The sequence below is a fragment of the Vulpes vulpes genome, chromosome 2 (genome assembly GCF_048418805.1).
Source record: "Vulpes vulpes isolate BD-2025 chromosome 2, VulVul3, whole genome shotgun sequence".
NCBI lineage: Eukaryota > Metazoa > Chordata > Mammalia > Carnivora > Canidae > Vulpes > Vulpes vulpes.
Window position 1 is genome coordinate 688,645 of NC_132781.1, and position 56,090 is coordinate 744,734.

General features: G+C 58.5%; 2 protein-coding genes across 12 annotated transcripts; one reads left to right on the top strand and one right to left on the bottom strand.

Moving 5' to 3' along the window:
- The first annotated feature begins 7,696 nt into the window (after window positions 1-7,696).
- Window positions 7,697-47,407, top strand: CSNK1D (casein kinase 1 delta). Of its 4 annotated transcripts, none has more exons than XM_072745594.1 (10): window positions 7,697-8,144; window positions 15,255-15,365; window positions 28,305-28,453; window positions 28,974-29,202; window positions 29,646-29,816; window positions 30,225-30,373; window positions 32,135-32,306; window positions 32,795-32,934; window positions 35,858-35,922; window positions 37,027-39,022. In XM_072745594.1, the coding sequence occupies exons 1-9, from the start codon at window positions 8,069-8,071 to the stop codon at window positions 35,888-35,890; spliced, it is 1,230 nt and encodes a 409-aa protein (XP_072601695.1). In that variant the 5' UTR covers window positions 7,697-8,068; the 3' UTR covers window positions 35,891-35,922; window positions 37,027-39,022. The 4 variants fall into 4 exon arrangements, 3 of the variants coding, with proteins under 3 accessions (XP_072601695.1, XP_072601691.1, XP_072601688.1); XR_011999209.1 differs by lacking the exons at window positions 35,858-35,922; window positions 37,027-39,022 and adding exons at window positions 41,740-41,893; window positions 46,905-47,407 and having other exon boundaries at window positions 7,753-8,144; XM_072745590.1 differs by lacking the exon at window positions 35,858-35,922 and having other exon boundaries at window positions 7,740-8,144.
- On the bottom strand, window positions 40,323-53,794 carry SLC16A3 (solute carrier family 16 member 3). Of its 8 annotated transcripts, XM_072745561.1 has the most exons (8): window positions 53,645-53,794; window positions 53,459-53,515; window positions 48,815-49,020; window positions 45,595-45,736; window positions 45,238-45,485; window positions 44,744-44,887; window positions 43,705-44,463; window positions 40,323-43,081 (listed from the first exon to the last, which is right to left on the bottom strand). In XM_072745561.1, exons 5-8 carry the CDS (start codon window positions 45,458-45,460, stop codon window positions 42,813-42,815), a joined length of 1,395 nt encoding a protein of 464 aa, XP_072601662.1. In that variant the 5' UTR covers window positions 45,461-45,485; window positions 45,595-45,736; window positions 48,815-49,020; window positions 53,459-53,515; window positions 53,645-53,794; the 3' UTR covers window positions 40,323-42,812. The 8 variants fall into 8 exon arrangements, with proteins under 8 accessions (XP_072601662.1, XP_072601655.1, XP_072601672.1 ...); XM_072745554.1 differs by lacking the exons at window positions 53,459-53,515; window positions 53,645-53,794 and adding an exon at window positions 51,422-51,528; XM_072745571.1 differs by lacking the exons at window positions 53,459-53,515; window positions 53,645-53,794 and adding an exon at window positions 51,422-51,528 and having other exon boundaries at window positions 45,582-45,736.
- Window positions 53,795-56,090: the final 2,296 nt, after the last annotated feature.

The following is a 56,090-nucleotide window of genomic DNA, read 5'->3' on the forward strand; positions in this document are numbered from 1 at the left end:
TTGGTGAATTTTGTTAATTAAATGGGGATAATCATTAGTGCTGGGCCCAGCACCCTCAATGCACAGGCACAGGTCCCAGGGAGAGGCAGGCACGGGTCCTGACCCACCCTGTGGACCTAAGCGGGAGGCCACCGTCGGGCCTAGGTGCCACCCACTGCTCTGCCAGCGCAGCCACCGCTGCCACCTGCATGACGATTCATTCCCCAGGTAAACGGTAATTATGCGCACAGCTCGTTCACATACACCATCACTCGGTTCCACCCCTTCTGAACCGTGTGTCTGTGACCCTATTAACCTTCTTCACTACCCTACGGTGGTGCTGTGAGTACCTCCATTTCACAGATGAGAAAGGAGAGGCACAGGGAGGGTGAGTCGCCCGCCCAAGTTCACACAGCTGGTGGCAGAGCAGGAATTGAAGCTTGGGCACCTGACCCGTGGGCTCAGCCTCGGCCTAGCCGCTGCCTTTAAGGGCGTAGGCAGCTCCTCTGCTCCCGTGTGGTCATCTGTCACTGGTGCGAACCATGGCCACTAGGTCAGCATCGTTCACTGTGGAGAGGGGAAACAGAGGCAACTCAGTTGAGCAAAGGTCAGAGACAAAAACATCACAGGGAGAAGGGGCAGTGCGTGCCGAGGCCCCGGGGCAGGAGACGCCGATGCTCTCAGGGAACCACAAATCGTTCCCATGGAGGCATGAGAAGGGGCACCATGAGGACCCCCTAACCCCGGCAAGGAATCTGAGCTCAGTCCCCAGGGCTACTTGTGTTATTTTTTTTAGATTTTATTTATTTATTCATGAGAGACACAGAGAGAGGCAGAGACACAGGCAGAGGGAGAAGCAGGCTCCACGCAGGGAGCCCAACATGGGACTCGATCCCAGGACCCTGGGGTCACACCCTGAGCCAAAGGCAGGCGCCCAGCCACTGAGCCACCTGGGCGTCCCTACTTGTGCTATATTAACGGAAGATTCATTTAACATAAAATTCACCATTTTAACAATGTTCCAGTTCATAATTAAGTGGCTTTTTATATATTCATGCTGTTATCCAATCACAGCGTCTGCCTAGTTGGGACATGTTTTTGTCATCATCCCACACGAGTGGTCCCCACGCCCACGGCAGTCTGCCCAGCCCCACTCCCAGCTCCCTCCCTAGCCCCAGTCCACCTCCCATCCTAACCCCAGACAGTCCCTATGAATGTGACCCCCCAGGACGTGGCCCTTTGAGGCTGGCTTCTTTCACTCCGTGTGGTTTCCCTGGCCGGTCCGCACTGTGGCAGGTGTCAGGGCTCCACGGCCCATCACGGCTGAACGATGAACACTCCATCGCCGGGGGACCTGGTCTGGTGGTCCCCACCCGGAGCCGACGATCGGGGTGTTTCCACTTGGGCTGTGATAATTCCATGATGTAGGACGCCGCTGTGACCGCTTGCGTACGCGTTTCTGTGCGGACGGACGTTCTCAGGCCTCCAGGGAACCGCCGGGGAACCGGTGACCTCTGAGGGGCCGCCAGGCCGGTTTCCAGTTTTCCAAAGTGGCCGCGTTGCTTGACGCTCCGCGGGAGCACGCTGGCCTGATGCAGGGCGGCGCCTGTCGTGGGATTTGAACTCGGAACAGTGTCGCCGCGGTGGGCACGGGGCTGGGCGGGGTGAGCAGGCCTCAGGAAGGAGCCCTGATCTGAGGCCGGGCTTACGTTCCTGCTGCCAGCCGGGAGCGCCCACGGGAACCAGCATGGGCCCTCTAAGAAGCTCCGCTCCCCGCCCCCACCCCCCACGAAATCTCTTCCCCGTCCTCCCTCCTCCTCACCTGTAGAGACCTCTGCAATCACCCTCCTCCCCTCAGTCCCTGCCCCCAACTTCCAATTTATTAGAACCCCTCACAGTGGTCCTTTCCCAACTGAGAGTCTTTTTTTTTTTTTTTTTAAGGATTTATTTATTTATTTATTTATTTGTGATAGTCACAGAGAGAGAGAGAGGCAGAGACACAGGCAGAGGGAGAAGCAGGCTCCATGCACCGGGAGCCTGACGTGGGATTCGATCCCGGGTCTCCAGGACCGCTCCCTGGGCCAAAGGCAGGCGCCAAACCGCTGCGCCACCCAGGGATCCCCCAACTGAGAGTCTTTATTCAGACTTACTTTCCCCAGGTCCAGAGACGCTCGTTCCCATCCCCCACTTCACGCCCGCATGCAGGCAAGTACATGTGCACACACAGACGTATGCGTGTGCACACCCATGCGCGGGTATACGGGCACGTGTGCATACATGTGCACTTACTGGGGTGCACGCGCATGCCCACATACGTGTGTGGTGGCTGCTTCTCTCTGGTGCCTACCCACACACGCACACCTCCGCATGCACAGGTGCACTCACAGCGGTGGCACACACGCACACGTACACGTACAGGAGGGGCTGCCAGAGGGCTCCTTATCCCTTCACCTCCCTGTCCTGAGATCAGGTTCTAGATCATTCTTGTTTTCCAAGAGGCCTCTCTGGGCCCCGGGCGGCAGTGGGGGGGGGGGGCTGGCTTCAGCACCGTCTGCCCTGCCAGCAGGTGCGCTTCCACTGCGTCCTCTGGCAGCCCCTCCTCTCCAGGTGCAAGGTCTGGCTGTGGAGGAGCCTTGGCAGCTGTGGCACCTCCGCTGGGGATGCTGACAAGGTGACCCTCCTGCCCTTGGGCCGGTGGCTGCGCTGGGCTAGGCTAGTACCTGAGCCAGCACCTGAGCCAGCACCTGAGCCAGCACCTGAGCCAGCACCGGCCCATGTCCACGGCCCCCCTCCCCTCAGGTTACAGAGTCAAAGCACAGACAAGGCCCAGGCAGATGGCACAGGGCACAGTACTGCTGCCCCTGTGGGAAGTCCTTGCTGCCGGGTGAGATAAGCACCCCCCTCCCCTCCCCCTTCCTTCTCCCCCTCCCTTACCCTCCTCCTCCCCCTCTCCTTTGGTCTATGGATTTTTTTAAAAAGTTGTGGTAGAGTGTACCTAGCACACAACTTACCATTTTTGCCACTAAATGTACAGCCCAGTGGCACCAAGCACCTTCGGTTGTGCAGCCGTCACCACCATTCACCTCCAGACTCTTCCCATCATCCCAAACCAAACTTTATCTCCACGAATACTAACTCCCAGGATGCCCGGGTGGCTCAGCGGTTAAAGCATCTGCCTTTGGCTCAGGTTGTGATCCTGGAGACCCGGGATCCAGTCCCACATGGGGCTCCCTGCATGGAGCCTGCTTCTCCCTCTGCCTATGTCTCTGCCTCTCCCTCTCTCTGTGTCTCTCATGAATAAATAAATAAAATCTTAAAAAAAAAAAAAAAAAAAAAGAATACTAACTCCCCTCCCCCAGCCCCAGAGCTGCTACTCTGCTTCCTTGCTGGCCCTACTCCTGGGACCTCGGGTGACTGGAATCACACCGCATTTGTGTTTTTGTATCTGCTTATTTCACAGAGCACAGTGGCCCTCAGGTTCACCCACATTGCAGCAGGTGTCAGGATTTTATTCCCTTTTCAATACTTAATATTCCGTTGTGTGGAAAAAATACGCTTTGCTTATCTGTTCATCCATCCTTGGACACCTGGGCTGCTTCCACGTTCTGGCTATCCCATTCTGTCTTGAACTTCTCTTTTTGTTGGTTTTTGTTAAAATCATACAGAATATTTTAAATTGCAGCTACCCTAGAAAACCTAGAAATTTTTTTTTTTTTTATGATAGTCACAGAGAGAGAGAGAGGCAGAGACACAGGCAGAGGGAGAAGCAGGCTCCATGCACCGGGAGCCCGATGTGGGATTCGATCCCGGGTCTCCAGGATCGCGCCCCGGGCCAAAGGCAGGCGCCGAACCGCTGCGCCACCCAGGGATCCCCGAAAACCTAGAAATTTTAGCTGAACTGTCTCTGGGCCTCTGTTTCTGCGTCTAGCGAAGATGACTCTAAGGGAGTAATACCGCTCTGCACTGCTGTGATTTGTCAACATGCAGCAGGGGCGGAACGGAGAAGACGGGTCACCTCTGGGTGCCGATGCACCAACCAGATGAAGAGAGCGGCAGCTGGGGCGACCTTCTCTCCGGGGCGGGAGCCTGAGGCACAAAGCCTCTCCTTGGGGACCCAGCTGCCCCAGCTCTGGCCCAGGGGAGCCACAGGTCCTCAGGATTTGTGCAAAGGACTCAGTCCCCATTAATTAGTCCCAAGGTATTATTGCAGGGCTTGCCAGTGACCTGTGACCTGGGGCAGAAAAAGAACCGGCCAATCAGGACCAGCTAGTTTCCTGCTTTCAGAAAGCTGAAGAGGCACAGTAGAGAGGTCAGAGGAGCTCACGTACTAGAAGCTAGAGCACCATAGCCCAGGAGGGCAGAGAACTGTGCCCCGTGGCAGAGGCGGGGAGCTGCCCGCAGCACTGAGGCGGCCCAGGCCCGGGTCAGGTACCCTTCGAGGACAGAGGCACAGGCACACCCGCACACCCCTCCTACTTCCCGGGACTGGACTGTGCCGTTCTTCCCCAAAGGGTCAGACGCGGGGCCACGGTGGGAGAATGGAGACGTGCACCTGCTCGGACAAGGAATCACAAACCGTGGCAGCCTGATCCGGCCCTGGCCACGCCAGTGAATGAGAGCACAGGGCTTCGAGGGTTCGTGGGGTGCGGGGGGGCAGAGCTGCCGGCTACAAGCTTCTTTTCGGGAGATGAAAAGGTAAAGTGGATTGAGGTGATGGTTGCACACCTCCGTGAAGACACTAAAATCCCCTGAACCGCACCCTTTAAAAGTTGCATCAAGTGGCGTGTGGGGGTAAGGGGGAGGGGCAAGATGGCGGCAGAGCAGGGTCTCCAAGTCACCTGTCCTCAACAAGTGGCGTGTGAACTAAATGCCACTAAGGCTGCTCACACGCGCACACGGACACACTCCAGACAGCAGGCCTGGGAACCCCCCCACTGCCCCGACCCATGGGAGCTGTTTGCTTCTCTCCACTCGGCTTCTACTGGCCGGCAGCCGTCAGGCTGGACCCACTGTCCTTCAAGGCTTCCTGGCCTGCCCAAGAGGTCAAGGGAGCAAAGGGGACAGTCGTCTCAGTGCATTGAAACCTCAGTGCCGGATGGAGCGGGTTCCACCGCAGACACACTCGTGGCACCCGAGAGACAGCCTAGCACTGTGCCCCATGGTAAGGGGGGGGAGCTGTAGGGGCAGACCTGCGGGGCGGGGCCCACAGGGGGCGGGGCCTGGCCCCAAGGGTCCCCAGCACCGAGGCTTTTGGGTGAGACTTTCCTTCTACTGCAGCTTTGGATTAAAATAAAAAAGATGCTGGCCCAGTTGGGAACACACCCCCAGAGATCTGGGCGTGAGGGAGTTTTTGGGGGAGCAGATGGCACAGGCCAGGGACGGGGGCAGGGAACCCAGCTGGGGGTGAGGCACAGGGAGGACACCCCAGCTGCAAAGGCCTGGCCTGGGAGTCATTCATGAAGCCAGGGTTTATTGAGTGCCTACTATGTGCCAGGGGCGGTTGTGGGTATGGCTCGACGTCAGTGTGAGCTGGGACACAGGTAAGGCTGTTTCCAACAGCAAGAACACACGGGCACCTGTGCCAGCCTTCTCGCCCCCTGTGTTATTCCTGGTGCTCTCAACGACGCTCCAAGGGAGGGTCTGGGGGCAGGGACTCCGGCCCTTCTCCAGGCCACACAAGTGAATGGCAGAGCACGTGAGCACAGAGAGGATGCTGGAGCGTGCACCAGCCAGGCCAGCCCCACTCTGACTCACCCTGGACTCTGGGGAAGCAGCTGTCGTAGCACGGCCTCGGCTACCCCCACCCTGCAAGGGGCTTTAGCAACCGGAAACTAGGGAATATATTGGGGACAGTTGTAGCCTCTGGGGCAGGCCGCCCGCAGCATGGTGCTGGGGTGAGAGGCCTCCGACCTGGGCTTAGGCCCTAGTAGATGGCTCCTCAAAGAAGGTGCGCTGCTCCTGCGCAGGCCTCTTCCGGGCACTCCCCCCATTATGGGAAGTAAAACACAAGCAAGGACTTTGGTCCTGTTGTTGGCTAATTAACCTGACCAATTCCAAGCGTAAATGGGGGATATGGGCAGAACCCTGGGACCTGGGGGAGGCCCCAAGAGTTGCAGCTTCTTTTTGAGAGGACACTTAGTTCCCAGGATGGGACTGCTGGCCAGTCATCAGCCCAGGGTGGCTAAGGGAGTGGCCGGAGGTCTGCATATCCAGGTCCCTTTCTCTTCCAGTTTGTACTCATGGCTTTTGGGGAGGGGAGCAGGACACTGTTCACCAGGGAATTCTGGCAACAGGCTGTTTTTGCCAGTTTTTTTTTTTTATATATTTTTTAAAATTTTTATTTATTTATGATAGTCACAGAGAGATAGAGAGAGGCAGAGACACAGGCAGAGGGAGAAGCAGGCTCCATGCACCGGGAGCCCGACGTGGGATTCGATCCTGGGTCTCCAGGATCGCGCCCTGGGCCAAAGGCAGGCGCCAAACCGCTGCGCCACCCAGGGATCCCTGTTTTTGCCAGTTTGACGATATCCCCCCACCCTCACCCCGTAAGACTGAGAAACCAGGCTGACACGGCCACGGGGCATTCCCCGCTGCCCACCGCTCACCAGCGGCTGATCATGGTTTGCCTGGTAGCCTGTCCCGTGTCCAGGCACTGCTAGCAACGCTCAGGAATTGATGCCAGCCTCCCCAACCCGACCCCCAGCTATTTTTGGACAGGGGCTGCACTCCTGAGACTGAGTGTGGAAGAGGGGAGCCTGGGCTGCTGTGTGCTGCGGAAGGACACTCACTGCCCCCTGCGTTCCTTTCCCACCTCCCCTGGGCCACCCCGAGAGGAGGTCCTGATGGTCCATTGGCACACAGGCTGCTCTCCTGGCCACAGCCAGTCCCGTGCACAGGCCCAGCGCACAGGCCCCACGCACAGAGTAGTAGGTATTTGCCAAATGCTCCAAAGTATGCATTAGCATTATGTACTACGGTTCTCGCTTTTTAGGTGGGGTGGGGCGTAGGCCCCAGAAGCAATGACATGGAAGTCATTCCTTCTTGGCTTGGACGCTTCCCTGGAGGACTCCCTTCCAGTGATCACAATCAAGACTCCAGATCTTTGAAGCCAGGCATCATTCTGAACTTTAACATTCTTGCTTTCTTTTGCAAGAGAAACCTTCAGACGAGATACAAATTAGGTGAAAAGGTTGATTTGTTCTCCAGGAAGATGAGACTGAGAGGCAGGCCCGTGGCCTCACCGTTTGAATCCCTGGTAGCTGCGCCTTCTCCTTTCGGGTCTGACCTCGGGCTCTAGGTTTGAGCGCATAAGGCTTGAGGCGTGGGCGGGCAGCGGCGGGCAGTGCTGCAGGGGCGGGCCGGGCACACCTGAGTCCCCGGGGTCCTGCGGGTCCCTGGGCTGGAGGAGCAGACAGGCTCCGCCCCCGTCCCTCTTGCAAAAAGCACTGCCTGGGGGCCTGTCCCAGGTGTGTCGCGGGGAGTCGCTGGCTTCCCCGGCACCTGCGAGGACAAACGAAGCCCCTGCGCCAGCACGTGCAGGCTGCACGTGGGACGGACCCCCCGCAGCCCGGGGCTGAGGCTGCTGGGCAAACCGAAAAGAGGGGACCGCCCCGGGGCCCCGGGGTTCTCGAGGACCGGGGTGCGCGCTGGCCCCGCCCCGCCCCCTGGCCCCGCCCCTGGCCCCGCCCCACCGTCCGAAGCCGCGGCCCCGCCCCTCGGGCAGCGCGGCCCCGCCCCTCCGGGTTGCTAGGGGAAGTGACGTCACAGCGCGATGGCGGCGGCTCCTTCAGGCAGCTGAAGGGGGATTTAGGCCCGGAAGATCCGAGTCCATCCGCGGCGGGGAGAGGGCGAGCGGGGTCGGCGGGGGCCGGAGCAGGGGCGGCGGCGCTCGGACTGTCCCATCCGCCCCGTATTGAGGCGCTGGGAGCAGCGGGGCGGCCGGAAAGCGATGGTGAAAGCGGGGCCGTGAGGGGGGCGGAGCCGGCAGCCCGACCCGCCGTAGCGGCAGCAGCGGCGCCGCCTCCCCGAGCTCAGACCCAGGAAGCGGCTGGGAGGGCAGGAGCGAGCCGGACCCGCCGCCGCCGCCGCCATGGAGCTCAGAGTCGGGAACAGGTACCGGCTGGGCCGGAAGATCGGCAGCGGCTCCTTCGGAGACATCTATCTCGGTGAGGCGCCCCTCCCCCCCCAGCCCGGGCCGCCCCCGGACCGGCGTCCGCGCGGCCCCCCCCGCCCCCGGGTCGGGGACCCCCGCCCAGGACCCCGGACACGCCCGGACCCCGCTGCGAGGCCCCGCGGCCCGCCTCCGCCCCGGGGACCCCCCTCGCGGGCCCGCGGCGGTGACCGGGACCCACCCCTCCGCCCCGCCCCGCCCCCAGCCCCTCCGCGGGGTCCGGCCGTGCCCCGGGGCGCCTGCCCGGACGTGCGCCCCAGGCTGCCGGGAGCGGCCCTGCGCCGCCCCAGACCCCCGCCCGCTGTCCGCGCCGGGTGTCCCCCGCGGGCAGACAAAGGCCGCGGGGCGGGTGTGCGGCCCCCTGCGGCCCGGGCACGTGGGGGGGCCCGGGGGGGGTCGGGGCGCCGGCCCCAGGCTTCCGCGGCCCGCGGGCCCGTGCGACGGCGCAGCCCCAGCTCGGCGGCTCCCCGGGCTCCGACGGCGCCGGGGCGGGCGCGCGGCCGCCGGGTGGGTCCCCCGCCCCGTCGAGCGGCCCCCGAAGGACATGTTGCGCATCCAAGTTGTGGACGGGGTGCCTCCGCCGGAGCCAGACGGGGATTTGGGGGAGCGCAGACGGAGTCGGCGTCGCGGTGTGGGCAAACATTAGAGGCAAATGAAGTAGTAAAGCGCTCTCTACTCCCGAGGTGGTCCCTCTGGCCGTTACGGTTCTCCAGGTACATCTGGGGTAAAAAAAAAAAAAAAAAGGAAAGAAAGAAAGAAAAATGGGATTGGAAAGTTCTGGATCGTTTCCGGTTTGCAGTGCAAGGAAATGCACGTGTAACGTGAAGGGTCGGCTTGAGCCTTCAAGTTGGGGATTTAAAAATAACTTTTGCTGCAGCCGGTACCCCCTGGACCTGGGGACGCACAGCCTGGCGGGGCTGTGTGCGCAGAGGGACTGTTGCGCAAGTCTGGGGTAAACACGCTCCGATGTTGCGCCCAGCCCCTGCCCTGCTGCTTCTGTTGGCTGCGTACCTGTCAGAGGGGTCAGGAGTGGCTTCAGGGGATCCCCACCCGGCCTCCCGTCTTGTCACCCGGAGCAGCTGCACCTCCGGGGCTGACGGCGTTAGGAGCGCGCATGTTTGTTCATTACCGCTTTTGGTGCCTTCTCACCCCACAGAGCAAGCCTGTCCCGGGCCCTACAGATGCCTCTGATCCTGCCTGCCCTCTGCCTTACTGTCCTGCTGAGCAAAACACACTTCACAGACGTTTCTCTCCGGTAGTCTGCTGGCTGCCTTCTGAGCAGCGTTCCTTTAGGGAAATTCGCTGGGTGAATGTAAACTGTTTGTGTTATTCCCAGAACAGTAAAATTTGGCCAGAGTTTTAACCTAGGATCTAGGAGCTGTCCTGAGAAGTCCATGCATTCGTCACCTTTACACGAGCATCAAAAAGTAGGTATTTATTTCGGAGCTCTCTGTCCTCAGGTGCTAGCCAGCTCTGTGCTTTCTGAAGCTGGTGCAGGGAGCCCCGTGTGCTTATTCACCGTGGTGCCCTCTGGGCCTCCCCTTGTGTTAGGCACAACGGCGGGCGGCACCTGATGCACGGCTCAGGCTGACATGTCCCAGAGGGGTCTCTCCTCAGTCCCACACCCTCGCTCCCAGCACCCGCACGGCCCGCTGAGGTGCACTTAGGCCACAGCTGATCTTTCCCGTCAGCATGGGCTCTGGGCCCCCACGGGGGGTCCATTCAGGCTGAGTGCTGCTCCACCGAGGAGAGGTGATCTTGTTACTTGAGAGATGTGCCTGGACCGCGGGGTCCGAGGAGCCCCACCAGCTGTAGGTGAGGCTCCAAGATGGCTGCCCCAAAGACCACGGAACAGAATGAGTCATCCCTACCGTAGTTCCTCCTCTGTAGGTAAAGGCATTAGTTGGGGAATTGCATCCTCATATCTTGAAAATGGTTAGGTTCCATGTATTCTGCTGTGATTACAATTTAAATCACTTCTGCTGCTGTCATTTTACTATTGATCAGAACACTTGACTCCTCCAGGTAGGCTCCCTGTGTTGTGATCCTGCATTTGGGGTCTTGGATTTCTGCCTGGGACGTTGTGTGCTTTCAGAGGTTTGAAACTGCGAGGAGGGGAGGCCGTCTTTCAGTTTACTGAGTGCCTCATGGACCAGGAGGGCCCGGTATTGGCCTGCCTTCCCGGCCGCCTGCTGCATTAACATGGTCATGCGGCCCTGTGCCCTGCCAGTTATTCCAGTCCATCCCACATGGCCCTTTTAAAGATGGGCTCTTTCTCCAGTGCCTGGACTTGAGAAAGTACTGCACTTGGGCCACGATGGACCCCAAATGTGCGGTCCCCATCTTCTGTTTACCTCCAAGCTTGCCAGATCCCGAAGGCTGTCAGGGAGGGCAGGGTGCAAAGGCCTCAGAGTTCCTGTATTCTGTGCGGTACATGCTTATGCGAAACGTTGCCTGTACCTGCTATTGCCAGTGGGCATAAGGCAAAGCCTTCCCACTCCTGTGTCTTCATCAACTTTAGCTTCCACGTGCTTTGGCCCCTTGCTGTTGGAGGTGATGTCTTGTGAGGCACTGGACATCAGAAGCCCTTTCATTTGCTGGCAGTGTACCTCCTGTATACCTGCTAATAACATTTGAAAACAGGGAGGGCGAGTTCTTACTGTGGACCACATGTTCCCAGTGTGACCAGTAGAGCTGAGGGAAGAAGAGGGTGTGTGGAGAAGAGTGCTAGAGCCAGGCGGGTGGTGGTGCTACAGTCAGCACAGACCCTCTTCAGTTCATCCAGTGTTCCAGAGTGTCTACAAGCCCCCGTCCTCTGTTGTCATCCATGTTTGTCTTGTAGAGGCTGGCGGAAGGGTCCTCGGACCCACCTACGCCCCTGTCTTTCATGATTGATGGAATGTAGGTTTTCTTCCTGTCCGTGTTGGCCTTTGGGGTCACTCCATTTATCAGAGGATGGCCTCCTCTCTGCATGTGTTACCTGGATGGACTGTGCAGCCTGCTGTCGTGACGTACAGGAGCATCTTTAGAGAGCTAAAGTTTAGTAACCTCTTCATACTCGATTTTCACGTTTTCCCCTCTCACGGACTTTCCTTTTTCTTCAGGAACACCATGCAAGGATGTCTGGCACACAGTAGGGGTTCTAGAGTGGTGGCTGGCTGGCCAGCTGGCTGGGAGAGAAGACGAGTTGCCTGCACTGTCTGAAGCTTTCCTAGTCACCTGGTTTCGTTCTTTAGGGTGGTAGCTTAAGCTTTGAGTGTCCCTAATGAGAGGTTGTGATCCTGCATCAGTTGCCTCGTCAACATTTGCCCTGTTTAGAGTGACCTTTGCCTGACTGCCCAGAGGCCTCTCCCTGTTTCTTTGATAAGACAGTCCTCATTGGGAGTTGGGCCTAAGGACAGCTGTCCCAGGACAGACTCAGGCTTGGGGTTCGGTTCACTTAATTCATCGTCTGATTTTGTCTGCTCAACTTGAGAGACATAATTTTGTTTTCCTAGGATCACCACTAATCTTTGTCTAACAGAATAACACCCTTGCCTAGAGAGAGGAACTCTTGTTTGACAGGGTGAGGCTGCTTAAGCTGCTGGAGGGGCTGAGGTTGTTAGCGAGATAAAACTGTTTTAAGTGTAAAGGGACCCTGTGGATTGACTGCCTTGTGAATCTGAAACCCAGTGCTCAGTGGGGTCTTCTAACTTCTTGTTCCCTATCTAGAAGTACTTATAGAAGTTGTGCTGAAGGAACAGGTTTTGTAATTACCAATCCTTCATAAAACATTACTTTTTTTTTTTTTAAGATTTTATTTACTTATTCATGAGAGACAGAGAGGCAGAGACACAGGCAGAGGGAGAAGCAGGCTCCACACAGGAATCCCGACACGGACTCGATCCCGGGTCTCCAGGATCACACCCTGGGCTGACGGCAGCGCTAAACCGCTGAGCCACCTGGGCTGCCCCATAAACCATTACTTTTGTAAAGTAAGATTAAATGTAGCAACATCGCTTTGCTGTCTGATCTCCTAGATGCTCTCTTGCTGCCCTGTATTGTCCCCCCCCCCCCCCCCCCCACCTTGGACAGGTGGTGGTTTGAGCACTAGACTTGGAGCAGGACTGCCAGGGAAGCATGAGGTGTGATGGCAGCCGTAGGAGGTGGGGCAGGGCTACAGGGCCCTAGACCACTGGACCTTGGTTTTGCCTGTGATGTTTGTTTCTCATGGAATGCACAGTGCTTGAAGCTGGGCTCCTTGGTACGTCTACCCGTTGGGCACAGACCTTGCTGGGAAGCAGTCCAGAGTGTATGCTATTATCACATTTATTTGCAGAGCCCAAGCCCAAGCCCAGCCCCTCTTTGGTTCATCAGACTTGAGGCAAGCTTCACAGTTGTGATCTTAGGGGAGGCTGGCCCTCTTTGTTGGTGTGATCCTGGGGGAGGCTATCTCTGTTGCTGGTGTGATCTTGGGGGAGGCTGGCTGTGTTGCTGGTGTGATCCCGGGAGAGGCAATCTCTGTTCATTGGTGTGATCCCAAGGAAGGCTGGCTGTTTGCTGGTGTGATCTTGGGGGAGGCTGGCTCTGTTGCTGGTGTGATCCTGGGGGAGGCCGGCTGTGTTTGCTGGTGTGGTCTTCGGGGAAGCTGGCCCTATTTTCTGGTGTGCTTCTGGGGGAGGCTGGCTGTGCTTGCTGGTGTGCTCTTGGGGGAGGCTGGCTGTGTTTTTGCTGGTGTGATCTTGGGGGAGGCTGACTCCGTTGCTGGTGTGGTCCAGCAGGAAGATTGGCACCATGATAGGAGAACAGGATTCAAATTGAATTTTAGAGTTGCTTACGGTTATTTGTCTCCCAGACTGTCCTGTCAGTATTGCTGGATTGATGGCCAGATGTTTACATTATCTGCCACAATAGGGTGGAGCTAGAATGTTCTCTGCCCTCTTGAAGGTGGTGGTCTGGGAGGTAGTCTGTTTGGTCCAGGCTGTCTTGTCAGTGAAGACCCGCTTCATGGCAAGGGTGACAGTGCTGACGTAGTTGGCGGAGCAAGAATGCTCTCACTAAAGGCTCCACTGCTCATGCTTTGGGGAACAGAGTTGCTGATGTAACCAGTAAGCTGAGTCATCCATTTCTCTGTGTCTCCTGGGCTGGCGGGTTCAGCTCGGAGTCCAGGTCCTCACAGGAACTCCCAGTGCATTTCTCATTTGCACAGTACATTTACGATGAAGTCATTTCTCTTGTAATTGGATAGATCATCGCAAATGCGGGTAGGAAGAACAAAATGTATTACCTGTCTTCTTTCTGAGTGCCCAGAAGAATCTCTGGAATGGTAAATGAGGTTCTTAAATCTAGAATGGTCACTTGCAGTGGTCAGATGCTGGTTATTCCCATGGTTTTGGATTCAAGCCCACCAGAAGCCCTGTACTTCTTGGAGCCATCTGGGTAGTCTAGAGGAGACGTTGGGGGTTCTTAGGTGTTTAGTGGACACATGAACAGCAGCAGGCAGGGTTCCTGCAGGCTGCTTGTGGTTTTAGTGCCTTTGTCTGGGAATCTCAAAGTGCTTTGTAACTGTTAACGCACCCTCCCTTGCAAGCGTCTTGTGAAATAGACTGCACTTCTTCCCCTGAACTTGGGGAGAGAGAAACCAGTCAGTTGAGGTTGCTTTGTCCAATGCTACGATCTCCTTGGGAAGGAAATGTCCTGGGCCTGTCGAGCTGCTGGAACCAATACAGATAAACATACTGCTGAGAAGGATTAAACTGGTTTGTACAGCAGACATCCTTATCCACAGGGGACATATTTCATGACCCATAGGGGATACCTAAAACCATGGACAATACCAAACCCTACGTATACCTTGTTTCTTCCTAGACATACTTACTCATGATAATGTTTATAGATTAGGTATAGTGAGAGATTCACAACAATAGCTAATAATAAAATAGAACAATCATAGCAGCATATTGTAAATAAAGTTCTGTTACTGGGGTCTCACAATAATCCTACTGAGCTGTACTCCCCTTTCTTGTGACCCTGTGAGGTGGTGAAGTGCCGATGTGATGAGGGGCGGGAAGGAAGTGATGCGGGTGTGTGACGTGGCGTGAGGCTCCTGCTGACCTGACCTGAGGGCAGGCACAGGAGCATCTGTCTGTAGACCGAGTTTGACTGCAGATAAGGGACACCTGTACTTACAAGGCACCTGGGGGAGAGCTAGGTGTAGGTTAAGACTCTTCCCTGTTTTCTTCAGCTAAAGCTTCTTGAGGAAGGTTTCATGGGCACAGCTTTGGGTCATATGGGAGCTCAGGAACATTTGTGTGTGAAGCCTGGGGCAGGGCGTTGTCATATCTGCATTTCCTTAATTGAAGTAAAGCAGAGATAGAACATAGGCTGTTATCAGGAGGTATTAGCTGATGTTTTGTTGGTTTTAGCATAAAACTAACAAAAGGTATGTGACAGGTACATGTTGCATAAGTGTCATTTGGGCTCTAAAAGGGAGTCCACCCTTCTGGTCCAGTATCAGTAAGAAATGCACAGTAGTGTCCTATTCCCCAGGAAGGGAGAAGGTTGCAGAGTGTCCTTGGGGGAACCAGCTCCACTGGAGAAGTGCCTTGACTGTTCTGAGATTTATGCGGCTCAACACCCAGGGTGGGTGGACTGAAGCCGTGGGTGTTTGGTAGAAAGGAAGGCCCCCACCCACCCACCCACACAGGCCTATCCAGGCAGCATGGAGAAATGGGGAGCACACACAGTCACCCTGGAACTGCTTCACCCTGGGTAGGTGAATACAGGGGCCAACCACCAGCTGGTGGGACAGGAAAGTTCAGGGCAGAAAAGATGGGAGTCCTTGCAGAGAGAAATGCACTGCCCTGTCTCTGGGTCCCCTATTGACGTGATCAGAGTGGGGACATATGGAAGTGGGTGAGGGAATACTAAATAAGACTTTTCTATACATATCAAAAACTTCCTGCTTCAAAAGTGAGAGTAATGATGGTTTTTCCACAGGGTTTGTCAACCACCGACACCCATCTCACAGGGGAAAGCGGAGCAGAAGGTCTGTGGTGTGTTATAGTATTGCGTTAGGTGGTGGACACCAGATTATTAATGTTTGTGGTTTTTCTCTTTTGCCAAGGTACGGACATTGCTGCAGGAGAAGAAGTTGCCATCAAGCTTGAATGTGTCAAAACCAAACACCCTCAGCTCCACATTGAGAGCAAAATCTACAAAATGATGCAGGGAGGAGGTATGCCCTTTACCTGTTCAAAGGAAAACCAGGGTTGTATTTGATGAGGGAGAATGGGTCATGAAGCATAGCCTCTGGTTTATTTGGGAAAGGGAGGGAAACGTCCATACATGTGACTCAGTCATGTGGCTTCCTTCAGCTACCAAGAGGCCTACTGAAGGCCTCGTTCAACATAAAGCATGATTGTCTATTTTTCCGTAGCCTCATGTTAACTAGTCGTGTCTTTGAACTCAGGGTTTGTGTGAATTGTGATTTTTCAGGCACACTTCTGATTGTTAGGTATGCCACCTCGGTCACATGGTTTGCTCATAGCTTTGGTGGGGAGTCACTTCAGACGCTTCTGAGTGAAACAGAGTTTGAACTCCGTGACCTCTCTGTCCCTTTCTAACTCAATTATTGTCCCAATTCTTCGAAACCTTCTCTTGGGCCTAAGGGTATCTGATGTCTTGATCTCAGAGTCTAACTTTTAGAATTCTCTGGACTTCAAGATAGTTCAGCTAAGGGAGCAGGTGGGGCTTTTCTTGGGCGTCTCAGAGTCCTGAAGACACCGCAGCATTAGGAAGGACATGTCCGTGCTTTGCCCCAAGAAGCTCCCTTCGGGAAGAAGGCTTTGTGTCTGAAGAATGGCTGCACTTCATCCTGTTAGGAGACCCTTCGTAGCAGAAGGTTCTGTGGTACTTTCATAGTTTGGAGTGCTCTCGGTGTCTTGCAAATGAAAGCTTGTCTTCAGAGTCTGAATTGTGTTTTTTCAGGTGAGAAGGGAGGATTGGTGATTTCACTCTGGCATCTTTACTCCACAAAAGTGGTTTAATCTGTGTTGCTACCAGCAACCAACATTTCTTGCTTTACACAGCAACACATGTCTCATACATATCAGAGCAACAGAAACAGTCCTGCAGGACGCATAACAGAAGAGGTCCAGGGTATCCCATCTCGGCTTTCTGGGGGCCTGAGGAGGCCATCGGTAAAAATGTCCTGGCCCCTGTGGGCCCCAGGGAGTGGACAGCAGAGGACCCAGCCATTGTGTCTGCCCTCTGGTGACCCTCAACAGAAGGCAGGCTTCTTAGGCATCAAGGACAGTCTACACAGCTTATCAGGTGGTGATGAGAAGGAGATGACTCGGGATGTGGCCTTCGTGGTTGGGGAGGGCCTGATGCTGGGGGTTGAATAAAGCTTCCAGTTAAAAGTTGTGTTGAGTGTTAACAAGCAGCATCTCTGAGAATTTGCAAGCTGGAGGGCCAGAGGGCAGAAGGAAAGAAGACGGTCAGCTGATACCCCAATAGGAATTGGATAAGAGAGACTGGACAGAGAAGACTTTATTCCCTCCAGGATGGGATTTCTCTGTCCCTGAACCACAATCGTCTGCGGCAGGCCTGAGGGCCCAAGCTGCAGCATCGCATCTCACTTTGAATCCTTGCGTTAAGATTTATGCCCCTTCTCTTGGGCCCTAAAAACCTAGGATCTTCTCCCTTCTGGCCATCCTCCACGTGTAGATTGAGTTTTACTCCTGTTTCAAATGTGCACTTAATGGATATTATCAAGGTGCTTTAAAAAAAAAAAAAAAGGTAAAGATATCAATTTTTGAAAAGAGATGATGTCCAGAAACGCAGAGCCCATGATTCTGGTAGTGTTGTGTGAATTTCTCCTAACCAAGATGAAGCCGTCGGGGCTGCAGACAGGATGCAGGGGTCCTCTTGCTGAAGGTCAGCCTTCTGCATTACATCTCATGCAAATACAGAACACTTGGTTGTGGTGAAGGGACAGCAAGTATCTCTGACTGTGGTTCTTAGGTGCTTTTAATGCTGCATCCTGGGCTTGCTTGCATGTGCGGATATATCATAGGAGGGAGCTGAGAGACTGCCATGCATTCTGTAGCTTGCCGTGCAGGGTTGTGTAGACCCTGCCTGGCCCGTGGCGGTGGTGCTGTGCCTGGCTAGAGAGAGCGGCACTTAGGCAAGCAGGCCGCCTAGGGGAGGAGTCGGTCTCCACTTAAACTGGCCTGTCTGCTGCCACTACAGTCCTGTGCAGAAACATGTCAGCCAGCCTTGTGTCCTGACTGAGGAAATAGATATGCAGACCGTTGCAGAACTTGCCCGAGGACAGAGATTTGAACCTGAGCATCGTCATGCCCAGGCCACTGCTGCATAGCAGCTCTGCTTCTGGGGAGGCATGCAGCTGCCCTGCCTGGCAGTCAGCACTGTGCCCCAGAAGCTTCTACCTGCCACAAGTTTGCTGGCAATGGTGGATTAAACACCTGGAAAAGCAGGAATAAACCTTGCTTAGTTGTGTTGGTAAATGACTTGGGGAGACATTATGTTCTTCTCAAAATGCAGTAGAGTGCCAGGTCCTGCTTAGACATCAACTGCTCTTTCCCATCTGGATGTCTCCAGGGTGGCTTTGGACCATCCCTTCTTTGGTGGCCTCTCAGTAGAGAACATTTGTTCAGTCCACAGCTGCTTCTGGTCAAGGCTCAGGGCGGGTGTGGTGTGTGGGAGGGTGGAGTGGGCCATTTGTATAAAATCTGGGCTGGCAGTGAGGGTAAGCACTGAGCACGCATGGCCCTCACGGTAGAAGTGGCTGAGTCCCCCAGTTCCCTTCTCTCGTCCTGTGTTCTGGTCAGTTCCCATAGCAGAGAACATATGTAATATGTGGGGACTGATCCTAAAGTGAACACTCCTTGCTCCCACCTACTTGAGTGGCGGCAGGACCCCAGCCCCACCTGGTGCTCGCGTACCAGTTCCAGTGTGCCCTGAGGGAGAAGCCATGGTCCAGAGTTTGCCCCTGGCATCCTTGCCTAAGGATTTTTGTTTCTCTGCCATCCCATAAGTAATTTGTTTTTGAAAGTGTAATGACCTTGTCTGGAAACATTTGGCAGTTTGTTTATGGTCGTTTTAGGTTTGAGTTGCCAAAAACTTTGTGAAAATTTGTATTTATTTGCATTAATGTCAAATACTGGAATTTCTCATAAGTAAAAATGGAAAGCATATGCCTGTTCCCGTCGCCTGGTTTTTCACCCCCAAGCAGAGATTTTGGTATCTTTGGACTCCCATCAAGTGTTGAGAACTACACGTAGTGACACTAGGCCACCCATTTGCCATGTGAATGGCCCGTGGGTGGGGGTAGCATGCTGGTCACTGCTGCCTTTGCCCTACCAGCCTTGCCTGCTCCTGCATGGGCCCGGCAGTGGTGTGCATTTCCACGTTTCTGATCGTGCTGGCACCAGAGTCCCCGTCTGCGGACAGGCAGTGGGAACATGCTTGTGATAGCTTTATGGCTGATTGCTTCCTGGGCCCTCAGCACTTGATATCTAGACTGCTCAGGACAAAGCAGGCTACACAGAAAGCTGAGCATCTTCTCACCAGAGAACTCTTGAGAGCAAGGGTGCTCTGCCTTTATTGCATTCTCTCTGCTCCCTGATGCTGGGTAACAAGACTTTGGGATCAACCACTAGGAGAAAGGGTGCTGCCATTGGAACACCTCAGCGGTGTAAACAGACTCCGGGCGTCTTTGAGTCACATCTGCCTCACATGTGCAACATATGAACGTCTTTGGTATGGTTTTCACATACCGTTCAACTTTACTTTTGACCCCACGTGCTCCCAAGATGCCCTGTGCTGACATGGCTGCTGTTTAGTAACCTCCTGTCCCTAAGCAGTTCGCTCCTGCTTCTGGCCTCTTACTCTTGGGGACGGTGCCTCGATAGCACCCGATCATGTTTTCTGGTGCACAGCCTGAGAGTGGAATTGTGTCTCAGGGAGCAGGCAGGCCCTTGGCCTGCAGGATGACGTCGGGTGCCGCACCTGCCTGCAGGGACGTGTCCCCCCAGGATGGTCAGTTATGCAGGTTATTTCCCAGCTGCCTGGCATCTGAGCTTCTGTTGAAGCCACATCCTCTTTGGTCTCGTCATCACCATTCCTCTCTAGCATGGCACGGGGTCCCCTTTCTAGCTCCGAAGACAAAGAAGAGCATTTAAAAATAAGGGTGGGATAGGAAGAAATAAAACTTTGTTATTTGTAAAGGAATGGACCTCGGTGGGTAGCTGGCTCTCACTCTACACATATCATCGGTTCACTTCATTACACCAGTACCAATCCGTTAAAGATGTCTGTGTCCCCCCAGGTACCATCCCATCTCTTCTGTATCTTCTGAGGGGAAAGGAAAGGGTTGGTGTGTGTGTGTGTGTGTGTGTGTGTGTGTGTGTGTGTGTGTGTGTTACACAGCAGTCGCAGATCCCACCATCACATCTGTATGCTCCAGGGATGGCGTCACTAAAACTAGGGGCTCAGTCTCCTGCAATTCAAGAGCAGGAGGAAGCTTGGGAGAAGGCAGATAGGCACAAGCTTCTCTCCTTCCCCAGAAGTTCAAGATTCCACAGAAAACTTTGGTTTCCTGCATTAAACATGGAGTTATAGTCAACCATATCCTACTAAACCGTCTTGTGGCCCCTTTGACATGCATGTCTTAAACCTTCAGGGACGCTCCTGAGTAACTTGGAGGTCCAGTCATCTTCCCTTCTTGGTTTCCCAGCCCCCCACCCCACACCTTTTCCCTAGGATTAGAGACTGAAAGAGGTTTGATCCCTCTAAATACAGCAACATGTTTGGCATGAATCACGACAAAGAACAGTTTTGACTCAGGAGGTTGGGGGCAAGGGATGGAACATTTCTGGCTTCTTCAGAATTTTGTGCGAATCATTTAAGCATTGTGCAGCCAACCCAGGAATTGTAAGAGTATACGAGCTTTTGAGTGGGACAGGGTGGGTAGAGAAAGGAATAAGGTAGGAAGGAGGCAAGCTTTTAAAACAGAAGATTGGCCCAAATAGGAAATAGAATAAAGGGGCACCAAGAAGAGATGGCTCAAGGGATCCCTGGGTGGCGCAGTGGTTTAGCGCCTGCCTTTGGCCCAGGACGCGATCCTGGAGACCCGGGATCGAATTCCACGTCGGGCTCCCGGTGCATGGAGCCTGCTTCTCCCTCTGCCTATGTCTCTGCTTCTCTCTCTCTCACTGTGTGCCTATCATAAATAAATAAAATTAAAAAAAAATAAAATAAAATAAAAAAGAAGAGATGGCTCAAGACCGACCCCTTCAACATATATACATACATACTTAAGTTGGTGAACAATAAAACCCCAGAAGAACATGGAGAAAGACCAGCTCATTCTGTTTACACAAGCCAGGCTGCCTATTGATCACCCACCCGGCACCTTGTGAGTCCTCCAGGCCTAACAGACACAGTGATTCAAGGGAGTGGCTAGAAACCAGAATGAGGCACGGATGGTCCCAGTACACTCCATCATACTCCCCACCATGGCACTAACCACTGCTGTGGCAGGGTGCTGGCCCTGGACATCGAGGTCTCTGGAAGCCCAGGTAGGAAAACCCAGCATTGTTCAAGGTTAAGGATTTGGGGCTTTGCTTCACTTAACCCACTGAGCCACCCAGGTGCCCCTGGGGCTTTGCTTCATACACACACACGGACCCTGATGTGCTGGTAGGCTGGACTGAGCCAGTGAAGGGAGCCCATGTCCTGAGATTGGGGGTCCAGAATGGGAGTCCATTGCTGGTGCAGACCAGCATACCATAGTCGGGGCTTCTCAGCGCCTTTTGACCCCTTTGTACCACCTTTCCTGTTCAGACCAATGCCCAATCTTCTAGGAGAGAGACATCAAGTCACAAGGCAGCCCTGGTAAAATGGGGTGGTTCCTGCGCACCCCAAGTAGTTTTGCACGCTGGGGAAACGGCAGAGCATAGTCCCGCTCCAGAGTCCTGGGCTGCTGCTGACCCCCTCCCTGAAATGGCTTTGCCCCGAGAGAGAACGCGGTACAGAAAGAGCATCACCGAGAAATACGGGAACGTAAAACCAGAATGCTTATTACATCAAGAGCAGTTAGAAGCCATCAAGATCCGTCATTTATACAGGGTCAGGGCAATTGGAGTCCTGAGAATGTGGGACCCCGGGCGTAGTTCTTTGGGACAGTGAGAAGTGACCTAGTGCCTCTGAGAGCGATGCCTGTGAGCTTACAGCAGCGAGTCTGCAGCTGTGGCCCGGCCACGCTCCTGCTCCAGAAAGCCTGCCCCACCTCCAAGAGTCCTCCCCATGACTGAGAAGTGCCCGGAGTAGAGGATTAAGAAAGCTGTTCATGGGCGTTCCTGACAAAGATGCTGTAAATGTTTGCGTAGGTATTTGCGTGGACGTTCATTTCCTCTTCTCATGGGTAAATATCTTTTCTAGGAGTGGAATGGCTGAATCAGAAGTAGGCGAATGCTTTTCCCTTTTAATAAAGTCCAGCTGCTTTCCAGGTGGCTGTCCCATTACGTTCCCGCCAGCAGTGACAGGACTTTGATGGTTGGTGTCTTTCAAACTGTCTGTGTCATCTGTTACTGAATTTACTGACATAAAACTGTTTATAATGTTCCTCTACTAGCCTTTAAATAGACGTAGAATCCATTCAATATTGCTAATTTGTGCCTTCTCTTATTTTTTCCTGATCAGTCTGATTAGAGGTTTATCAAAAATCTTCTCAAAAAACATGTGGTTTCAGTAATTTTTCTCTTTGTTTCTTTATGTTCCTTTCCCTTGATTACTGCTTGATCATTTTCATTTCATCTGTTTACTTTGGGTTTAATTTGCTATTTTCTGAGGCATTTGGTTGCTATTGATTTTCCCTAGGTGCCCCTAGAGCAGGTCTCATAAACCCTGATGTGTTGTGTTTTCATTTTTATTTAGTTCAAAAAACTTTCTAATTCCTCTACTGATTTCTCCCTGATAGGCGGGTTATTTTAAAGTGTATTATATAGCATCCAAATATTTGGGGGTTTTCCGGAGAGCACTCTGTTATTTCTGACTGAATTCCATTGTCATCTGAGAGCATACTTCGTACAACTTGAATCCTTTTAACTCCAGGCCTGTTTTATGTCTGTCGTTGGGTCTATCTTGGTAACCAGCCCAGGTGTACTTGAGGAGAGTCCGAGGGCCTGTTAAGGACACCATCAAATTGTGTGTTTTGCCAGCTTCCTTGCAGCTTTACTTCACATGTTTTAGCTCTGCTATTAGGTGCACGAATGTATGGAGTGGTTATATTCTCCTGACAAGTAAGGCCTTTATCCTTTTGAAATAATAGGCACATCCCCAGAAATGCTCTCCATAGCCTGCTGCACCCTTTGTGAACCCAGTTCCGTGCAACCTTCTGTCTAAAGTTGGTGTCCTCCTTAGAACCTGTTGTGTGCAGTGTTGGGAGGACTTAATGCTTGATGTGGTTCCTGACAGGCCAGGTTTGTTTTTTTGTTTTGTTTTGTTTTTTTTACCATCTTACTGCTGGTTTTGGTCTCCCCTCCTCCTTTGCCTGTTTTTGGATTAATCAAGTATTTTATTTATATTTCTTTTTTTTTTTTTTTTTAATTTTTTTTTTTATTTATTTATGATAGTCATCACAGAGAGATAGAGAGAGAGGCAGAGACACAGGCAGAGGGAGAAGCAGGCTCCATGCACCGGGAGCCCGACGTGGGATTCGATCCCGGATCTCCAGGATCGCGCCCTGGGCCAAAGGCAGGCGCCAAACCGCTGCGCCACCCAGGGATCCCTCTTTTGTTTTTTAAGATTTTACTTATTGGGGACGCCTGGATGGCTCAGCAGTTGGGTGGGTGCCTTTGGCTCAGGGCGTGATCCTGGGATCCAGGATCTAGTCCTGCATCGGGCTCCTGCAAGGAGCCTGCTTGTCCCTCTGCCTATATCTCAGCCTCTCTCTGTGTCTCTCATGAATAAATAAATAAACCTTTTTAAAAAAAATTTTTTGGGGATCCCTGGGTGGCGCAGCAGTTTGGCGCCTGCCTTTGGCCCACGGCGCGATCCTGGAGACCCGGGATCGAATCCCACATCAGGCTCCCGGTGCATGGAGCCTGCTTCTCCCTCCGCCTGTGTCTCTGCCTCTCTCTCTCTCTCTGTGACTATCATAAATAAATAAAAATTAAAAAAAAAATTTTTTTTATTGATTTGCAAGAGCACGAGCAGGGGGAGGAGGAGCAGAGGGAGAAGCAGGCTCCTCACAGGGAGCCCAATGCGGGACTTGATCCCAGAACCCAGAAGGCAGACATATGCTCAACCACTGAGCCACCCAGGTGTCCCAAATAGGCATTTCTCTTAAAGGGATTTAAGTAATTTTTAAAAATCTTAGATGTGAGGGACACCTGGGTGGCTCAGTGGTTGAGCTCCTCCTGCCTTTGGCCCGGGGTGTGATCCTGGAGTCCCAGGATTGAGTCTCGTGGGCTCCCCACACGGAGCCTGCTTCTCCCTCTGCCTGTGTCTCTGCCTCTCTGTGTTTCTCATGAATAAATAAATAAAATCTTTATATAAAAAAAAAAGATTTATAAATCTTATATGTAAACTTCTGTTATTTCCAGTGCTTTCCATCCTTTTGTGTGGGCCCACACTTCTGCCTGGCATTGCTTGCCTTCTGCCTGAAGGGTGACCGTTCCCATATGTAGCAGTGCAGGTCTGCTGCTGATGGATTCTCCAGCTTTTTTATATCTGAAAATCTGTTCATTCATCTTGGTTTTTGGAGGTTTTTTGTCCTCGGTACTTGAAACATGTTGCCCCACTGTGTTCTTTTAGATGCCTCGTTTCTGACGAGTCTGCAGCCATCCTGGTCTTTGTCCTCTATATAATGTGGTTTTTTTCCCACTGGTTGCTTTCAAGATGCTCTCTCTTTTTTTTTTTTTTTTTTTTTTTAATTTTTTTTTTTTTTTTAAATTTTTATTTATTTATGATGGTCACAGAGAGAGAGAGAGAGAGAGAGAGAGAGGCAGAGACACAGGCCGAGGGAGAAGCAGGCTCCATGCACCGGGAGCCCGACGTGGGATTCGATCCCGGGTCTCCAGGATCGCGCCCTGGGCCAAAGGCAGGCGCCAAACTGCTGCGCCACCCAGGGATCCCCAAGATGCTCTCTTTATCACTAGTTGTGAGTGATTTTATTAGCAAGTGTGGACATTTGTGTGATGTTCTTTGTGGCCCTTGTGTGTAGGGTCGGCCTAGCTTACATCTCTGGGTTTGTTGTCTTCATCCAGCTACTTCCAACATCTCCGGCCCTCTCCTCCCTCTTTCCTGAGTGCTCCAGTGATATAAGTATTAGGTGGCTTGAAGCTGTTCTTGCTGCTTTTCCAGTAGTATCTGTTGCTATGCCTTCGAGTCATGCGGCTTTTCTTTTGCACCATCTAATCTCAGACACTAGTTCTCATCTATAAAAGTTGGATTTGAGACCTTTTTTTTTAAGATTTTATTTATTCATGAGGGACACAGAGAGGCAGAGACAACAGGCAGAGGGAGAAGCAGGCTCGCAGGCTCCCTGTGGGGAGCCCGATGTGGGACTCAATCCTGGAACCCCGGGGTCACAACCCGAGCTGAAGGCAGATGCTCAGTCACTGAGCCACCCAGGTGTCCCAGATTTGAGTCTTGTATAAATTTTCCATGCCACCCCTTTGTACCTTTTTTGACATGGAATATAATTAGAATATATAATAACTTTTAAAATATTTATTTATTTATTTTTAGAGAGCACACAAAGGGAGAGATGGGGGGGGGGAGAATCTCAAGCAGACTCCTTGCAAAGCACAGAGCCTAACACAGGGCTCAATCCCATGACCTTAAGATCAAGAGTCAGACATTTAACTGACTGAGCCACACAGACACCTCTATAATAACTTTTTTTTTTAAGATTTTTATTTATTTATTTATGAGAGACACACACAGAGAGAGAAGCAGAGGGAAAAGCAGGCCCCATTCAGGGAACCCAATGTGGGATTCAATCCCAGGGCTCCAGGATCACGCCCTGGGTGGAAGGCAGGCACCAAACTGCTAGCCACCCAGGGATCCCTATCATAACTCTTTTTTTTTTTTTTTTTTTTTTCCTATCATAACTCTTATTGTGCTTCTCTGCTAATTCTAACATCTGAACCAGTTTCAATTGATTGTTCTCAGTGTGGATGTTTTCCACTTCTTTGCATACCTGGTAATCTTTGGACGGCAGACGTTGTGAATTTTACTTGCTCACCTGCTTGGTATTTTATTCTGTTCCTCAGGTTCTTTCTCTGCCTAGTTATGGGATGAAGTCAAGTTATTTTTGTCTGTTCAGTTTTTGCATTTCTGCTGACAGTTGAGGCAGGAAGGGGGCAGCCTATGGCCCACGCAGCTTGTGTCCCGTCTTTCAGGCCTGGGTGTTGTTCATTGTCTCATGTTCAGTGTTTTAGAAACCATTTTTCCACATGTTCTGAGTTATGTTCAGTCTTCTTGTTTTTGTGGGTGTCAGGGCAAGTTAGGCCCCCATTACTCCATCTTGGTTGATGTAGAGTAACTTAATAATAGTATCTGCTTCTGACTCAGGGTTTCTTATACCAAACACATTACTCATAATGGAAAAGATCGATATGTTCATCTTTGTTAGAATTTCTCATCAAAAAGCTCCAAAAGAAAAAATATGCCTGACATAAAAGCAACAATGGTTTAGTACCAAGAATTTTTTTTAAATTTTATTTATGTATTTGAGAGACAGTGTGCTTGCACACTCGCACAAGTAGGGGGAGGGGCAGAAGGAGGAGCCAACTCCCCTCTGAGCAGGGAGCCTGACACAGGACTTGATCCCAGGATCCTGAGATCATGACCTGAGGTGAAGGCAGATGTTTAACTGACTGAGCCACCCAGGAGCCCCAGAACCCAGAATTTTTGAAGAACGGCTATAAATAGGCAAAAGACTACCTGATACAGAAATTGCAAAAGACATAGGTAGACATTTCAAAGAAGAACAGCGTGTGGCCAATAAGTATATGGAAGAAAGATCCAAATTGAGAGTTCATTGACACATTCTCTCACACCCACTGCATTTTGATGAAGAGTCAGCGATCTGCCTCCACCAGCTCACTGCTGGTGGGTGTGTGGAGTGGGCTCTCCGTCTTAGGAAACAAGGTGACATTATCTTGCAGAGTCAGACAACTTGTGCTCTGTGTTTGTAGGCATGTGCCTCGGGAAACAGGATGTGAACAAGAATTTGGTGTAGAAGAATTTTATCCGGGGACATGAATAAGGGTGTATTTAGTAGCACCGTCTGTAATGAAGCAAACCCAGATAGTCCAAAACATCTATTCCAAAGAATAGATGAATTATGATCTGTTCTCCAAAGGGAAGACTATACAGCAGGCATACTTCTTAAAAAGCAATGTAGGGGGCACCTGGGGGGCTCAGTGGTTGAGCGTCTGCCTTCGGCTCAGGATGTGACCCTGGGGTCCTGGGATCGAGTCCCACATCGGGCTCCCTGCAGGGAGCCTGCTTCTCCCTCTGTGTCTCTGCCTCTCTCATGAATAAATAAATAAAATATTTTTTAAAAGGCAGAAAAACAATTAGAAATATAAAATTCCATTATATTAGTTTCTGGTGTATAACATAGTGACTTGACAGGCCTCTATATTACACGGTGCTCACTATGGTGGATGTGGTCACCGTGTCCCGATAGTATTATTGACTGTATTCCCTGTGTACTGTACTTTTCATCCTAGTGACCTTTTTATTTTGTTCTTTTTCTTTTGGACTTATTTTATAACTTGAGAGATTGTACCTTTTAATACCCTTCACCTATTTTGTTCCATCCTCTCTGGCAACTCTACCACTTTACTCTGTATTTATGAATGTTTCTTATTTGCCTGTTTTGTCCATTAGATTCTACATAGAAATGGAATCCTATGGTATTTTTTTTTCTTTGACTTATTTTACTTTGCATGATATTCTCTAGTCCATCCATGTTGTCTAAAATGACAAGACTTCATCCTTTCTAACGGCTGAATGTTAAACAGGCATCCTTCTTTATTAAAAGCAAGGGAATGATAAAGTCCTGGATGGGTCATACAGGAGTGAGCGATGGGAGTACAGGAGTGAGTGGAGAGAGGTGTGTAACGGTAGGCATAGTTATGAGGAATGACCTGGGTCTGGGTAGGTGGTGGGCTAAAGACCTTTGCTTCATTCTGCTGTGTAACTTAGCTATTTTTTTAATTTGTTCTCATGAAACATGTAACACGTTTTTAAGTAATTAATTTTCAAAGTGAAAGGGAGTTGCCTAGTTGGTATCACAACTTAATAGAAAGCTGAACTAAAAACTTAGTTTTGGTCAAGGGCCCCAGCCCTCAGTGTTCACAACAGTGACGGGGGACTTAGTACAGATGAGAGTAGAAGGTGGATACCCACAGGCCCACATCCCACCAAATAGTGATTGAATGAGTAGACGGGAGGGAAGATCAAATCTGAGTACTGTATGTAGATGCTCTGCCCTCAAAAAGCGGAGCAGGACCCCAGCCCATACGGGCCCGCATGGTCTTCCCAAAGAGAACAGTCACATGCCCTGAGGACAATGAACACACCCCAGCCAGGGGTCACGGCCCATCCTCGGTGATGAGCAGGGACCCCTGAGTGACACGATGAGAAGCCTTCAGCTCTGTGGTCTTCCTCCCCAAACCCATCGCCCAGCGTGAGACGTGTCCCGATGGAGGGAGGGTCCCAGCACCCCCAGAACTGCTGGGCCACCTGAAACCAAGGATGGGAGAGCCAGCATGGCCCAGAGGCGTCCGGGGAAATGTGACGTTCCGGGCGGAGAGAGGGTGTGACGGGAACCAAGGAAACCTGAACAGAGTGTGGACTTTGGTTAACCACAGGGAGCCTGTGTTGGTCCCAGATTCGGATAATCCGAGGGCGGGAGACGCGGGGCGGGGCAGATGGGGACTCAGCTTTTTTCAGAGGAGCCCTTCTTGGTCTGCTCACTTCCCCCCTCCCCCCACCCGCCACTGGCCTTCCATTCATTCCTTGGTGTCACTTCTAGCCGCTGCCGGCCTGGTCTTGGCCTCATGGTGTGTGTCTCGTGGGGTGTGTGCCAGCGTGCAAGCACAGGCATGGCGGGTCTCTCTTGCAGTGGGCATCCCCACCATCCGGTGGTGTGGTGCAGAGGGAGACTACAATGTCATGGTGATGGAGCTGTTGGGGCCGAGCCTGGAGGATCTCTTCAACTTCTGCTCGAGGAAGTTCAGCCTCAAAACTGTCCTGCTGCTTGCTGACCAGATGGTAAGAATCCATTTTTCTGAGGTGACAGGGAAGCTGGGCTCCTGACATGTGCTTGCTGTGACTCAGAAATCTGGCAGCTCGTTCAGGGGCTCTTGTCCTTGTCTTATGCCTGTTAGTGCCCAGGGACTGAGTGAGAACATTAATCTTTGGTGCAGGATCATGCGTGCGGGCTGGGCTTGGAGACCACCCCACATGGCTCCAGTTCCCTCAGGATCCTGTGTGTGCTTCCTGGTGGGACCCTGCAGGAAGGACTGCTAGTGTAGATGCGTGTCTGGGAGTGGTGGTCCCATCAGGCTGCCGTGGGTCCAGCCCCCTGAGAGCCAAGGAGGGAAAAAGCCCGGGCCTGGTTGGGGTACTAAAGGTGGTCCAGTCAGCATCCTTCCCTGGTTGTTGAGTTACTCAGCTCTGGCCGAGGGCTGCAAGACATGCAGCTGAGGGCACGGCCCTCACTCTGCCAAGCAGGTGCCTTTCCCGAGGCTGCTGCTGGGATTCGATCTTGTCATTACTTCCCCACCTACAGATTAGTCGCATCGAATACATTCATTCAAAGAACTTCATCCACCGAGACGTGAAGCCAGATAACTTTCTCATGGGGCTGGGGAAGAAGGGCAACTTGGTGTACATCATCGACTTTGGGCTGGCCAAGAAGTACCGGGATGCCAGGACCCACCAGCACATCCCCTACCGCGAGAACAAAAACCTCACTGGGACGGCGCGGTACGCCTCCATCAACACGCATCTTGGAATCGGTGAGCCCGTGGGTGGTGGGGTCTCCTGTGCCCCTGCTCACTAGGATGCCTTGGGCATGTCCATCTCTTGGCTCAGGGAAGGGGCAGCCCCCCGGGGGAACCCTGGGAGTGGTCAGCATGTTTGGCATAGAGGCTGTCATCAGTGCTTTGTGGCAAAGGCTGGTTCTCCAGACTCTGGAAAACCCTCTGTGAGGTGTGGTGGGGGCAGGTGAATGATGGTTTGGGCTTTTTGACAGTCCTTGTAACGTTGGGGTCACTCATCCAAGGGTGTCACAGTTTCCTAAGGGCACGTCAGGGACAGCTGCTGGTGAAACAAAGAATCCAAGAATATTTTTCTGTGGTTTCAAAAGTTCATTTTCACAGTAAGAGTGTGTCTGGGCTCTCGGCACTGTGGCTGCAGGCACACACATGCTGTCCTTGACCTGTTTCCCATCTTTTTCCAGAACAATCTCGAAGAGATGACCTGGAGTCACTGGGCTATGTGCTCATGTACTTCAATCTGGGCTCTCTGCCCTGGCAGGGGCTGAAGGCAGCCACCAAAAGGCAGAAGTATGAACGCATCAGTGAGAAGAAGATGTCCACCCCCATTGAAGTGCTGTGTAAAAGCTACCCCTGTGCGTGTCCTCGAGTGCAGGCGCCGGGCCAGCCCGTGGTCTCCAGGGTCAGGGAGGGCACTGGGAGCCAAAACAAGGCACGCCCCCTGAGGCCAACTCCCAGACAGTGAAGAGTGGGGTCAGTGGCCTGTCCTTGAGCTGGCGGCAGCCTTCTGTCCCCAGCGCTCATTTACCTTCCGGGGCCATGACCCAGGGAGTTTCCCTTTGTTCTTGTGGAGAAATGCCCCAGCTGAAAGTAAGCTGTGCTCTGTAGTGCTGGGTTTCCTTAAACGAAGGTTCCTCCCAACGTGACCAGTGTTTGTGATGCCGCGTCTCCCGTCTTAAGTGTGCGACCACGGATGTTGGCAGTAATGTCAGTGGCCAGGCGGTCAGGTATTGCTAGTTAGCACTGAGTCTCTTATTTTACAGCTGAGTTTGCCACATACCTGAATTTCTGCCGTTCCTTGCGTTTTGACGACAAGCCCGACTACTCCTACCTGAGGCAGCTCTTCAGGAATCTTTTCCACCGCCAGGGCTTCTCCTATGACTACGTGTTCGACTGGAACATGCTCAAATTTGTAAGTGTGCCACCAGCTTGTTTACATCATGGTATGGAAGGGGAAACAGCCGGTCAGCCAGAGGCCTCTGCTGGACGAGGTGCAGGCTTTAGAAGGCACATGCGCTGCATTGGGGGAGCCGAGCCTACCTGTGAGGGCTGTGGCCTAGGTGGGGTCCACCATGGGCGGGAGGTTCTGAGAAGCAAGTTACCCATCGGGAGAGCAGAGGCGGCACCTGGTCGGTGCGGGGCCCCCTGGAGCCAGCAGAGGATGTCTCGCAGGTGCAAGTCTGCCCAGAGCCAAGGCTGTTACTTGAGTGATAAATCTTTAATTGGAAGGTCCTTCTATTATCACCGTCCACGTGGCTAAGAGCACCGTGGTTGTGACTGCCTGTGATGTTGAGGCACGGGTCCAGAGAGCGTGTTGTGCGGGAGGGTATGGCCAAGGGCTTCAGCAAGGTGCGGTCACCTCTTGCCCCTCCTCCTTCCGACGCAGCTGTGCAGGTGAGCGAGCGGGTGGGTGCCTGGAGAGGTGCTAGACTGTCACTGACTTTGGTACCTGGCTTATCAAATGGGCACAGGTGTTTGCGTGTGACTGTGTGTAGAACTTGAGCTCTGATGTTTTTCTTCTCTAAATCTGCCCACCCACCCTGAATCTCTTATGAACCTAATTAATTAATTTTCAGACACTGTTGCCAGAAAGTTTCAGGGTTTTTTGTAACTTCATCTTTTGTTACAAATTTGTTCTCCTTAGTTATGAACTTAAAACAGAAATTGGAACCTTTCCAAGGTAACAAGATCTGACAGAGGAGCAGAACCTCCCCTTTGGAGGGCATAAGACAGACAGACTGGTTCTGTGGCCTTGGCACGTGCAGAGGTGATGCCCCACAGGGGAGATGGGTGCCCCACGGTGGGCTGGCTCAGGATGCACCACCCCACATTGCCCAGAGTCTGGGCCATCTTCTGGCATCATCCCCCTCCCAGCGGGGCTGGCTACCCTTCTCTGGGAAGGGCCGGAGAATGAGTCATGTCCGCTTGGCGGTGTGTGCCTGGTGGTCCAAGCACTGAGCTCTGCGCTGCCACTGGGAAGCTGCCACAGGCGCTGTGTGTTGTAGGTGGGTGTGGCTGCAGCTGAAAAACTTCATTTACAGAAACTGGTGGCTGGAGTTGGCCTGTGGGCTGCCCTTTGCAGACTGCATTACAGCGCTGTTTGTTACAACATGGCGGGTTTTGCACCCCCTACTCTGGTTCGTCATTCACTGAGTATAACTAGCTGTTTGTGCTGGGAGCGCAGCCAGTGAAGTGGTGGCCACTGTGCGGGCCTTCCAGGACAGACCTGGCTGCCTGCATTCTTGTCACATGGGCGCTGGCCCAACATGTGCCCTGGGGCTGGCAGTCTGGGCTCTGGCTGGGCCCGCTGCCCACCAGACGCCACTGCTTCCGCGTGCCTCTGGGATCCCATGGACACCAGCACATCGGGCCCGCCGCTGACCTGACCTCCTGCAATTTCTCACCCCAGTGTGGATGCTCAGTGGGGAGAGGCCACCCATTTCCCATCCGTGTTTGGAGTTCGGTGTCAGGGACACCTCGTGCGTGCGCTCACAGGGTCTAGGGGCAGGCTGCTGTCCTAGAGGGAGAGCCGCCTCATCCCGGCCGGCTGTGTTGCTGCGGATGGCTTCTCTAGCAGCAGGTCCAAGTGCGCCTGGTGTGTTCTGGAGTCGCAGGGGACAGCCTGTTTCCACCAAACCCCGTTCAGTCTGGTCTTACCCTGTTTCCTTCGCAGGGAGCCAGCCGGGCCGCTGATGATGCTGAGCGGGAGCGCCGGGACCGAGAGGAGCGGCTGAGGCACTCCCGCAACCCAGCCGCCCGTGGCCTCCCCTCCACGGCCTCTGGCCGCCTGCGGGGCACCCAGGAAGTGGCTCCTCCCACCCCCCTCACCCCTACCTCACACACTGGTGAGTGGGCGAGCACCACGTCTCCTCAGCAGGCACTTGGGGGTTTCTGGTTTGTATGTTGGCTGCTCTGGCTGAGCTGCAGGGGCCCCACACGGGTCCAGGTGGGCGCACCTTGTGGGCGAGGCTGTGTGCTTGTGGTTCCCGTAGACTCTGGTTTCTGAGGATTGGCCGGCCCGGGGACGTCTCTTGCACAGGACTTGGAAGGCCCTGTCACCGTTGTTTCTCTTTCTCGTGATTCCGAGTGCTCCCTCAGAGGCTCTCAGTACCTGGTGCTTTGCTCCCAGGAAGGCCCGCCTGGAGCCAACACGCTGGCATCCCTGAGTGTTCCGTGTGCTCTGCCCACCACTGCTGAGCTCAGAATCGGGGTGCAAGCCGGCCAGGGTGCAGCAGCACCCACCCCTCTGCTCATGGATGCTGAGGAGAGGCCCCCTCACACCGGGTATGGGGCTGCCCCAAGCCCTCACCCTCGCCCCTGTCTCCCCCTCCAGCTAACACCTCTCCTCGGCCCGTGTCCGGTGTGGAAAGAGAGCGGAAAGTGAGTATGCGGCTGCACCGCGGCGCTCCTGTCAACATCTCGTCCTCTGATCTCACGGGCCGGCAAGACACCTCCCGCATGTCCACCTCACAGGTACGCGCACCGCATGGGTACGCGCTCTGGGCTCGCTGAGGTCGGGCTGCTGCAGGCCTCGGGCCTCTCTGTGTCGGGGCTGCTCTTAGGGCGCCAAGCCGAGTGGGATGTGGGTGCTGACGAGCTTGCTTCTTTCCTTCCTCCTCCATGTCTGAGTTTTAACTGGAGAGGGACACTGCCTCTTGCTGCCGTGCAGCCCCTGGGTTGGGAGCCCAAGGCGGACGAGGGCTTGTCTCCCCAGCCGCGGGTACAGGTGATGGGGCTTTTTCTCTTCTGCTGCCTTCCTTGCAGCCCCAGCTCCATCCCTGAACCAGCCCTGGACTCTGGGCTGCCTTGCCATGCAGACTGGAAACGCCACATCTCACACCACGTGTTTGTCATGGGCACACACAGCCCGTGGGGGGACTGCTGGCGGCCCCTGTAAGGTGGTGTGGACGAGCCTGTTGGAGCCTGGCGCCAGGCAGTGTGCCGCGAGGGAGGGTTCCCGTCTTCGGAAGTCCCTGTCTGCTTGTCTTCTGACAAGGCAGGTGTTCTCAGGGAAATGGCTGGGCCGCGTGAGGCCCCTCCGCTCACATCCTGCTCTTCCCTCTGTGGCTTTGGTGCCGTGGCTCTTGTGCATTCACTCACGTGCCCTCCACAGATGAGCTCTTCGCACGCACATGGACTTTCTTCCTCGGGTACCTTTCAGGGTCCTCTTGTGCAAGTGGCGGTGGGGTCAGGGGATAGAGCACCCACCTGAGCAGGTCGTTGTTCCTGTCTCTGCTGGGGTCCTCCGGGTGCCTGTGCCCTGTGGTGTCTGCTGGGTGGCAGGCACTGGTTGAGGAAGGCGCTAGAGTGCTGGGCTGTTCTCAGGCCTCTCGTGGCTGGGTTAGCACTGGGCTGTGCTGTGGGCACGCGCTTGGGGCTCGGTGTAGCTTATTGGTGGATTGGTGGGTCGAGCACCTTGGCTAGGGGAGCGCGGGGTCTGTGAGAACTTCTTGGAACCCCAGTTCTGCGGTGTCTGCTTGGTCTGTGTCCTGACCTTTGCTTTTAATCAAGTGAAGTGGATAGTTTCACTATAAACGCGTCCAGTTTACCAGTAGTTCTGCCAGAAATGGGTTGTTTCTGTATAAGTTTCTCCCAGAGAGACTTAGGGTGCAGATAGTTTGAGTTGTGGGGCCTGGGGAGTCTGGCCAGGGTTATGAGATTGGGCCCACTGTGGCTCCCAGCCCCACACCCCTCCTCCTTCCCGCGGGACACAGAGAGGGCTCCAGGCTTCTTCCCACAGGCCCCGGAATCCATGAATCAGCAGCCAGGAAGCGGTCCTGGGCGATGTGTGCCCACGCGTGGCCGAGAGTACAAGCTTGCGGCCTGCTCTGGGTCTGTGGACGCCCCGGGCTCTGTCTGGACTCTGGACCCACAGCCTGGGCCTCCGCCAGCAGAGATTAAGGAAGGAGCAAACTCTCTTTGTGAGAAAAGAAAGTGCCTGAAGGGTTTGGGACCCCTGAGGGAAAGGAAAGGATTGGAGAGCCTGCGACCCCTGGGCTGAGCCCAGCTCCTCCTCTGCGGCGTGTCCAGCCTCAGCCCACACGCCCCAGGAGCCTTGCCATGAGGTCCTGGCTGGGACCAGCTTGCCACTGGGAGTCCCGCGCGCTTGTTCTTTTGTCTTTGCTTGTGAAGAAGCCGCGGGGCTGGACAGGAGGAAGGAGTCTCCAGAGATGTGATTTGCGGTTTCCCCCTCCCCCTGAAAGGAGCACTGGTCACCCTAGAGGGTTTCTTAGGATCTTCACGTTGAGGACACAGTTAGTTCCTGGAGGTGTGTCCTCGATGCAGCCCTGTCCCATGGATGTCCTTCTCTGGGGTTTCCTGATCACCCGCCAGCGCCCTTCCTTAGGGGACTCTGCGAGAGGCTCCTGCCTTCCGAGGGGTGACAGGCACCCTGCAGGACAGCAAGAGGCTGACCCCCATGTCTGCCTTGTTGGTTTAGAAGTTCCAGAGCAAGGGCAGTTGCCCCAGCTTCTACGATTCTTCAGGTTCTATTCACATTTCCCCCAAAGACAGTGGGGTGAAGGTAGACCGGTGATGCTTCTGTAAAGCAAGGGTGGCCCTGTCCCCCCTGGGGCTGAGGCCATGTTCCGCCAGCTTCCCCCGTGGCTGCTGTTTCTGTCTCAGTTCTTTGTGCACGCTGAGGAGAGGCTGTGTCCTATGCAGAGGTAGCAAGTCCAAGGAAGTAGTTGATCTTCAGCAGGAAGGTGCTCGAGCCGCCAGCCCGCCTGTGGGAGGACCCTGCTGACTCTCCAGCTGGCCACGGGGAGGGGCCGTTGACACCTGTGTCCTTTGTCCTGAGCCCCCCGCCGTGGCGCACTCCGACTTCCAGGAGGGTGGCCGCTCCTCTGCCCGACTCCCTTCTCGAGGGTGGTTCGTGCTAGAGCACAGTGCCCTCACTACCGACCCGGAGTGTGAGTCCGGCTTCTCAAGCAGGGCAGCACGGAGCCCAGAGAACATCCGGTCAGTGAACCTTTCTGCGGGTTTTTCTCTCTGAGAAGAAAAGGCCTCCTGGGTCCAGTGCTGTTAGTAGGATGCGTCCCGGTCTCTGAGCCAGTTACTCCTTTCGGTTGGTTGGTTTTCATGCTCCCGAAACAAGACCTGCAGCCCTTCCGTCTTCCTCGTGGCCAGTTCGTGCGTCCTGGCGGGGCTGGATGTCAGGTTGGCTCACTGCCGGAGGAGTGAGGAGGCTGTGCCTGGCCCCTTGTTGGCCTCGTCAGCCGAGCGACCCAGAGGAGCAGCAGTGGCTGCCTTCGCCCGGGGGCCACTCGCCAGGTTCCTGGGGTCCCCTGTGAGGCGGCGCGGCCAGTGGTGGGCCTGGCTGAAGTGAGGTGAGGAAGGCCTCCGTGCTCGTGCCAGCAGAGCCCTTACCAACAGCTCTCTTTTCCCCCCACCTCAGAATAGCATTCCTTTCGAACACCACGGCAAGTAGCTGCACGTCTCCCCGTTGGAAGGCAGCACCGGGTGAGTGTGCTCATGTCGGGTCTTGTCAGACGGCAGGCACCGGGCGGGCGGGCGCTGACCACCCCTGCGTCCACCACAGGGGTGCGCAGGCGGGACTGGGCTTGCATGCCAGGTGCTGCAGGGAGAGAGACGTCCCTCCGCCCAGTGCTTCTCCTCGTGTGGATTCTAGAGCAGACCAGGAGTCCCCGAACGGGGCGGCCCCGGGACCCTGCACACCATGGGCTGGCCGTCGGCCCCACGGCGGCGTCTCAAGAGTCAGGGGGCCTGTGGTGGGAGCAGGCGCCCAGGGCTCTGCACTTGCGCTTGGCTCCAGTGGCCCCGGGGCCGTAGGGCCGTCGAGCCGCCCGGCCCGGGGTCCATTGTGCGGGGCGTGTGTCGTCTCGTGCTCAGCTGAGCGGGCCGTGCTTGGGGGGGCTCTTGCGCTCTCGCTGCGGGAGTCCTGGTGGGCTCTGCCGCCCTGGCTTGGTCACTCTCTCCTTTCGCATTGATTTCTGTCGTTTGTTTTTCTTTTCGAGCTCGGTCTCCGCTCAGCGTCCCATCCGTGCTGCCGTCTGTATTAACCCGTCACAGCCACAGCCGCCTGCTCCCTTGCCGTTGGCGCATGTCGGTCGGTGACACCGCGGCTCCTCCCGGCTGGGCCTTGCCGCCACCGGGCTCCGCGGTTCCCACGTGACTGCGTTCTCGGGGGCAGCTCGGTAGGAGCTGCTCCTCGCACCTCCCCCACGGGGAGCCCCAGTGTCCACCCGGCGCCTGGTCCCCGCTTTCAAAACACCAGGTCACTTTCCAGGAAGGAGAGCGGGGAGCAAGTACCTCTTCGAGCTTGGACTCTGTCTGGTCCGATCGTTCTCGGGCTTCTAGCTCCGTGGCCACCTGGCCTCCTCGCTTGCATGCCTCTTCTCCTTCCCCGTCTTCCTGTCACTCGTCCTGCTGAGCACGTGTCCTGGACGCACAGGGGCCGCCCGGAGTGGCTGGGGCGCGGGCGTCCAGAGTAGGGCCGGGCAGCGTCCCCGTCCCCTCGCCGTCACTGCTGTGTTGTGCCCGAGCCTGACTGGCCCCGTGCCTCTGGCCTCATGCTGACCTTCTCCTGTGCTTTGGCTCCGACAGATTGCCGGTCGGGTGGCTTCCAGTGCTCTTCAGTCTGTGGTGCACCGATGAGAACTCTCCTTTTTGCTGTGAAGGGCAGACAATGCATGGCTGATCTACTCTGTTACAATGGCTTTACTAGTGACACGCCCCCCGGTCTAGAACCGAAATGTTAACACCGGGAGCTCTCCAGGCCGCCCACCCAGCGACGCCCGTGGGGGAAACAAAACACAAACTAAACCGGACAGACTCCAAAGCGCTGCCGTCGCAGGGGCTGCACCGAGGGCCCCCCACGTGGACTCGGTTGTCACGGGCTGGGAAGAAAAGCAGAGTGTGAGAGACAATTGCAGAGAGAACCAAACTCCCGCTCCCTGCTCCCTGACGAGCCTACTGTAACCACCGATCTTCTACTTGGTTAAGACAGTTTTGTATCATTTTGCTAAAAATTACTGGCTTAAATCTGTGTAAAGAAATCTGTCTTTTTATTGTTTCTTTCTCGTCTGTTTTTGCGGTCTTAAAACAGATGACTTTCAAGCACCCGGAGCAAAGGCTGGTGTGGAGTTTCAGTGTAGGACAGAGCGAGTCAGGGAGCAGAGCGCGCGCGGGCGCCCGTCCTCTGCTTTGTGGTCTGTCGTGTGGTCCGCTGTGGAGAGGGGTTTTCTCACCAGAAGTGCTGTCCTGTGTAGACGTGTGTAAGTGACGTATGTGCGTCTGTGTGTGTGTTGTGTGCCGTGTGTCCCGTGGCCTCATTACGCTGGTGTCGGCTCTCACTGTCCCCCACCTGCACCGGAACGCCTGCGCGACGCGGGCCTCAGAGCAGTTAGCGGGCACGGCGTACCTGATTCCCCTGGATGCGGCGAGGAGGCACCTGAGCACGGAAGACCTCGGAAGCCAAGGCTTTGTGTGGGCGTTGCTGGTCCCTCAGGAGAGGATTTTCGAACAGAGAGACATCGGGCCTTTCCTTGGGGTCACATGTGGCTATTTTGGTGGTGGTGTTGCCTCAGTGTCTTTGAATTTGGGAAATTTTCTAAACAGACTGTAAACGTGATCAGTGTAGATTGGTCTCCATGTGTGTGAACCTGTGTGCTCGGAACCCAGGACGTGTCTGCACTGTGCTGGGCTCTCCCGCGGAGGCCTTGGGCCCAAGGGGATCCGCCTTGAAGTGCCAAGAAGCTGGTGACTCGACCTGGCCGTCCAGGAGGGTGTGGCTTCCCACACTTCCCTCCACGACCTTCACTGGGGCGTAGCGAGCCCCACGGGGGTCAGGGAGCAGGGCAGGTCGGAGTCTCGCAAGTATGACCCTCTTGGGGCCGCTGGCTCCTGCCGGTTTTTCCGGCTGCCCCCTCATTCTGTAGCAGGTAGCGGCACCGGGCCATGCGGCTGCCAGTAGCTGGGAGCCTCCGTTGTGAGAAACAAGGTGCAATAATGGGTATTCATGGGTACTCCCACCTGACCACCTGTCACCCCACTGCGAGTGCCGTGTCTGCCCCCAGGCCGCTGGCACAGGACGCCAGGACTGGTGTGTGCTGACCGCGCAGAGTGCGTCCGTGCTGCTTCGTGAGTCCCAAGCGGGCTACTCTGTTTTGGGGTGCAGGGACTTGGCCAGATGGGGCTGTGTTTCTGGGAGAGCAGTGTGAGCCTGGGCAGGTCAGGGTGAGTTGGGGGCTCTTCAGAGCGGGGCTTGCCCCTGTTGGCGAGGTGTTAGCAGCTGCAGCCGCCCATGGAGTGCCGGAGACCCGCTAGGGGCAGCTTCCCACGCTCTGCATCTGGGCTTCGACCCGAAATTGCTGGATTGTGTTTGAGAGGTGGGCCCAGATCCTGGGCCTTCAGCTGTGCGGCCGTCCGTCCGTCCGTCCGTGCACACTCGCTGCCCTCCCACTGCAGGAAATGTAGTTGCAACGTCTGTATCAACCTGTGTATTGGTGGCCAGTCTCTGACTCGGCACGTTTGTGTGATCACTGCATTTATGTGCTTACCCACCGTGTAAATAATAAACCCGTGATGACTTTTACCTTTCCTCCCCGCCCTCCGCTGCTCTTTATTTCACAGAGAGGTGTCTGTGTGTAGGTCAACCACGTGAAAACTGATTTCCTGAGAAGGGGCGTTGCTGTCTGTGTGGGGCCCGTCGGCGCCATCTGTCAGCTGGTCGGCAGCAGGCCACAGGGACGGGCCGCCACTTCCTGGGTCCCAGAGCCGACACAGTGCAGCCATGCCCACGTGCCAGTCCACGTGGGTGGGTCTTCTGGAGACCCCGCCCCCCCCCCCCCCCCCCCCCCCCCCCCCCCGGCTTAACCACCTTCACGATGCTGGCGCCGAGCTCTGAGGCCCCCGGGGCAGCCCAGGAAGGAATACTGCCACCTGCCTGGAGTATTCTGGGGAGTGAGCAGCGTGAGAGCTGGCGTGCCTGCTGCCACTGAGGGGCGCGCATGGTTCTTGCGAGGTGGCACCCAGGGGCCTCTGCCCAACCAGGGGGCTCAGGGCTGTCAGCCTCAATCCCTCTGAGGGGCCACTGCTCAAACCCTGTGCCCAGGGCTCTGCCCTCCACCCCTCCTCACCCCGCCACTGCCCCCAACCCCCCAGCTCCATGGACCTTCTGATCAGCCGACGGCTCCCAGGTGGGCCCCTCCCTTTGTTGTGCTCACGGCCTCAGCTTGCTTCTCCCGCGTGAGCTGTTGAAGCCCTTGAGCCCCCGACCCCACTGCACAAGAAGATGGGCTGGCCTGTGGTGTGCCCCAGGAGCCAGCTGCTCTGGGCCTGTAATCTGGCCTTTCCTGCTCCGGGGCCCTGGGGGTGTCCTGCAGGGTGTGGGCCCAAAGTCCCTGCTCTCCGGCTGGGCTCTTCCTTGACCCCTCACCCCTCCTCATTCAGCTGCCAGCATTGGGAAGGCGACACTCGGACTCCTTGCTGCTCACCCCAGCTGCCCGCCCTTGCCCCCAACCAGAGTGGCAGTGACACAAGCCCTGGGCTGCCCTCCTCTGTTCTGTTCTGCCAGGAGGGGGCTGCAGCAGGGCGGGGACCACCGCACTGCCTTCTCCCCGGAGCCTCTGTGGCCCGTTCCTCACTCCCTCAGTGCTCAGAGACGTGTGCCAGCTGCCCCCACCTCCCTGACCTGGGGCTCAGCACTCCGCTCCCTGCACCCCCTACAGACTTCACCCCCACTGAGAGGGCTATCGGGAGCCCAATCCTGGAAACCCCCACATCCGTCCTTTGTCCCACTCCTAGCTCCGCCCAGCAGGACCTCTGGAAGCAGCGCCCACCGTTGCCACACGCCTGTACAGGTGTTTTAGGTCCCGGGGGAGTGTCCACCACAGCATAAGTCCTCCAGGCCACAGTTTATTTATTTTTTCATTTTTTTCAAAGATTGTATTTATTTGAGAGAGAAAGAGAGAAAAAGCACGAGTAGGGTGAGAAGCAGAGGGAGAAGTAGGCTCCCCTCTGAGCAGGGGTGCCGATGCAGGCCCAGGACCCCGGGACCATGACCAGAGCAGATGCTTAGCCCCAGGTGCCCCCAGGCCACCGTTTAGATCCTGGAAAGAACTGGGCCCAGGACCCCCAGTAGTGGGCCCCGCAGGTCCTGGGCATCTGCCTCCCAAATTGTCACTGGCAGACCCTCCCCCCCCACCCCGGCACCCCCAGTTTGGGGCCCATGTGCGTATGCCAGGGTCTTCCCCGCACAGGCCCCTCCCTGTGCGTGCCTGTGGGAGGTGGACCCAGGTCTAACCAGGCTAGGGGCCAGCAGCCCAGGGTGATTTGGGGTGATGTGTGCAGGCCCTGCCAGGAGGGGCCGAGGGGGCGCGGCAGAGGCACCTGCATCCCTTGGGAGGGTGGGCTTCCAGGGTGCTGGCCGTGAGCCTCCTCTGGCAGGGAGCTCTGGAGGGTGAGGGACCGCCCCACCCATGGCCGCCCAAGTGCTGACTGCTCTGGGCTCCTGTAAGGGAGGGGCCTCAGCCCTCGGTGGCCACCGCTTCCTGAGGACAGCAAGTTTTCCTTTCTCCTGTGTCCAGCCCAGCCCGGAACATCTGCAGTCCAAACCTAGGCGGACAAGACTGCCTGCTTACCCTCGGGCCTTGAACCCCAGCCTCCAGTTGTTGATGGCTGTGGTGGGCAGGGGCCTTCAGCCCACCTAGCGTTTCCACCGTCCACTGAGGTGCCAGCTAAGGGAAAGACGGGCCCTTGTTCCCAAGGCCAAAGGAGGGTGGCAAAACTCTTGCTCACCTGGGAGCATGTGCGTGCATGCGTGTGCGCCTGGTCCCAGGCCCCCAGTGCATCCTGCCCAACTGGAGCAACGCTGATAAGCTGGCCATCCTACAGCTACTTCATATGAAGTGTCCCCGGAGCAGGACTGGTCCTCACACTGGGCCCAGCCTTGGGGCACAGTCACAGAGTCCAGCGAGGACGCACGCTGCCCTTGCTCCGGGCCAGCAGCAGGGAAGCAGTTTTTAGGGTGAGAGTCGGGGACACTGCAGTGTGAGGCCCAGGAAGCCTGGGCAGCGTCATGTGCCAGCAGCAGCCAGGGGCCCCGCCAGGCTCCCCCTGACGCAGGTTGAGGGCAGGAGATGCAGAGCTAGCACCAACACAGCCCAGGGCCCCGGGGCTTCGGGCCAGCACCCCAGGAAGGTGCCTGGTTCCTCTGCACAGCTTGATGGGCAGATGGAGAAGGGACTGCGGCACCCCCTCGGGGGTGACACCTTTGGGACGGACAAGATGTGAGCTTTCACTTGCTTTTCATTGCAGAGGAGCAGGGACGTGGCGTCTCTCCGGCTGCACGCGGCCCGCCAGGGTGCCCGCTGCCGTCCCCAGCGCCCGCGACGCACCACCTACTGAGGCGGCCCCAGCGGCCTCTGACCGGGCTCCCAGCCACGCAGGCCACCACTGGCCACGAGGGCAGGTGGGTGTGAGGTACCCGGGGCGAGGCCGAGCAGGGCTGGACAAGGACGGGAGCAGATGCCCGCCCTGGGCGCTCACCGCATAGGGCCACGATCAGCCGACCAAGGGGTGAATAAATGGAAGGCAGGAAGATCATTTTCTTTAAACACACACACAGTGTACAAGAATCACACGTATGTCTCAGCTTAAGTGCACACGCCCGTAGGGGTTCCCGGGCATCCGGGCATGCCCCACCCCTGCAGCAGGGCCCGCTTCCCTGCCGGCCCCAGGGCCCTGTGAGGACACTCTGAGCCGTCAGGGCCCCCGCAGAGAAGGGTCCAGAACCAGCAGCGCTTAGGAGGCTGACCCGGCCCAGAGCCACTCTGTAGAAACAACCAGGTTGTCTGGCAGAAGTGAGTTTGGAGTGAATGGTCAGACACCCCCCGCGCGCCCCCACCCCCCCCCGCCAGCTCCTTGAAGATGTTCCTTCCAAGGTGGCTCCTCCCACACGCAGGTTTATTTCAGGGGTGAAGAAAGGGAGTTTTGTGCCCTATACACCCCGTGAGGGGTGGGCTGGGGCGCCGCAGTGGAGACGGGGTAGGACGGGGTGCAGCCAGCGTGTGGGGAGGCGGTGCCGCTCCACTGGCCCTCCCCAGCCCCCCTGATTCCGTGTTGTCTCTGAAGCGTGGGTTTCCAGGTCCCTGAGCTCAGCGGTGGGCACCGGGCTGCTCTGGGGTCAGCAGGCTGGGTCCCTGGTGCAGACGGCTCGTAACCTCGCGGCGCGGCTTCACCACAGACCTGCTTTGGAATGACACGGTTCCCACCCCACCGCCTCCCCAGAGAAACACGGATGGCCCCGCCCCAGCTCGTCCTGTTTGTGAAATAAACACAAGCGTTGGAAGTGTCTGTCCGGTTCCCTGAGCCCCGCTGGCCGCCTCGGCTCAGACGCTTGTCTCCGGGGTGTGAATGACCTCCCCATTTTTCTCAGGCTCTGCTTTCAGGAAGTGCTCTACCTCCCGAGAGTCCACCCTCACGTCCGCAGGGGGCTTGTGGCGCTGCTCCTCCTCCTCCGCCACCGCCGCCACCACCTCAGGCCTCTTCCTAATGCACAAGAAGTTGCCCAGCACCAGCACGAGGGAGGCGGTCAGCACCTCGGCCCCCGCCAGGATAAACACATACTGGTAGACGTGCGTCGCATCCAAGAGCTTGCCTGCAGAGGAGGGACCGTGTTGGCTGAAGGTCGTCCCCGGTCACCAGCTGCCTGTGCACACTGTGCTGCTGGGGGACCCTGACCTGACCTGGACCCCCCCACCCCTGCAGGCAGCACAGAGCCGGAGGCTCAGAGGAGGTTTTGGAGCTATGTGGGTGCAGGAGGCAGAGTGTCAGGGTGAGGTAGCCGGCCACACTGCCTGTCACCGTGGAGGCCTCTTCACTGTGGCCCTCACGGAAGCTGCCCGGGCCCCGGAAGGGCCCCAGGACCACGGAGCACAGCCCTGGCGCTCTCGGGGTCCCCTGGGTGGGAGCCCACGGCATCTGCTGGAGAGACTCTGGCCAGGCTGCCCCCCCTGGCCCACACTGTGTAAAATCACACCCTGGGATATCCTCAGCCTTCACCAAGGAGAGCAAAAGCCCGACCCCAACCCTGGCTCTGAGCCGGCCCGTGTGCAGGGTAGCAGCACCCTCAGGATTCTTGCACGCACCTGGGCCCCTTCCTGCGGGGGACTACGCAGGTTCCTGGAGGCTCCTGACACCTGCTGGCTGTGAGCTGGGCCCCCCCAAGGTGGGCCCCCCTCCCCAAGAAGGCTCGCTGCCTGCTGCCCTCCCCCCACTCACCTCCCGATGGCGGTCCAATGAGCACGGCGATGGCCTCCAGCAGCAGCACAAGGCCGATGGCGCTCGAGAACTTCTGGGTGCCCACGATTGCCATGAGTACCTCAAACTGCAAGGCCCCCACCATGCCGTAGGAGATGCCGAAGAAGATGCAGAAGACCACCAGGCCTCCGTAGTCGCTGGCTGTGGACCCAGTGAGGTCCGTGAAGCCATTGAAGAACATGGAGAAGCTGAAGAGGTAGACAGAGTAGGGCCGCACCTTTTTAAGGCCCGTGATGAAGCCAGCAGTGGGCCGGGCGAAGATGTCGATGAAGCCCAGCACGGTGAGCAGGAAGGCAGCCTGCGTGTCGGGCACACCCAGGTCCTTGGCGTAGCTCACCACAAACACGGGAGGCACAAAGAGCCCCAGCACCATGATGGAGGCGGCCACCGCGTAGATGAGAAAGCCACGGTCCCTGAAGACGCTCAGGTCCAGGAGCCGCCGGGACGGCCGCTGGGGCACGGGCCCCGACCTGGGCACCGGCGCCTCCAGGGGCCTCATGAGTGCGGCGCACACGCAGCAGTTGAGCAGAAGGCCCCCCAAGATGAGGAAGCCGCCCCGCCAGCCATAGTGGTCCTGCAGCAGCTGCCCCAGCGGGGACAAGGCACACAGGAACACAGGGCTGCCCGCGGCCGCCAGCCCGTTGGCCATGGGGCGCCTCTTGTTAAAGTAGCGGTTGAGCATGATGAGTGACGGCTGGAAGTTGAGCGCCAAGCCCAAGCCTGCGGGAGGGGCGGGCGGGTGAGGCGTCGGCCAGCCCCCAGCCCCTCGTCCCTGTCCCGTTTTCCTCCCTAAACGGTTCTACATGGGGGTCTCCGGGTGTCCTTGTGGGGGGCCTGGTGTGTGTCCAAAGCCCCTGCCAGATGAGGAACAAGGGACAGACTGGCACGAGGGACAGTCCACGGCCACCTGCTCCTCAGAGGCCCTGCCCCGGGCACACTGCCCCAGTATGGCTGAGGGGCCAGCCATGGCCTGCCCCGCTCCCGGCTGGGCCCCACTCACCGGTGATGACCCCTGTGGTGAGGTAGAGCTGGATGATGCTTCTGCAGAAGGACGCGGCCACCATGCCCAGGGATGCCAAGAGGCCACCCATGAGCATGACAGGCCGGCAGCCAAAGCGGTTCACGCACACACTGCAGAGTGGGCCTGTGGTGAGGAGTGGGGGTCAGGATACAGGGCAGGGCCAGCCTCTCCACACTCACCCAGGGACCTGGCCCGCAGCCCAGCTCAGCAGACGCACCAGGCGCTCAGGGTGCAAGTCAACTCAGAGGCCTGCCCGAGCACAGCATGGTTCACAGTGGAATGTCCTAGATGCACGTGGCCTGTGCCCGTTTTGGCCCAATGGGGAGCCACGGCCGCTCCAGAGCTGCACTCCAGGCCCCCCGCAACAGGGGCTGCAGGTACCCGATGCTCCTGCCAGCCCCCCACCCCCAGGCCTTCCTGGAGCTCCTAACCAGAACCGCACTTGGTGACCTTCCGAGGTGACTGCCCCTTACCTGTCCCATACAACATGGCCAGCAGGATGGAAGAGATCCAAGCCGTGTCACTGTAGCCGATACCAAACTCACGCATGAGTTCCTTGAAGAAGACGCTGACCGCCTTGGGGAAGGCGTAGGAGAAGCCCGTGATGACGAAGCAGCCGAAGAGGACGGCCCAGCCCCAGCCGCCGTCAGGGGCCCTGATGCCCGTGGGGCCCTCATCGACCACGGCACCACCCATGGCCAGGAGGGCAGGTCGTGCGTCCCTGAGGAAGGAAGTCAGGCTGACTCAATCGTGCGGCCTCGGCCACCGCGGGGCCCCCGCTGCCCCCCCACCTGAGAGCCCCGCCCCCGGCCCTCACCTGCGCCCCTCACCTGGGCCCGGGGCGGAGGGTCTGGGCGGACCAGCAGCTGCAGCCCTTCCTCCCTGCTTCCCGCTCAGGCCTGGCCTGCTCACACCCAGCTGGCTCTAAAGGGCAGTGGCTTTTTTGGGCTCAGCGAGGTCTCGGGTTACCTCCTGAGGAGGACAGACCCCAGTGGGGACGTCAGCCCAGCCCAGCCTCCTCCCTGCTGACCCCATGTCGGGGAGCAGCCTGTACTTCCCACCCCCTGCGAGCAGGTCCTGTGACGGGGCCTGGGGTGGTGTCCCTGGAGACCTTAGCTAGACGTGTCCAGCCGTGCTCGCCCACCCCCAAGGAACAGGGCTCCCGTGGTCACACTGCACCCCGAGTGACAGCCTGAGGACGGGGCGGGGGGGGGTGGCGCTCTCCCAGGCTTGGCTGTGCGGGCTGGCAGGCTGGGAAGTGGACAGTCCGTGCCGCAGAGGAGGCCCCTGTGCCCTCTGGCCCCTCGCCGTGCCAGTGCTGGCTCCTCCCACCCACTTATCCTCAGGCCGAGCTCCCACGAGAGCTGGGGGTGGTCTCTGCTGCTCAAGGAAGGGGAGACCCCGGGTGGGCAGGAGGGCCGAGTGAAGGGATAGGTGGGCAGCGCCGCCGCTTCCATGCCGCCCACTGGAGCAGCCCTCTCCGCCTCCGGGCTGCTAAGGCAGCCGTGCCCACTGTCGGCCCGAGACGCTGCAGCGGCCCCGGGCCCACTTCCCTCCCAAACCCCCAACTTAGCCCCATTGAGGCCCAGCAGCTTGGTTCGCTGGGACCGGATGTCCAGCCCAAGACCTTCCCCTCCCGTCTTCGCCCCTCAACTCCTCCTCATCCTCACACAGCCCCTCACCCCACAGATCCGGCTGGTGGCCTGGTTCTCCCCACCTCACGGGACAGAGGCTATTCCCTGTGAGGGTGGGGAGGGGGGCAGCCCCGGGGAGACCCCCTCTGGGAGAAACAAGCCCCCATGGGGAGCGCTGGCCCACACTGATGCCCAGGAGCGCCCCTGCCAGGCCCCTCACAGCCCCCGTGTCAGGCCTGCCTCCACCCCGTCCCCTTTCGGACACAGTCCTCGTCCTCGACCTTGACCTTGCGGAGCCCCTGGCTGGTGCGTTTGCGTATGTCGGGCCGAGTCGGGGCATAGCCGGAACCTGGACAGGACTTTGGAGCGAGCACAGGGTCAGCGTGGGGGGGAATGACCCTCTCCCAGCATCAAGGCTGCACGTGAGCCCTGCCCTCTGGGGACCCTGACTGGGCTGCCTGGGGGGCACCTGGACTCCCATTCAAGGGTGTGTTGTGTCCGGGCAGGGGAGTGATTTTGAAGACTCTGCGGGTGATTCACGCGGCTGCTGCTGAGGAGGACGCCGTCTGAGGCCGGGGTCCCCAGGAGCCTGCTGGTGGCCGGGCTGGTGATGAGGCTGACACAGCCCAGTGGAGCAGCACACGGCGCCGGCCCCCTGCACCCCTGCCCCCGGGGAACCCAGGAGAGCGCCCCCCCCAAGGCTCCCTACCCCATGCCCTTTGCCCCCCCCCCCCCCGCCCCGCCTGGCATCCCTGGAACCTGGGACAGGACTGTGCCGGGATCATCTGGCCTCACCCCTGGGTCCTCTCCTCCAGGTCCCCCCTCACACTGCAGCCACGTGCCCGAGGCTGGGACGGGACACTACATGGGGCCGAATCCCACCCCCAAAACACACTGGGTGGGTACAGCAAGCCACGGTATCCCTTCACCTCACTAGCGCCAAGCTTCAGAGGTCCCCAAGGTACACACAGCGGGGAAACTTAATAAAAAACCCAGAAAGTACATCTTAGGACTGTGTCATGATGCAGAAATACTGTAAGGCAGAAAGCACAAACCCCAGACGCAGGGTGGAGGACGGTGGGGGGCCGTTGTCCCCAGTCCTGGCTTGTTTGTGGCTGTGGGCTTACAGGCAGTCATTGATTTTTAAAAATACACCTAGTGAGCCGTGCAAAGGCCAAAGAGGGAAGTGTGCCTGAAACCCCAAAATAGGAGCTGCTCAGCTCTTCATACGCAGGGTCACAGAACCACCCGCGGCCCCCCTCTGAGATCTTGGCTGCCCCAGCCACACTCGCAGGGGAACGCCAGCCCCCACCTCCGCTGCCCACCAGGCCTGGGCCCGCCCTGGGGCTCCCGTGGTCTGTGGCTGCCACGGGAGGCACGGGGTGGGGGGCACAGTCCTCTCTCCCACCCACCCCTAGACTCCCAGCGGCTCTTGAGACACCCCTCCCAGCTAGCCCCCAGCCTGGGGTGCCAGCCACACTAAAACATGCCCCTCCCCGTCTGTGCCCCACACCAGCCAGTCCTCAAAGTGAGGTTTCTCAACAAGGGGGCAGGTGGGGCGTCTAGGTCTGCAGCAAAGGGGTTTTGCCCGGCCGTGCTCTGCCCACGTAGGGGGGCCGGGTAGAGAAGGGGTTGGGATTTCCAAGAACAACATGGCCTTGTCTGCCCAGCATGCCTTGGGGGAGGAAGGCCAGCAGAGGCATAGACGGGGGTGTTCCCAGGAGAGCCCTACGGCGCCCATGACCCAGGACGGGGGGAGTGGCCCCCCTGAGTGCTGGTCGGGACCCTCACCGCTGCGCGGGGGGACCTGGTGCCAGCACATCTGTGGCGCACCCCCAGCCAGCTGGCCTCGTGATGACATTACCCTCCCGGGGAAGCATGTGAACCACGTCCCCAGCCCAGAAATAACCCGCCCTCTGGGCCTCAGAAAGCTGATCTCCCGGGTGGGGTGTGTGTGTGCCCGCTCCTGGGTCAGGTGAGGCTCTGGGAGCTGCCCCCCCCAATTGCCCAGAGGTCCCACCGCCCCAGGCAGCTGGTAACCGAGCAGAGGAAGGCCCAGGGAGGAACGTGCGAGGGGACCCCTCGGAATGCCCGTGCCGCAGGCCACACGCCGGAGGGCCCACTGTGCTCCCCGCAGTCAAGCTTGTGCCAGCTTCTCCCTCAGGGTCCACTGGACTGTGGACCCCGGCCCCTGAGCCAGCCTGGCCTCCTGCCAGCCCCGTTCTCCAGCAGCATCTCCAGCATCTGCCCTCCCCCGCGCCCCCTCTGCCCGGCCCACCCACCTGCGTCTCCACCTGGGGGGCCAGTGCAGAGCGCACGGGAGCAGCCCGGCCCCTCACACCGCCCCACGGCTTCCTGCATCTGCCTGCCCCCTGCCTGCCCCCCCGACCTCTGTGCCAGCGGTCCTCGCACCCACCTTGGGTCCCGGGTGTCTGGCCCGTCAGGTCCCCTAGGTTCAGTGTGCGGCCTAGCCCAGGTGCTCCGTAGCTTCGCCTTCTGAGGAGCCTGGCGGCTATCTAAGTAGACGTCCAGGCCTTGGAGACCAGCTCCGGGTGGGCGGGGCGTGAGGGGCAACGCATTCCTTCCTGCAGCTTCCTGCACCAGGAGGCCTGGGAGACTCGCCTGGGCACCAGAAACGCCTCATGGGGCTAGCAGCTGGCTTCACCTGAGCCCCCGGCCCCGCGCGTCAGGGCTGCTGATGGACGTGAGAGCGCCTCCCCTCGGGCAGGGAGGGCCTCCCGGGCCCCTTCCTTCCTCTCCCCACTGCCCTGTTGTGCAAACGGGCCACAGCTTATCCCGATGCTTTGTCCGCCCGGGGCTCAGACAGCGCCTCTGGTCAGCGTGCTTGTCCCCCTTCCCGGGCCGGCGCAGGGCCCCAGGTGCCCCCAGCCGTGTGCAGAGCCGAGACTGCAGGGAGGAACGTGGGCCTGGCCACTGCCCCAGCATGACCCAGGCCTGATAAGCGCAGCCTGGGCCCCTCTTCCATTGACCACGAAGCCCCCAGGGCACGTCTGGTTTTCTCAGAGCGCTCCTTGCAGTGGCCAGTGGAGCAAGAACGCTGGCCTCGTCGTCAGACGACACCACACTGGGGCCAGCCCCCCTCCAACACTGTGCCCCATGTGACAAGGACGGGGCCAGGGCCCTGTGGAGGGTCGTGGGCTCACCCTGTCAGGGCACCCTCCTCTAGAAGACTCCGCGGAGCCAGGGAGCAGTAGAGGCTGGAGCAGGCCCCAGCAACCCCCCAGCCCTGGACCCTGCCCATCACGTGGCCACCTGGTCCCTCCTCGACTGCCTGTAGCACCGCCCCCGCCCCCCCCAAGCCAGAGCGCTAAGGCCAAGGCCAGGGACGGGTCTGTGCATCCCAAGCCCTACTAGCCAGCAGGGCCCCTCCCACCCCACCCCACTGGGCCGGGTGGGGGTCAGGCCGCCTTGGGCGGGCTGGAGGGGTGTGGGAAGGGAGCAAGCTCCGCCCGCCCCTGCCGCTGCTGCTCGGCCAGGGGACGTGGGGGACGTGACCGCGCGCCAAGGGAGGAGCCGCCGCCGTATTGCCTGGAGTAGGCGCTCTCCGCGGTCCACTACCGTATAGGCGGCGCCGGGGGTCGGGGAGCCCCGGAGCAGCCCTGGGCGCCAGTGATCCCCTGGCCCCTCCCGCGCCGAGCCCAGCCCACAGGGTGCACCCAGCTCCTCGACTCGACCGCGCCCGGGAAGGCTTCCCTGCACCGCCCATTCCCCAGATGGGGCCGCGCCTGCCCGGGCAGCAGTGTGAGGAGCCCCAGCCTCTCCCATCCCACCGGAGGCCTGACCCGGAGGTGCCTCAGATGGACCGGTCACTCTGTGAGGCAGGCGGCACCTGCTGGACTCCCAGCCTCCGAGGACCACTGGCCTGGGCACTGCCAGGACGCGCCCCGGGCCAAGTAGGGCCTGGCCGCAGGGACAGCACAGGCCCCCGTGACACACCCTGGCCACTGCCCGGGAGGGCACAAGCCCCCTTCTGTGGCTGCCCCTCCGCACTGAGGTTCTAGCGGGGGCGGGGGGGGGGGGGGTTGGGGGTGTGTCAGGGCCAGGTTGACTCCGGGGCACCAGGCCCTGCCCAAGGTCACACCGTTTCAGGCACAGCCTGCCCTGGGCCCGGCCACCCGCGGCCCATCCCAGGCCCGGCCCAGGCCCCTGGGCAGGGAGGCTGCTCACCTGCCCCAGCACTGCCAGGTGAGTCCTCGGAGCCCTCAGCAAGGCCTCTGTCACACTGCCCCCGACAGGCCACCCCTGTGTCTGTCCCAGAGCCTCTCCTGCCCAGTGTGCGCTTCTGACGTGCAGCACAGCGCCCCTGGGATAGAAGGGCGCCGGCCTCTGGGCTACCCTCTGTCCCTCACCCGGATGCCCGGCAGCCCCGGGAGCCGTGACCGGACTTGCTTCCCTTGCCCTCAGCCCAGCGGTCGCTCCAACACCCAGGAGCCTGTGTTGTCCGCCCATTTTTCAGATAAATAAACTGAGCCCCCCCCCCCCCGCCAGGTTTTCCCACGAGCCTGGCGGAGGGAGGGGCCCCCCTAACTGTCTGCCCCACACCGGGGCTGGGGACTGACACCCGAAGGTGAATGTGTTGGGGGGCTGGGGGGTGGGCGAGAAGCGGCGCAGGGCTCCACCGGCCCGTGAGTCGCCCGGAGCACACGTGCAGCCCGCCCGGATGCTGCCCGCGCCCGGGTCAGAGCTCTTGCCACCTGCGAGCCCTCTCGGCTGCCACCCGGGCTGCCCCGCGCAGCTGCCTCCCGGCCAGAGCCGACCCCTGAGGGTCACCAGCTCGGGTTGCATGGGGTCGGGGTGGGGGGGGCACGGGAGGGCACGGGGTCGCAGGGGGGCACGGGAGGGCACGGGAGCATGGGGCGTATGGGGGACACGGGAGCGCGAGGGGTACGGGGGGGGGGCACAGGGGGCTCCCCGGGGCCCCTCGGGGCGGGGGGCTGGGGGAGGCCGGAGGGGAAGGGGCGAGGGTCCCGGGCCGGCCCGTGAGCATCCCCGCCGCGCCTACCTGCCGCTGGGCGCCGCGCTCGTCGGCCTGGCTGCCGGCCCCTCGGAGCTCCGCCGCACGTCCCCGCGCGTCACCGCCGCCTGGCACCGCCCCTGCCGCCCCGCCCGGACCCCGTGTCGCGCGGGAGGGGCGTCCCCGGAGCTCGGGCTGGCGGAGGGACCCTGCCGGGGAGGGAGCTGCGCCTTCCCGCCGGCCGCTCCCGCTTCCTGCGCGCCGACCCGCCGGGCTCGGCCTCCCCGCTCAGCTCTCCCTCCCCGCGCCCCTGGAGTCCCCGCCGCGCCCGAGCCTCGCTCCTTCCCGGGACCGCGGCCGGAGGGTCGTGGCGGGGCAGCCAGCGGCTCCCAGCTGCCGTTTCCCCTGGGGCGCCCAGAGCGCCGGCGGGTGGCCGCCAGCCCGGGGTGCTCCGCATCCTGGCATCCTGGCGGCCGGGATCCCAGCTGGTCCCAAGTGAGGTACCTCCAGCCCCGTCCTCACCGGTCACCTGTCACCTGGGAAGGGCCAGCCCAAGTTTGAGGATGTGCGGGGAGCCAGGCCCTTGGTGGCGGCCTCCAGCCGGGAGCACAGGAGCACCTTCCAGCCTCCCACTCTGAAATGATGCTGCCTGTGTCCTGGACTACCGGGCACGCGGAGCCCACCGGGTGGGGGCAGAGGGACCCCTCCAGGGTAACGTTAACGGGCAGTGGGGGGAGCAGCAGTACCGGCCTCCTGGCCATGCTCCGAGACCTCCTGAGATGCCCAGGCCACCCGGGCCTTCTGCCTTCTCTCTGGGATGCTGAGAGACCACACCCCACATGTCCCCCTGCTTGGGGCCCGACCACCATGGGAGGACCCCACACTCTCCACCAGTGATCAGAGGGGGTGCCCGGGATTCAGCCCTGTGCCCCTAGAAGGGAAGGGGCCTTGCACGTCCAGCTAGGAGAGCTGGGGGCGGTCAGCCAGGGACACCGTGGTCCTGCAGGAGCCCTGAGGAGGGAGAGGACAGTCCCCCAGACCCAGAGCCCCTCAGTCGTGGTCTTCTGTGCGTGTGTGTCCTGGGGCCAGCCTGCCTGGCCACCCAGAGCTGAGGTGGGGGCTGCCCCACTGTCGGGCACAGAGGGCAGGCCCATCAGGCACCCGCTGGCCAGCCCCCGCTCTGCCGCCAGCAGAGCATTCAGGGCAGGGGCTTCGACAGGGGCTGGGGTGGAAGACCCGAGTGGAGGGGGCGGGGTGATAACAGCTGGTGTGTGGGAGACCAAGTGGCCCATAACCAGAGGACCGTAACCAGGGGTGCCCAGCGCGGGAGAGCCTCGGTGGCCAGGCTCCATGCTGCACACGGCCCCACGGGGCCCCGTCAGCTTTGGGCTGAGCCCCCTCCCCTGCGATCCCCTGGACACTTCATTCCGCTAGGGTGGTGCCTTGTGCCCTGCAGCTCCCCGGGGCAGGGGCACCCACCCCAGGCCTGGACCCACCACCTGTTCTGGGACGGTGGCCCTACAGCCCAGGCTGCCCTTTTCTGACAGAGGGAGTGGAGGGCCGAGGAGGTGCAGCCACCCTGCCGAGGGGGTGGCTTTGCAGGATGGCCCTGTCCTGGGCGAGGAGCACTCCCCGGTGGCCTTATCTGTCCCTGGCCCTGCCTGGACTCCAAACCCTTGAATGGTTGCAAGTCACAGCTTTGGGCCCTGCAGCCTGCTCTGAGGGCTCTAGGGCTGTCCCCAGCACACTGCCAGGCCAGCTGCAGCTCTCAGGGGACACACTCCACCTTTCTCAAGAGCTGCTCCGTCTGGAGATGGACCGGAGGAGGGGTGTCTGCTCAGGCACCGTCCGCAACTCGTCGTAGCCCCGTCCTCCCTGTGCGTCCAGGCGGAGGATGGGAGCCGGGCTCTGCTGCCATCTCCAGAAATGACCTTAAACACCTAGAGGGACTGTTGAGGGCAGCGGCCACCCACCCGATGGACAGGACCAGGGCCAGGCCAGACCGAGTGAAGGGAGCCAAGTCACATGACATACATCTGGGCGGACCCACGGTCCCCTGCCCTCCTCAGGGACCCGGTGACACACCTGTCCCAGATGGCGCTCACTCCTGCAGCTTGGCACCTGCGGCCACACCTCCCCCTCCTGCAGGGTGGAGAGGCCACTTTCAGGTGGAGCCAGGGGTAGAGGACCCTTCCCCAGCCAGGCAGCCTGCCCAAGGCCAGGGCTTTCTAACCGCCCCCTCCCACCCGCTCCCTCTCCCTGGGCCTTTACCTGGGATCTGTTCAGGCTCCCAGAAAAATAAACAGCAACCGCTTGGCTGGCCCGGGCTGTGGACGGAGGCGGAAATCGGCTGCAGAGGTCAGACCCCAGCCCAGCCTGGCATGACTCACCTGCAGTCCCCGCCCAGGGCGGGGGTTGGGCCTGGGGGTGGGGGTGAGGGGTTGCGTGGTGTCTGTGGGGAGGCTGGGGTGTCTGGAGATTGAGGGCATCGGGGGTTGGGGTGCCTGGAGGCTGGACACGGAGCAGCCCCGAGTTCTGGGCTCCCCATGCCCCAGCCTGCTGCCCTCCAGTCCCTGGTCTGGCCCCCCTATGCTTTTCCTCCCCCTTGCTCCACTGCCCCTGCCCTCCACCCCACAGGTGCCACAGACGCTCTGCTGCTCCGTCCTTCCCCAGCGGTGGAGCCCTGGGGTGGGCCTGGGGGAGGTGGGTGGAAGCATCCACGCCCCCTCTTCCCCACAGGGTCCTCCTGCACCTGGGCCCTCCAGGTTCCACCTGCCTTGTCCCTGTGGCCCCGCTACCCATTCCTCCCCGCTCCGCTCCTGGAGGCCCCCCCCACCCCGAGCCCAGGCAGCAACAGACGGCTCCCCCTGTCCCTGCTCCATGTCCCTGGACTCAGAGGCGGTGGCTGTTTCCCAGGCCTTGTGTCCCTTGCCTGTCCCCAGCCCTGGCTGAGTGAGATGCTGCTGAGGAGCAGGGACCCCAGACAGCATCTGTGAAGGACTGGCAGCCACAGGCACCAGCGGGCTGGGGTGCGGGCCCCTCCCCTGGGGGCTGGCCCCGCGTGGCCTCAGCTGCCCGAGAGCCTGGGGGTCCCAACACAACTGGTGGCTCCAGGACTTCTGCTGGCCTGTGCCGGGCCTGACACTGGCCAAGCCATGCCCACAACGTACTTGCTCTTCAAGTGACGCGTGGCACCCATCACTGGGCAGGGACAGCTCAGAAGTCGCTGAGCCCAACCTGCACAGGACCTCCCTTTGTTAGGGTACCTTGCCTGGGGGGAACCTGGCAGGTGTGCGCTGCCCCCTGCACCCTGTTGGCCCCAGCCTCCAGGGCTCCCCTGCCTGGCTCTGCCCCTGCAGCTCCGAGGGCACCCCCACGCCCCCTGACCCCACTCCTCCTCTGTGTGTGCCAGCTGGAGCGCGGCCGTGCCCACTCCCAGGCCTCTCAAGACCATTCTTGTGCTGGTGACCCCGAGATGCACCAGTGCTCAGGCTCCCCGGGACCCCACGCCTCTTGGCCCCAGCAGACCTCCCTGGCCCCGCTGCCCTCCGGGTTCCGCTCTTTCCTGGGCTCGCACACCCACGCCCCGGCCAATCCTGGGCTCCTGTTCCCCGGGGCCATAGCCCCCCAGGGGGGACGGCCCTGCCGATGCCTGGAACCTGCCCGGACAGAGCAGGGGCTCCATGAACGCGGGTGAGGGAGGGACACCGGGGGATGGCGCCCTCTCACGCCAGCGCCAGCGGAGCTCCGGGTCCTGCCCCTGGTCCAGGCTCCCATGTGCCCACGCGGTGACGCAGGAAGCCTCCCAAAGCCCCCGAGGGCCAGGGCGCTGGCGGGGCCCCTGTCCTTTCCTCCTCGGCTGCGGGGCGGGGCATCAGGCCCCACAGCCAGCTCTGCCCGCACACTGCGCCCGGCCCTACACCCAGCGGGCTCTGCGGGGCCCACCCTGTTCCTCGATTCTGCTCTCCGGGGCTCAGGCTCGGCCCCTTGGGCTGCCCCTCCGTGGTGGTACCTGCCGTTACAGCCAGCCCGCCACGCTCCCCCACGGCCCCCTAATCTCAATGTGGAGCATTCGGGGCCCAGGGCGCAGGGGCAGAGCCCCCAGGTCCTGCCTGGCACGGGGAGATGCCAGGTGAGGCGTGGGTGTCTCGCCCTGCAGGGCATGGTGGGAGGGGCGGCCACCAGGCCTTGGCCGGGGCAGGGCCAGTGGGGCCGGGCTGCGTGCCAAGCGCGAGTGTTCCTCTAGCCTGCGGGGAAGGGAAGGCCTTGCCCCACCTTCCTGTTCCGACCGCAGTCCCCCCTCCCGGGTGACTCAGCACTGGGACGCAGTGGACCCGCCCGGGGGCTGGGGGGGATGTGGTGGGGGACCTCGGAGAGCAGGGGCGTGCAGAGGCCATGGGAGCGCCTTCGTCACCCCCAGGCCCAGAGGGGGAACCTCAGGTGGAAGCTGCCCCTCCCACGGGCCCCAGCCCCCGCAAGCCGCCTCAGGCCGCTGTCTGCGCAGTGGGCAGGATGCCAGCCCCGGTCAGGGCGGCCTTGGGGGCTGGGCTGGGGGCACGCTCCTCTTGGTGCCCGCCTGTTGGGCAGTGTGCCCCTTTCACACCAGCCCCCGAGGGCGTCACCTGCCAGCTCCACGTCTGCCACTGCGCTTGGACGTTGGTGAAACAACTACCCTGGGCCCTGTGGTCCCTTCGTCCCTCAGGAGCCCCGTCCTGCC

What these genes read in the sequence shown, in the direction of transcription:
- SLC16A3 (XM_072745561.1), bottom strand. Translation starts at nt 45,460, where the DNA reads ATGGGTGGTGCCGTGGTCGATGAGGGCCCCACGGGCATCAGGGCCCCT. An exon ending in GGCCATGTTGTATGGGACAG is followed by an intron (nt 44,888 to 45,237) that starts GTAAGGGGCAGT and finishes TCCTCACCACAG; the next exon opens with GCCCACTCTGCAGTGTGTGC. An exon ending in CACCACAGGGGTCATCACCG is followed by an intron (nt 44,464 to 44,743) that starts GTGAGTGGGGCC and finishes CCCCTCCCGCAG; the next exon opens with GCTTGGGCTTGGCGCTCAAC.
- CSNK1D (XM_072745587.1), top strand. Translation starts at nt 8,069, where the DNA reads ATGGAGCTCAGAGTCGGGAACAGGTACCGGCTGGGCCGGAAGATCGGC. An exon ending in CTTCGGAGACATCTATCTCG is followed by an intron (nt 8,145 to 15,254) that starts GTGAGGCGCCCC and finishes TCTTTTGCCAAG; the next exon opens with GTACGGACATTGCTGCAGGA. An exon ending in CAACACGCATCTTGGAATCG is followed by an intron (nt 29,203 to 29,645) that starts GTGAGCCCGTGG and finishes ATCTTTTTCCAG; the next exon opens with AACAATCTCGAAGAGATGAC.